At 47.6% G+C, this 71,672-nt stretch overlaps 1 protein-coding gene across 1 annotated transcript; it reads left to right on the top strand.

Moving 5' to 3' along the window:
- Window positions 1-20,378: 20,378 nt before the first annotated feature.
- Window positions 20,379-45,284, top strand: LOC146341735 (vomeronasal type-2 receptor 26-like). The gene is made up of 9 exons (XM_084807637.1): window positions 20,379-20,578; window positions 28,356-28,515; window positions 30,238-30,287; window positions 31,766-32,057; window positions 33,243-34,037; window positions 37,638-37,705; window positions 37,987-38,080; window positions 42,387-42,513; window positions 44,383-45,284. Exons 1-9 carry the CDS (start codon window positions 20,379-20,381, stop codon window positions 45,282-45,284), a joined length of 2,688 nt encoding a protein of 895 aa, XP_084663763.1.
- Window positions 45,285-71,672: the final 26,388 nt, after the last annotated feature.

Genomic DNA, 71,672 nt, shown 5'->3' with positions numbered 1-71,672 from the left:
TTCTCAATCAAGCTGGTTGCCATAATCTTGGTTTTTTTGAGGTTGAACTGCAACCCAGCTTTTGCACTTTCTTCTTTCACCTTCGTCATGAGGTTCCTCAGCTCCTCCTCACTTTCAGCCATCAGAGTGGTATCATCTGCATATCAGAGATTGTTAATGTTTCTTCCAGCAATTTTAACTCCGGCCTTGGCTTCAACAAGCCCAGCACATCGCATGATGTGTTCTGCGTACAGGTTGAATAGGTAGGGTGAGAGTATACAACCCTGCCGTACTCCTTTCCCAATCTTAAACCAGTTTGTTGTTCCATGGTCTGTTCTTACCGTTGCTACTTGGTCGTTATACAGATTCCTCAGGAGGCAGACAAGATGATTTGGTATCCCCATACCACCAAGAACTTGCCACAATTTGTTATGATCCACACAATCCAAGGCTTTAGAATAGTCAATTAAACAGAAATAGATGTTTTTCTGAAACGTCCTGGCTTTCTCCATTATCCAGCGGATATTGGCAGTTTGGTCTCTAGTTCCTCTGCCTTTTCTAAACCCAGCTTGTACATCTGGCAATTCTCGTTTCATGAATAGCTGGAGTCTACCTTGCAAGATCTTGAGCATTACCTTACTGGCATGTGGAATAAGTGCCACTGTTCAATAGTTTGAACATTCTTTGGTGCTTCCCTTTTTTGGTATGGGGATATATGTTGATTTTTTCCAATCTGTTGGCCATTCTTGTGTTTTCCAAATTTGCTGGCATATGGCATGCATCACCTTGACAGCATCATCTTGCAAGATTTTAAACAGTTCAGCTGGGATACCATCGTCTCCTGCCTTGTTATTAGCAACACTTATTAAGGCCCATTCAACCTCACTCTTCAGGATGTCTGGCTCTAGCTCACTGACAACACCATCAAATCTATCCCTGATATTATTATCCTTCCTATACAGATCTTCCGTATATTCTTGCCACCTTTCCTTGATCTCTTCTGCTTTTGTTAGGTCCTTGCCATCTTTGTCTTTGATCATACCCATTTTTGCCTGGAATTTACCTCCCATGTTTCTAATTTTCTGGAAGAGGTCTCTTGTCCTTCCAATTCTATTATCTTCTTCCACTTCAGCGCATTGCTTGTTTAAAAATAATTCCTTATCTCTTCTGGCTAATTTCTAGAATTTTGCATTTAATTGGGCATATCTCCCCCGATCTCTGTTGCCTTTTGCTTTCCTTCTTTCTTGGGCTGCTTCCAGTGTCTCAGCAGACAGCCATCTTGCCTTCTTGGTTTTCTTTTTCTTTGGGACATTTTTTGTTGCCACCTCCTCAACAATGTTGCGAACTTCTGTCCATATGTTGATATATAAGGGCAACTAAAGCTTTCATAGATTTGTCTGCTGCAATGCAGTGATGTTCAAAAATGGTTAAAGGTCACCGTAATTTGTCATGCTTCATTAGTTTGTTTATTAGAGAGTGAATTTAGACTAAATTGAGCCAATGATGCAGGATATTTCCCAGCTTTGTGTGCAAAAATTCCTCTGTTATAGGTAGGGATGTACGAAAGTAACTTACCTTAATGTGGATTATGTTGATGTCGGGGGGGAGGTGTTCCGTCCCTCCCCCCGGAATCCTGGCCAGGTGGGGAGGCACTCCGTACCTCCCCCCCCAGAATCCTGGCCAGCCAGCTGTGCTCCACAGTGATTCTGCAGAGCTGCCGGCCGGCTCTGCCAGCAGCCGGACATCCAACTGCTGGCTAGCAGCCGCCGCCGTTTGCGTCCCTGCAGTCAGCCGTAATAGGCTATGTAAATGTTTACATAGCCTATTACGGCTGACTTAAAAAAAAATGCGCGTACGCAAATGGCGGCACCCATGGGTGCCGCCATTTGTGTTCCTTATTTTTGCACGTCTTAGTCTACGTAAACATTTACGTAGACTAAGACGGCGAAAATAAGGGGAACGCAAATAGCGTATACGCTACGCTATTTGCGTTCCCCTTATTTACGCCGTCTTAGTCTACATAAATGTTTACAAAGACTAAGAAGTGCCAAAATAAGGAACGGAAATGGCGGCGCCCATGGGTGCCGCCATTTGTGTACGCGCATTTTTTTTTTAAGTCAGCCGTCATAGGCTATGTAAACATTTACGTAGACTGTCACAGTGTTTTTTTAAAATCTAGCTGTGACAGTCTACGTAAATCTTTACATAGCCTATCACTTTTTTTGTTTTTGTTCTTTGTTTTTACCTGGAAATGACGGCAGCCGGTTGGAAGACAGGCTGCACCACTGCCGGACCACCGCCGCAGCCTCTGCCGGGGCCGCCGCCACCAGGAAGATCCGCCTAAGGTAAGTCCCGTCCCGGGGGGGGTGGGGGGGACGGGCCAAATGTGCTGGCATTCGGCTTCCCCGAGATCCGTGGCGGAACTTTCATAAATCCCTAGTTATAGGTTGATCTCCAACAAATAGGTCTCTAATTCTATATTTACCCTTCTCCCCCCACTTCCCATATTAGATGTGCCTATCTCTATTCCTAAAACTAAATAGGTCCAAGAAGGGTGTGAGGGGTAAAAGTGGTGGGGCAAGAATTTCTTCCCACCTTTTCCACACCTCCACAGTTGTTTGAAGAAAAGGGTTGTTAATTTGCTTTATCTTGGACCATTAGTAGGGATGGCAGAGAATTCCGCCATGGATTTCAGTGAGGCCGAATGCACTGGCATTCCCCCCCCCCGAAACCCATGGCAGAACGGCCTCCCACCCCCCGCCACCCCACAGAATCCCCCCGAGGACGAAGCTTACCTGGGGCAGATGTTCCGGCAGCAGCAGCTCCGTAGGCGGCTCCAGTGGCGGCTCCAGTGGTGGCGGCGGCAGCTGGTCTCTTGGCCGGCTGCTGCAAACACAAATGGCGGCCGCTGTGGCACCGCCATTTGCAACCTGCCAGGCTGCCATGATAGGCTATGTAAGTATTTACGTAGCCTATCACGGCAAAGAGCAGGGGCACAAACGGTGGCCGCTATGCCATTTGCCCCGCAGCTCTTTCCGTGATAGGCTACGTAAGTATTTACATAGCCTATCACGGTAAAGGCAAACACGCAAATGGCGGCCACTATGCCATTTGCATGGCTGCCTTTACCGTGATAGGCTACGTAAATACTTACGTAGCCTATCACGGAAAGAGCAGCGGTGCAAACGGCATAGCGGCCGCGATTTGCGTCCCTGCTCTTTGCCGTGATAGGCTATGTAAGTATTTACATAGCCTATCACGGCAGCCTGGCAGGATGCAAATGGCAGCTGCTACGGCCAGAACTCCAGCTGCAGACGGCCCTGGCCGGCAGCTCTACGGAGCCACCACAGAGCGGAGCCATCCAGGGAGGATTCCGGGGGGAGGGATGGACCGCCTCCCCACCACCATGAATCACACCAGTGAAAAGATAAGTGACTTTCGTACATCCCTAACCATTAGGGAAAGGGGAACAGCATGGCTCTAAAAGATGGTATTGCCTGTTGTAGTTTCATACCCACCTATGCGATTCCTTTTGAGTTGCAAATGAAATGGATTAGTTGTTTTAACCGGAAGGCATCATAATAATACCTTAAATTCTTAGGTATACTTAGACCCCCTTGATCTCGGGTTCTATCTAATCAATCTGCTAATTCTACTTCATTTATTTTTGTGGATAAAGTGCTCCAAGATATGTTGCCATTTCTAGGGATGTCAGAGAATTTCTCCATGAATCTCGGGGAGGCCGAATGCCAGCACATTCGGCCCCCCGAAATTGGTGGAGAAACAGTCTGCCCCCCCCCAGGACGGGACTTACCTTGTGCGAATGTCCCTGGCAGCGGTGGCTCCAGTGGCGGTTCGGCAGCGGTTCGGCGGCAGTCTTCCGACCGGCTGCCACCGCCACCATTTCCAAGTTAAAAAAAAACAACAACAAACGTGATAGGCTACGTAAAGATTTACGTAGCCTATCACGGATAGATTTTTAAAAAACACCGTGATAGGCTACGTAAATGTTTATGTAGCCTATCACGGCTGATTTAAAAGAAAAGAAAAAAAACCACGCGTACGCAAATGGCGGCGCCCATGGGCGCCGCCATTTGCATTCCTTATTTTGGCACGTGTAGTCTACGTAAACATTTACATAGACTACGGCGAAAATAAGGGGAACGCAAATAGCGTTCCCCTTATTTTCGCCGTAGTCTACATAAATGGTTACGTAGACTACACGTGCCAAAATAAGGAACACAAATGGCGGTGCCCATGGGCACCGTAATTTGCGTACGCGCATTTTTTTTTTCACTCAGCCATGATAGGTTACGTAAACATTTACGTAGCCTATCATGGCTGACTGTAGGGATGCAAATGGCGGTAGCTACGGCCACCGCCATTTGTCTCCTGGCAGGACAGAAGGATTTGCAGCCGGAGGGATGGGGCACCCCCCACCCGGCCAGAATTTTGGCGGGGAGGGATGGGGCGCCTCCCCCCCAGCCAGAATTTTGGCGGGGAAGGATGGGTTTCTCCCCCCCGGCCAGAATTTTGGGGGGAGGGATGGAGCGCCTCCCCCCCACCGCAAATCAAGCTTCGGGATCAGGTAAGGGACTTGCGTACATTCCTAGCCATTTCTCAAACCATTGCTTAGGGAGTATAATAGGTAAAACCTGAAATAAAAAAGAAGTTTGGGGAGGATCACCATCTTAATGGCAGCTATCCTTCCAAGTCATGATAAATTTAATGTTTTATATATTTTAATGTGGTTTTAATGTTCTATATATTTTAAATTGTTTTATTGTGTGTTGTTTGGTTTTAATTTTTGTGAACCGCCCAGAGAGCTTCGGCTATTGGGCAGTATAGAAATGAAATAGATAGATAGATAGATGATAGATAGATAGATAGATAGATAGATAGATAGATAGATAGATAGATTCAGTCATTTCCAGATCTCTAACTTATTAATAATACTCTTTATAACATTATGATAATTACGACGATGGAGCTGGCATAGATCTTTTGAAATTAGCACCCCTAGATATCTGAACCCAGTGTGACAAAATTGAAATCCTGAATGGTTGCTTAAGTTACTCCTCTCTGACGCTGAGATGTTTAAACATAGCAACATAAATTATGAACAGTTAATTTCTAAACCTGCAACTTCTTTAGATTTCTCCAAAGGTGTCTTCAGAGGTAAAATGGTCCTGTCAAGGTTACCTAACATCAAAAGAATAACCTCACATCAGCGAAGGAATTTATAGTATGTTCTATTCTATTGACATGGATGCCCTCTATCTCTGGGTTAGTTCAATTCGCAATTGCTAGGACCTCAAGTATTATGTCAAATAACAACAGGGACTGAGGGTAGTCCTGTTTAGTACCTCTATGCATCTGCAGTCTAGGGGATTCCATTCCATTGGTACAAACCACTTCAGAGGACACAAAGTACATATGATTAATAAGATGCATACAGTTACTTCCAAAGCCTAGTTTATTTAGTATAGCTTTGAGAAACCCCCACTCTCTTCAGTCAAAGGCTTTGAAAGCATCCAATGGCAACAAGGCTGCAGGAATTTTATGGGTATTAATGACATGGCTAACATTTAATGCTCTGTGTATGGCATCAGCTATGTTTCTTGTGGGAATGAAGCCAGTTTGATCCGGAGAAATATATTGTCCTGTAAATAGGTTCAGGCTTTTGGCCATCACTGTTGATAATGATTTCGTGTCTTTGTTTATAAGAGCTATTGGGCAACAAGACCCCTTTAAATAGGTGTCCTTGTCAGGCTTTAGTAACACTGTTATTTTCGATCTACACCATGTATCAGGTAAAACTTCCCCTTCTAAAATGTTATTAAACAACTTGGTGAGCCCCGGTTTTAATTCCTTTTTAAAGACTTTATAAAAAATCACTGGTGAAACCATCGTCACCAGGAGATTTGCCATTTTTTAGATTCTTAATGGCTTCACTAACCTCCATTTCAGATATAGTGTAAGTTGGTTTAAGTGGGATCTGTGTTCAGGAGAAAGAGATTTTTAAGTGCAACTTACTTAGGTAAGCTTCTATATTATTTAAGCTTGGGGAATCAGATGAGTATACCTTTTAATAGAAAACAGCAAATTCCTCATTAATTTGTTTATAATAAAAAAATCATAACACCTTTGCTATTTTTGATCCCTGGAATCAGATTCCTGGATTTTCTCTTTTTATGAGCATTAGCCAGTAATTTTGAACATTTATATTCTGATTCATAATAGTGCCCCTTAAGGTAGGCTAAGGTATCAGTGTATTGATGGCATCTAAACCCACGTCCTTGGATAACCTCCCCCAGCAGTTTCATGTAGATGTCAAATAGCATCCAGGATAAAACCTGAGTGCTGTGGAACTATGTTACATGATTGTCATGGAACATAACAATAATCACCCAGCACCATCTTATGGAAACAACCATCTAAGTAGCAATGGAACCATTGTAAAACAGTGCCTCCATCCCCCAGCCCAGAGATCTGATCCAGAAGGATACCATGGTCAATGGTATCGAAGGCTGCTGAGGGGTCCAATAGAACCAACATGGTCACACTCCCATCTTTCTCTCAGTAAAGGTCATCCCAGAGGGTGACCAGGGAAGTTCCTTCTCTAAACTGGGCCTAAACTGGATTGAAACAGTTCTAGAAAATCAACTTCATCCAACAGTGCCTGGAGTTGATCAGCAACCGTATGCTGAAGCACCTTCCCCAAGAAGTGGATGTTAGCAATTACCCTATAGTTATCCTCCACTTCTGGGTCAAGCTTAGGTTTTTTTCGGGAACAGCCTGATGAGTGCCATTTTTAAGGAGGCTGGTACCACCCCACTCTCTCAAATAGTAATTTACATTCTCCTGGACTAAACGGCCACCCCCTCCTTATTAAGTGTAACAAGCCAAGATGGACAGGGGTTGAGGAAACAATTCATATGCTGAATGCTGTTTAATGCGCAGTGCTTAAATTTAATATGTTATTATTAAATTGTCTTCAAAGTGGCACTCCCACCACTACCCCTTTTCTCAGTCAGACATCAGGGCTGGCCCCAGACAACTTGTTGCCTTGGGAGGATCAACAACTCGCATTCCTCACCCACCCAAGTCAAGCCAGGCTACTCTGGCACACGAGGCAGAAAAAAACATTGGCACCTCTCCCATCCTAGGCAGTAAAAATACAATAACAACAAATTAAACAACTAACATTTTGGTGACCTTCCATGATTCCCAAAATCTGCTGCCTGATGCAGGTGCATGACTGCCTAATGGTAGGGCTGGTCTTGTCTGTCTCTATCTCACTCACACATACACACACACATGCACAAAAGCACTCTCACACTCATTCACATACACACACACACACGCACACTATGTATATTGCTGTATTAAGGTAGAGCATTGATATTTAAATCCTTGGGCTCTTTTAACAGTCTCAGTTTTAATGTCTTTGAACTTATGATTCCAATTCCCCTGGTATTTTTAAATTCACTTCAGTTCTTTATTACACAGGTACCTGCTTTCAAGGACTTTGTCTGTGGTCAGCTAAGTTCCTTAGCTATTAGTATATCAGGTTTTCCTCTGCACTCAGAGTTCCATGTCAAAAGACTCTGCTTCTCTATGTTCAGTTGACATGTATGTAATCTGCATGCATATATCTAAATGGGCACACCTCATAACAGGTTGAACAGAAGGGTGCCAAGCTAAGTTGAGCCTTATATCAGGGGGGTGGGCCTGTGATGGAAGGAGACCCAGTCAATAAAATCTAGGGGAGGTGCAGCACAAATGTCAATTGGTCAGGTTACAGATCAAGCAAGGAGGTCTCAAATCTCCTCCCTGTGAACCTGGTTGGTGCACAAGTGGCAGCGTTCTGGGCTGCTGCTGCCTGGACATCACACTCCCCACATGCATTGGGAGTAGGGATGGCGGAGAATTTCTCCCCGAAACTTCGGGGGGCCGAGCGCCAACGTGTTCGGCCCCCCGAACAAGTTTCAGGGAGAAATCCTCCGCACCCCCCCACCCCCCGCACCCCCCCCCGGGACGGGACTTACCTTCCCTGAATGTCCCTCCCGGCAGCGGGTCCGGCTGGCGGTTCGTCGGGTGTTCGAGCGGGGCGGGAGCGGCAGCCGGTCTTTCGACCGGCTGCCGCCCCCGCCATTGCAATAAAAGAAAAAAAAAGTCCCCTGATAGGCTACGTGACGATTCACGTAGCCTATCACGGCTAGATTTGCAAAGTCAGCCATGATAGGCTACGTCAATCGTCACGTAGCCTATCACGGGTGACTTAAAAAAAAGAAAAAAAAAGTGTGTACGGATAATGGCGGCCCCCATAGGGAGCTGCCATTCCCGTTCATTATTTGGTTGCTGTAGTCTACGTAAATGTTTACGTAGACTACAGCAACTAAATAAGGAACGCGAATGGCGGCTCCCTATGGGGGCCGCCATTCGCGTACGCGCTTTTTTTTTTTTTAAAGTCACCTGTGATAGGCTACGTGACGATTCACGTAGCCTATCACGGCTGACTTTGCAGATCTAGCCATGATAGGCTATGTGAATCGTCACGTAGCCTATCAGGGGGCGTTTTCTTTTCTTTTTTTAACTTTCGCATTCGCGGCCGGGCGAGGCGGCAAGCCTCCTCCCCGGCCTGAATTTTGGCCGGGCGAGGCGGGAAGCCTCCCCCCCGGCCTGAATTTCGGCCGGGCGAGGCGGGAAGCCTCCCCCCCGGCCTGAACTTCGCGGGGGGAGCAGCGAAGCGCTCCCCCCCACCGCGAACAAGCTGCGCGAAAAGGTAAGTGACTTTCGTCCACCCCTAATTGGGAGAGCAGACCTGCCCAGAATACTCAGCTCAGGACTAGGGATGGGGGAGAATTTCTCCCCGAAACTTTGGGGGGCCGAGTGCCAACATATTCGGCCCCCCGAAGTAGTTTTGGGGAGAAATTCTCCGCACCCCCCACCCCCCGCACCCCCCCCGGGATGGGACTTACCTTTCCCGAATGTCCCTCCCGGCGGCGGGTCCCGGCGACGGTTCGGCAGGTCTTCGACAAGGACAGAGGCGGCAGCTGGTCTTTCGACCGGCTGCTGCTGCCACCATTCCAATAAAAGTAAAAAAAAAAAAACGCCCCCGTGATAGGCTACGTGACCATCAACGTAGCCTATCACGGCTAGATTTGCAAAGTCAGCCGTGATAGGCTACGTAAATCGTCACGTAGCCTCTCACGGGTGAGTTAAAAAAAAAAAGCGCGTACGGCTAATGGCGGCCCCCATAGGGAGCCGCCATTCGCGTTCCTTATTTGGTTGCTGTAGTCTACATAAAGATTACGTAGACTACGGCGAAAATAAGGGCAACGCTATTTGCGTTGCCCTTATTTTCGCCGTAGTCTACGTAAAGATTTTTACGTAGACTACGTAAAGATTTTTACGTAGACTACGTAAAACGCCCACGTAGCCTATCACGGGGGCGTTTCTTTCTTTTTTAAAAACTTTTTATTTCGCGGCTGGGCGAGGCGCCTCCTCCCCGGCCTGAATTTTGGGGGGAGCAGCGAAGCGCCTCCCCCCCACCGCGAAGCAAGCTGCGAGACCAGGTAAGTGGCTTTCGTGCACCCCTACTCAGGGAGGATCTGAGAGCCTTGGGGCCATTTTGCAGGGGGAGATGCAGGCTAATCTGCCCAGATAGAGGGAATCCATGATCTGCCTCTCCTCCTCACTGGCCTATAGTTGTTTAAAGAGCTGGGTGGGTGTGTTTAATATAGGTTGAGATTAATAAAGTTATAGACTGTTTCACAGTAGCACACACAGTTCCCCAAGCTGTGAGACAGTGGTCAAATGGGTGGGTATACAAAATGAATTGAGGAATTTTATCTGTGTCTTTCATATCAAAATAGTCTGAGCAGGAAGGCAGCTGATAGTTACCCTTGCTTTGGGCAAAAAGAGGTCGTCACCTTCCACCCGCTGTTGCAGAAGTTGTTTTGCTGTTTTTGGTGCCACAATAATGATAGCAAATGGAAAGCCATTTTTATCCCTTATAATTATCAGTATGTCTTGATTAACCATCCTCCCCACTAAGCCCCAAGGGATATCTAGAGGCCTCAAGAAAAATTAATAATAACGCATGGAAAAAAAAGACACCCATAACACTCAGAAGGGCTGAAGAGCCACAGGATCTATCCCTCAAAGTGCTGATCATTTTAAGGGATGCCTGCACTGCAGGACTGTCCCAGGATCTCTCCCAGAGAAAAACAATTATGAGTCGCTTGAGAAATTGGCAACTAGTAGCGCCATCTCTCTTGCAAATGATCACTCCATTTCTGGATATTGTTTGTTGAGCTAGTATAGGAAAGGGTCTAAATCCCCTTGGGGATATACAGTAGAAGTGCATGAAGCAGTACCTGAACATTTAGAAATAAAAGATGGGGGAATGAGTGAAGTCATATCTGATATAAATTGATCAGTTTTTCAGTAGGGTCAGCTCCCATTCAAAGCAGGTTGTAAACAGGCTGATGCTGAGACATTAACTGCTCTGGATAGGGACATTAGAGAATTTCGCCACGAATCTCAGGGTGGCCGAATGCCAGCGCAGTCAGTTTTTCTGCAAGGTGGTTCTCTCACTGGAATTTTGTTCCAAAGGTGAGAGGGAACCCCAGGCAAAGAAAAGCAAGCAGGAAGTTGCTGGCATTTAGCCGCCGCGAATCCCAAAGTTACACATTGCAAAATAATACTGTACATGTTGCAAAAATTGACTGTGAATATACTTACAATTCTTTAAAAGGCCTTCAAAGCAATGATAAGCACAGATAAAGATCTTGATTTTAGAAAGGAAATGAAGTGGATTTTGACACTTAAAACTTTAGCTCCACAAGGCCTGAATGGGGAGATGGATTTTTTTTTTTTCCTCTCACGTAATCGGGACTTTTGTAGTTTGAGACAGTCCTCCTCTGTGTACCAATACTCTGAGTTTGCCCTGACATTTTATCAAGAGTTATGACCAACACCTATGTAGCAGATTGATAACTTTTTTTGTATATAGTATAAAATGTATCACCTCCCATCATCTTTTCTCCTGCCTCTCTTCAAATGTGTGAGACAGTCCTGACAGCGTTCTCTGAAGGCCTTTAAAAAAAGAATTATAAGTATACATAGACAATTTTTGCAATGTGTATTATTTTATGTTATTAGTTATTGATGATATACTAAAGTAATATTTTGTTCCTTTTTATGACCATCATCAGGGCCCATTACTCATAATTTGGCTGGAAATCATTGGGTTTCTCAACTTTGGCAGCAGTTTGACAGAAGACAAGCTTCATATCTGCTATTCACCACCACTGCCCAACCTCAGATACACAGACGATGCCACCCTAGTGGCAGAAAGTGAAGAGGATCTAAAGCACCTCTTGCTGAGGGTGAAAGTGGAGAGTGCAAAAGCTGGTTTGAAACTCAACGTTAAAAAAACTAAGATCATGGCATCTGGCCCCATCACTTCCTGGCATATAGAAGGGGAAGAAATGGAAGCAGTGACAGATTTTACTTTCTTGGGCTCCAAGATCACTGCAGATGGTGACTGTAGCCATGAAATTAAAAGATGCTTGCTCCTTGGGAGGAAAGCTATGGCACACCTAGACAGCACCACAGTTCGAAAGCATTGATTCTTCGGCGCTCAGCCTTCCTTATAGTTAGGGTTGGCGGAGAATTTCTCCATGAATCTTTGGGAGGCTGAGTGCCGACGCATTCGGCCCCCCGAAAGTGTTGGGGAAATTCTCCGCCGGCCCCCCGCCCCCCCCGGGATGGGACTTTCCTTCGCCGAATGTCCCTCTCGGCGGCGGGTCCCGGTGGCAGTTCGGTAGCGTTTTGTCGGGGGCGGAGGCGGCGGCCTGTCTCCTGACCGGCTGCCGCCACTGCCATTGCAAAAAAAAAAAGTAAAGTAAAAAAAAAAAAACCACCCGTGATAGGCTACGTAACGATTTACGTAGCCTATCACAGCTAGATTTCCAAAGTCAGCCGTGATAGGCTACATAAATCATCACGTAGCCTATAATGGGTGACTTTGAAAAAAAAAAAGCGCATATGCAAATGGCGGCACCCATGGGGCGCCGCCATTTGCGTTCCTTATTTGGACAGGGGTAGTCTACGTAAAGATTTATGTAGACTACAGCGAAAATAAGGGAACACTATTTGCGTTGCCCTTATTTTTGCTGTAGTCTACGTAAATCTTTACGTAGACTAGACGTGCCAAAATAAGGAACGCAAATGGCGGTCCCCATGGGAGCCGCCATTTGCGTATGCGCTTTTTTTTTTTTCAAAGTCACCCGTGATAGGCTACGTGACGATTTACATAGCCTATCATGGCTGACTTTGGAAATCTCGCCGTGATAGGCTACGTAAATTGTTACGTAGCCTATCACGTGTGTGTGTGTGTTGTTGTTTTTTTACTTTTTTTCGCGTCCGGGGAGATGGGGCGCTCCTACCCGGCCTGAATTTCACCGGCGAGGGATGGGGTGCCTCCCCCCTGGCCTGAATTTCAGCCGGGCGAGGCGGGGTGCCTCCCCCCTCACCTGAACTTCGGGGGGAGATCAGAAGCGCCTCCTCCCACTGTGAAGCAAGCTGCGGGACGAGGTAGCTCCCTTTCGTCCATCCCTACTTATAGTCCAGCTCGCACAGCCATATGTTGCTACTGGGAAAACCATAGCTTTGATTATGCGGACCTTTGTCAGCAAGGTGATGTCTCTGCTTCTGTCAAGGGCTCCTTGGAGGGCTCTCTCAGTCTAATCCAGTAGCCAAGTCCAGACACAGACAAAGGGATTCTTTTCAAAGCTTTATTCTTCTTTTACAACTTAATAACTCTATAGGTAGCAACTAGATCTGAGCAGCAGCATCCCTATGCCCTACGTTGGAACAGTTGGTCCCCGTTTGAAAGGCAATTACTGGCAGACCCCTGAATATAAGGACTAGGGAGAATCCCTCCCCTTTTCCCTTGGATCCCCTGGGCGCAACCGTTCTTTGAGCACGAACCATTTGGCGCAGCTCTCTGCATCTGCGCCGCACATCCGTCCCACTCTGCTATCTGTGCTGAGTCACTCCCTGGACTGCTTTCTAAACTAGGAATGTGGGTGGGAGGAATCTCTGCCAGCTGTTGGTCCTGGGAAAAAAGGAGCGCGCTCCTCTCCCGAAGGAGCGACTGCTCTTCCTCAGCATCAGAACTACTCTGGGATTCTATGGGCTCAGTGTCCACCCTGACATCATCCCCGCTCCCATGAGGACCTCCCTCCTGCTCGTCCCCTGGGACCCCAGGTTTGTAGGGGTACAGCTGGTGGAAGCGCCACAGGAGCAACGGAGCATGCACATTTTTCACGGGATCCCAGGATCGCTCATCAGGCCTGTCCCAAGAATGAGGCACTGCAGCTGCCACCAGGCCTTGAGGGGGAAGAATCAGAGGCGGGGGGAAGTCTCCTCACTCCCTGGCTGGAGTTCAGGCTTACGAGAAAGAGCATCCGCTTGTAGGTTGTCTGAGGCCTTCACATGGCAAATCTTAAGGTGGAACCGAGAAAAAAAAAGCGACCACCTAATCTGCCGCTGGTTTAAGGCACGGGCTCTCTGAAGATGTTCGAGGTTGTGATGGTCAGTTCTAACTTCGACTGGGTGTTGTGTCCCCTCCAGGAGATGACGCCAGGTCTTCAAAGCAGACTTGATGGCCAACAGTTCCTTCTCCCAGATGGTATAATTCCTCTCAGACATGGTCAGTTTCCGGGAGTGGTAGGTGCAGGGTTGCAGCCCACCACCCTCCCGATGAGGCTGAAAGAGCACCACCCCCACCGCGAAGTCAGAGGCATCAGTTTGCACTACAAAAGGCTTCCTCGGGTCGGGATGTAACAGAATCGGCTCAGAACTGAAAAGCCTCTTAAGTTCATCGAAAGCCTGTTGGGCTGATGCTGTCCAATGAAAAGGAGATTTCTTGCCCTTAAGGAGGTCTGTGAGAGGAGAAGTGAGCCGAGCAAAACTGGGCAGGAACTTTCTGTAAACATTAGCAAACCCCAGAAAACGTTGCAAGTCCTTCTTGGTGGACAGAGCCTGCCAGGAGAGGACAGCCTGGACCTTTGCAGGATCCATCCTGATACCGTCAGGCGAAATAACGTAGCCAAGAAAGTCCAAAGAGGTTAGGTCAAATGCACATTTCTCCAGCTTGGCATAAAGATGGTTCTCACGGAGGTGCTGGAGTACGGCAGAGACATGGCGTTGATGAGCCTCGGAGTCCTCAGAAAATATAAGTAAATCATCAAGATACACAATGAGGAAAGTGTCCAAATAGTCCCTGAAGATGGCATTCATAAAACACGAAAAAGTGGGAGAGGCGCAGGCTAACCCAAAAGGCATTACTAGGTATTCATACGCTCCGTACCGGGTCCCAAAACAGGTCTTCCACTCATCCCCCTCCCGGATGTGAATGAGATTATATGCATTACGCAGGTCCAACTTTGTGAAAATCATGGCTCGCCCAAGGCGCTCCAGCATCTCTGGTATGAGGGGGAGGGGGTACTTGTCAGGGATGGAAACGGAATTTAGATTTCTGAAATTGTGCACCGGCCTGAGCTCACCAGATCTCTTGGCCACAAAGAAGGTAGGAGCGCAGGCAGGGGAGGAGGAGGGGCAAATGAAACCGCATTTGAGATTTGTGTCCAAAAACTCCCGCAGAGCTCGAAGTTCCGGCTCCGACATCGGATACAGCCAGCCAGCGGGGATGGTCGCCCCCGGAATGAGGTTATTGGCACAGTCAAAAGGGCAGTGGGGGGGAAGCCGGTCAGCCTCTTTCTTGTCAAACACATCCCAAAAAGCTGCATACCTCTCTGGGAGGATGACGGTCGCTGAAGGACTGCCAGAAACAGACGAGGAGGGAGAGGAAAGGGTTAAGGCCTGGGCTGGGACTGGCGCCTCCTCCAGAAGGCAATGCTGCCGGCAGTAGGGAGACGCAAACTCCACTTGCTGAAGTCCCCAAGAAATCTGAGGGTTGTGCTTAGAGAGCCAGGAAATACCCAGCATGATTGGGCATAAGGGAACCTTGGCTAAGTGAAACTGAATCTGCTCAACGTGGGACAGGGTGCGCATAGTGAGCAGAACTGTAATCCAGGTCACCGCGCCCGAAGAGAGTGGATGCCCATCAATGGTCTCCACTGCCAAGGGGGCAGGAAGGGGCAGGGTAGGAATCTTGTGTAAAAGGGCAAAGGACTCATCCATGAAACTGGTCATCGCCCCTGAGTCCACTAAAGCCAGGGCCTCCACCCCCCCCTCTGAGAGGAGCAGAGGTGAACATGCAACAGCAGATGGGAGGGTGGGGGGGGTGGGGGAAAGCACCCATCCGGTGGGGAACTGACCCCCACAACTGAGGCCACCAACAGGCTTGGGGGGCAGCCTAGTCAGGCCTGGGGACGAGGAGGAGGGGGAAGGAGAGGAGGAGGAGGGGGAGGCAGCGGAGCCATGGATGTCACTCGCAGGTCTTGGCGAAATGCCCCAGCTTTCCACATCAAAAACATCAGCGCTCAGCACGGGGGCGTTTAAACTCCTCTGGTGGCAGCGAGGCTTGAGTAGCTCCCAGTTGTATCGGGGTCTCCTCTGCCCCCAGCGTTGGAGCGGGGGGTGGGGGAGGAGGCAGGAAACGTGGGGGAATGGGAGGAGGGAAATACTGGCCCCTGGCTCCCCACCGGGACTGCCGGCGCCCCTCCAGTCGACTATCTATCTGAAGGCAGGTGTGGATGAGCTCCTCCAAAGTAGGCGGGCTGGGCGCGCACCAACTCATCCAAAATCTCATCGTTCAAACCATCCAAAAACTGAGCCAGTAGCGCGGCATCATTCCACTGTAAATCCTGCATCAGCAAGCGAAAGGAAGTTGCGTAGCTGGAAACTGAGTCCTTACCCTGCCGGAGGCAGCAAATCTCCCGAGAAGCCGTCTGCGTGCGCAGGGGGTCACCGAAAAAACGGGCCATGGCTATCATGAAACCTTGATAGTCCCCGAGCAGGGGGTCATTAGCGAGAAGAAGTCCCGAAGCCCATTTAGCTGCCATGCCTGACAGCAGGTTAATGACAAAACCCACACGAACCTGTTCCGTCTGGAAATCCTCAGGTCTAAGATGCATGTACATCTCTGACTGGGCCCTGAAAATCTGAAAAAGTTCTTTCTCACCAGAAAACTTCTCTGGCAATGCCACCGGGCATTTACGGCATGGGGGAAGCGGAGGGGGGGATTTGAAACCTAGCCTGTAGATCTTGCATGGCCACCGACAGTTGAGCCATCTGATCACGGAGCAACTGGTTCTCTTTCAGCAGAGCTTGCAGCGCTGGGTCCCCAGCACCCTCCATAAGGCAATTGGAGAGAGAGAGAGAGAGAGAGGAGAGAAAAAAAAAAAAAGAGGAATGGGGACCAAGCTGTCAAGGGTTCCTTGGAGGGCTCTCTCAGTCTAATCCAGTAGCCAAGTCCAGACACAGACAAAGGGATTCTTTTCAAAGCTTTATTCTTCTTTTACAACTTAATAACTCTATAGGTAGCAACTAGATCTGAGCAGCAGCATCCCTATGCCCTAAGTTGGAACAGTTGGTCTCCGTTTGAAAGGCAATTACTGACAGACCCCTGAATATAAGGACTAGGGAGAATCCCTCCCCTTTTCCCCTGGATCCTCTGGGCTCAACCATTCTTTGAGCGCGAACCATTTGGCGCTGCTCTCTGCGTCTGCGCCGCGCATCCCTCCCAGTCTGCTATCTGTGCTGAGTCACTCCCTGGACTGCTTTCTAAACTAGGAATGTGGGTGGGAGGAATCTCCGTCAGCTGTTGGTCCTGGGAAAAAAGGAGCACGCTCCTCTCCCGAAGGAGCGACTGCTCTTCCTCAGCATCAGAACTACTCTGGGATTCTATGGGCTCAGTGTCCACCCTGACAGCTTCTTACTATGCTGTCTAGCTTGGGCTCTTCACTGTGGTTCTAGAGAACAATGTATTAATGACGTGCACAGCGGCCATGTTGTCGCACCACAAGAGGGTGACGGAATTGGCCATCAGGTCGGCCGAAATGTGCACTGCTACATAAACGGGGAAGAATTCCAGGAAGGTGAGGTCTTGACAAATACCAGCAGCGGCTCAGCTTTCTGGCCATTGGCCAAGGCACCACTGATCCTGCCATATGAGTCTGAAGCCGAAGGCACCGGCAGCATCTGAATGAATCTGCAGGTCAGCTTGAAGGAGCAACTCGTGCCTCCAGAAGGAGACACCATTAAAATCCCTCAGGAATGTAATCCATACCTGCAGGTCCATGCGCATGGCGGAAGTGATTCTGGTGCGATGATGTGGGAGTCGAAGACCCCATATTGCCCAACAGAGGCATCGCAGGAAGGCACAGCCAGGAGCCGCCACCCTACAAGTGAAGTTCAAATGCCCCACTACTTCTTGGAGAACTCTAAGGGAGACTTTGTGAAGCTGCAGGATAGCCTGGAGCTTATCCTTGAGGACCAGCAGTTTGTCCTGAGGGAGGCGAGAACATTGTGTGAGGGTATCCAATTCGATCCTCAAAAATGTTATAGTAGCAGACAGGCCTTCTGTCTTCTCATGGGCCAAAGGTCCAAGGAAAGGGATACAAACACCCTGATTAAATCATAGCATTGACTGCCGCCTCCGGGTCCAGCAAACAGGAAATCATCTAAATAATGAATCACATTTTCGGAGCCCATCCTATCCCTCATGGCCCATTCCAGAAAGGTGCTGAACCTCTCGAACATGGCGCAAGAGATGGAGCATCCCATGGGAAGAGTGCGGTCGATGTAAAATTTGTCCTGAAAACAGAATCCCAGAAAATGAAAGTCCACGGGATTGATAGGCAAAATGCGAAAGGTGGATTTAATATCACACTTGCCCATCAATGCCCCATAGCCGAGATCCCAGATCATGGCCACCGCCTTATCAAAGGAGGTGTACCGCATGGAACACAGATACTCAGGGATCTCACCATTAACAGACCGACCCTCGGGGTAAGAAAGGTCTGTGAATTAACCTGAACTCCCCAGAAGCTTTCTTGGGGATTATTCCCAAAGGGGAAATCCGAAGGTTGGGTATTGGAGGTGTGGAAAAGGGGCCTATGACTTGTCCCGAAGGACTTCCTTGTTGATTTTTTCCTGAAACAAGCTCTTCATGACAAGGACGGACCACTGATTACAAGTGAAACACGGCCTGCGCTGGCCCTTGAAGGGGATCTTAAAACCCAGCGTGAAACCGCGTTCCAAGAAGATCGCGTCCCCCCGGTTAGGGTAACGTCCTAAAAGCTGAAGTAGTGGAAATATCTTAACTGGGCTGGGGCCCTTTGGGAGGGGGATGTTGCCCGCCACCTGGCGGTTTCCTGCCGCCATGGTCGTCTTTCGGGGGACTTCTCCATCCCCTGCCCTTGGGCAGGAGATGTAGGAATGCTGACCGCCGCAAAGGGAGCATTCATGACGGAAGCGGCACGGGTTTGGGGAACAGGAGCCCTTGGAGTTGAATTCCCAGCACAGCCAGTGGTGTTGAACCCCTGGACCCACAATAGGCCTGGAGGCCATTGCAAGAGACAGCTTGGTGAGAATGTGGCCGCTGTCTGATCTGTCCCCAAAGCCCGGCCTGGAAGGGGTCATAAACTGGAGCCAAAGGTCCTGGTCCTTTAGATCCCAGCGCATGGAAGCTGGCGGCCCTCTATCAGAAGGCCTCGTCATAGGCCAGCCAGGCGCTCCCTTCGTACTCAGTGTAGGCCCTGTATATTATATCCAGATATTTGGTAAGGACCTAACCCCTCTCGGGGAATTTCTGTTGAAGGATGCCAAGGTAAATTAAAAAACCTGGTAACCAGTTTGCCCATGTGCGCTGTACTTTACGACCCTTACTCCGATTGGGTTCCTTATCACGGTTCCTATCCTTGTCATTGGCATCGGGCTCCCAAAAGAGCAGGGAAAAGACATCTATAAATTCCCCCCGCAAAAAAATTTTCCAAGTGGCAACAGTCAGGTGGAAGCCAATAGGGGAAGTAGCACCAGTGGGCATGGCTCCCCTTACGAGGTTAGCACAGGGATCAGCCAGAGGCATCTGGGATGCCGGTAGGGGGGCTGATGGGGAGGGCAAGGGGTCCTGAGCCGACCCCACGGGTCCTTGCCAAACACTGGCACAAGCGAAGTTAAGCAGCTGGGACTAGAGTGGCAGTGTGGGTGTAAGGGAGGAGTCTCCCATAGACACCAGTGAGGGGGGTGAGGCGATGAATCCCACAGAAATAGGGAAGTTGGCTAAATGTGCATTTGAACTGTGAAACATGACCTGAGGCGTGGGCTGAGGAGTACTGGTTGTGGGGGCCGCCATGACTGGAGGCAGTGGAAGTGGGGGGAACGGACAGCCCTGAGGGGTAAACCAAGGCATCCAGCCCCAGGGGTTGATATGCCCCATGCCTGGCCAGGCGAATTGAGGTGCAAAGGCAGTCTCACCTGAACCCAATGTGGCCGTGGTCTGATCCCCAACCAGCAAAGCGGATGGCGTTGCTTGGGTCGCAGAAGATGAGGAAGCCACAGGAGAGAGGAGCTCCTCTGGGGGCCGTGTGCTCTCGGGAAGAGCTGGCGCAGAGGAGGTGGAAGCTTCGACGGCGTCCAGACATGCTGAAATAGAAATTAGAAAGTAGTAACATGCGTTGGGTCTGCTGTCACGTTCTTTTGGGTTGGACCACTGTGGATTTCTTAGGCCTGGCCAGGGGAAGGGGAGGGATTCCTGATGAATGCTCAGCTGCTTCCAGGCGAGCAAGGATTGATGCCAGTACTGGGGCCCTACCCTTGCCCTTCTTCCCACCCTGGCCCTTCTTCCCACCCTGGCCCTTCTTGGGGGGCATGATGTATGGTAAGTGGGGCTTAGGAGTCGGTGCTTTGACACAAGGCGAATTGGGGCCTATTAGCAAGAGAACGCGAAGCAAGGACTGGATCCCTGGTCCCAGTGCAACACTCCAACCACTACACAGGCCAGCCCTTGTAAGCACTAAGCGTAGGCCAGAGCCTAAACCTGCTGCAGGAGATCCCTGCGAGGGCGACCCTGATGGACCTCCAGGAATAGAGGCGGCACCTCTAGCCCACTGTTATAGGGTGAAGGCAGGCCGAAGAGGAACTGTGGGCCAGAGGCCTGACAAGAGAGGGCTGCGGCCACTGGCAAGCAGCAAGGCCGGGGGCGCGTGCGCCACTGATGCGACTGCCAGCACCCCCGAGGTGAGTGCCAGCGAGTTCCGGCGACCTCTCCAGCACCGGCTGGAGAGGGCTGAGGCCGCCACCGAACAGTGAGGCAAGGCAAGGGGTGTGTGTGCCGCTGATGCGAGCGCCGGTGCCCCTGGAGAGCCGCAAACGCTGGCCGGAGGGAGCCGCGGTCGCCAGCAAGCAGTGAGGTGATGGGCGCGCACCGCAGAAGCGAGCGCCAGTGCCCCTGGAGTACTGTAAGCGCTGCCCGAAGGGAACCACGGCTGCCGGTGAGCAGCGATGAGAGGGGCACGTGCGTCGCCGAAATGGGCACCGCTGTCTTTGGAGGCACGGGAGTAGCAGCAGGATGGGCGCGCCAGCGGCACGCTGATCAAGATTTGGGAGTGACAAGGCAGGTCTTCCTTGAGGAGGCAGGAGTCAGCTGTCGCTTCCAGGCAGTCTCTCCAGCTGCATTGAGCCAGAGAGCTGAGATTGGGAGAGGGGCTGAGTTTAAGGCACCTTCAGCCTGCCCTTCCTTGCATGGTGGTGCCACTGGGGTGCACCAGTGAGAGGCCCCTACATCCTCTCACCCCACCCACCCGCAATACTCCCCCCCCCCGTTAGCCAGACAAGCTGGCGCTGGGGTTAGGGCGCATCTGTGTTAAATGTTAAGTCTAAATATTATAGTGGTCCTATGTTAAGTCTGAGTTGGGTGAATCTCATTCCTTCAGTATAACAAGAAATCCATGGGGATTATGTTCTATATCTTATACGGAGGAAATGTCTCAATGGACTGATCTGAAAATCTCAAAAGAGGGCCTTCTCAGTAGTGATGCCCACCCTCTGGAACACTCCCCCATGTAGTTCAGGAGGCAGAAAAGTGTTTACTAGCCTCCTAAAAATGTACTTTACCCAAGCTTTCCCTGGCTTGTAATTAATAATCATCATGCTGGTCCATTTTATTCTTTCTTTGTATTTATTATATGTTATTGTATTAGTTGCAATTGTTTAATGACAGTATATAGTTAACAATGATTTTAATCCGTTTGTATGTGAACTGTTAGAGACTTTGTTACAGTAAGTGGCATATACAGTAAAAAGCTAGTCAAAGAGGAATGACTGGGTGGGTCCAAGGAGTGATAAACGCTTCCCTGTGGGAAGGGGTGGTCCCTGCTGTCCTTAAGGAGGAAGTAGTGTAGTATGGCCACTCCTAAAGAAGCCCACTCTGGACCCAACAGTATTAGACAACTACCACCCAGTCACAAATACCCCTTTCCTAGGGAAGGTTCTTGAGAGGATTGTGGCAGAGCAACTGCAGGCACTCTTGGAGGATATTGATTATCTAGACCCATTCCAGTCTGGGTTTCAATCTGGTTACGGGACTGAATCAGCCTTGGTCGCCCTGATGGGTGACCTTTACCGAGAGAGGGATGGGGGAATGCAACTCTGTTACTTCTGCTCAATCTCTCATCAGCTTTTGAGACCATTGACCAGGGTATCCTCCTGGATTGACTCCATGGGATGGGTATTGGAGGCACTGTGTCACAGTGATTCCAGTCCTACCTATGGGGCTGATTTCAGAGAGTAACACTGGGTGGCTATTGCTCAGCCCTTTGGCAATTGAGCTATGGGGGGCCGCAGGGCAACATCTTTTCCCCAATGTTGTTTAACATTGTTTATGAATCTGCTGGGAGTGCTCATTAGGGGATTTGGGGCCAAATGCCATCAGTATGCTGATGACATGCAGCTCTATCTTCCTGTGACTTCTGAATTGGGAGAGGCTGTGCAAGTCCTGGATCAGTGTCTAAACTCAGTAATGGGCTGGTTGAGGGCCAATAAACTGAAGCTGAATCCTGGCAAGATGGATGCCCTGTGGGTGAGTGGTTCCCGAGTCTGGGAGACATTGCCTGTTCTGGATTGGGTTGCAATCCCTCTGAAAGATCAGGTTTGTAGTCTGGGGGTACTCCTAGATCTATCATTGTCACTTGAGGCCCAAGTGGCCACTGTGGTTCGGAGTGCCTTTTACCAGCTTTGGCTGGTTTGCCAGCTATGGCCTCTCCTGGACAGGAATAGCTTGGCCACAGTGGAATAGGCATTTGTAACCTCAAGACCAGATTACTGCAATGCGCTCTATGTGGGGCTGCCCTTGATCCTGGTCCAGGAGCTGGAGCTAGTGCAGAATGCAGCAGCTCAGCTGTTGTCAAGAGCTGCCCTTTTTCAGAATGTAACTCCTTTGCTGAGGGAACTGCACTGGCTGTCTGTTCGCTACCAAGCCTGGCTTAAGGTATTAGTACTAGTGTACAAAGCCCTAAACAACTGGGGACAAGGGTACCTGAGAGAACGCCTTCTTTTTACCAACCTGACCAGTCACTGAGGTCATCAGAGTGGCTTGCTCCTGGTGGTTCCACATGGACCTAGGACCCAGTTGGAGTCTACCAGGAAAAGAGCCTTCAGCATGGTGGCCCCCTTCCTATGGAATTCCCTGCCTTGGGAGGTCAGGCAGGGGCCAACATTGTGTTGCTTTCGGTGCCTCCTGAAGAAAATGTTATTTCGAGAGGTCTTCCCTGAGTGACCAGCCATGGTTTCTTATGGTCATCCATTCTTTTAAAATGTTTTGTTTTAGTTATGGGGTTTTATCCTTCTATCTTGCTGTTCACTGCTCGAAAATCTTTGATGTGGAGCAGTGTATAAATATTGTAAGTAAATACATACATACATACATACATACATACATACATAAAGTATTATTAACAAACACATGGAAAATCCACCCCCTTTAGAATACTATGGGGGTGTTTCCACCAGTGATTTACTCCAAGCTGGCTGTGTATTGAAGTCATTAGGGATACATGACATCCCAGCCACCCAGCAGCCACCATGGAGCTTATCACAGAAAACTAGATTTCCTGAGACTGCTTAAAGTCTGATTCTTTACCTCAAGTTGGGTTCTAAGTGGTGTAGTTGTGTGCCCCAACTCCCACATTTCCCTCGGCTATGCAAGACCTGCCCAGGGGTGTGCCTTTTACCATTACCCCGGTCAAGGGGTGTTTCCTGTGTGTTTCCCATACCTGCACAAACCAATTAGTGTCTACTCAGAAGTAGCTCCCATTGTGCTCAATGAGGCTTGTCCCCTGAATGCCCACATCAGAATTTACAGTGATTCCTCTCAACTGAAATGGCACAGTTTAAAGCACATTCCCTAAATGTTCTGAAGCGCAATCTCAAGGCTCAGGTTCTCCATTGTTTGGTTTATTACCTTAGGAAGTAACTACTTCACAGCTTTGTTATAGAGATCCTGCACAGTATCAGTTTGGTGTGAAAGGGGGCTGGTTTCCCATCCCTGTGTTCTCCCCACACATCTTTCTAAGCACAAGCATATGTGTGTCTACTCAGAAGTAACTCCCACTGTGGTCAATGAGGCTTACTCTTGAAATGCTGGGGCATCTGGACCTTCAGGAGAAAGCAGAAAGGGGGGAGCCTCTCTTATTGGTTGAGCAGCCCCTGCCAGTCAGATGATGTTCAGTCCAACCCCCACCCCCACTGGGAAGTATGTCCTGTGAAGTGATATTTACTGGTTTAGAGCACTCACTCATGGAGCCCTGCATGGGCCAAAGCACAGCAAAGCTGATTCCTTTTTTAAAAAAATCCGGTACTCCTCCATTCTCTTCTCCTTCCGTTGTCATGGAAACACCCACCAGATTTCTTTATACCTGCAAATGAATCCTCAACTATCAAAACGTATCTTTCTCAGTCCTAACCTTTCTCCACTGATGTTTCTGATTAGCTGCTGCCCATTTCTCTGTGTAATGACAACTGCCATCCTGGTTACAGCAGAAAAAAAGAAGGAAGGGGAGCCATTTTGCTGTTATGATTGTGTTCCATGTCCACGAGGAAAGGTTTCTTATCAAAAGGGTAGGAGGCATAGTCTTCACAGCTGTCAAGTCCACTACATATCATACTATATCAAGATACACGAAAGACTAATTTAATTTTTAAAAAAAACAGCATGGCCCCTGGTCTGGACATTGTGGGATCATGTTACTGATCCTTGAATATCAGGCTATAGCCAGAGGCCTTGTTATAGAAGAACGTAAATCTCCTTTTCACATTCAGGTCTAGTGGTGTTTTGTTATGCCTTTCGACACTGAAAACATTGGATTTATGGTTTGATTTAGTTAATACTGTGCTTCTTTCATGTGCAAATGAAAGAAGAAAGATATGTGTCAGCTCGGTAGCTAGCTACCAACAAAGGACACAGTGATATGTCATCTAATGAAAAAGATGCATGATTGGATCATGATAGCTCTATGTCTGACTCTATGTTAGTCATGTAATTAAATATCAGTACAGACCCCAAAAGAAAGAAATTACTCCATATCGAAAGTTAGATGCCACGGAGGATTTTGCACATTTTACTATATTGTTAAGTCCCATGAGTTGTTTTTTTTTAAAAGCACTCCACCATATTCAAGGGTGATCGGGGTTTAAAATTGGAGCAATTTCACCAATCTCTCTGAAACTTTCAGATGCCAGAAAGTAGTGTTCATTTTACATATCCTAAAAATGTCAGGAATATTGGTGAAAGTCTGAGGTAGAAAGAGTAGTTTAAAGACAAAAAAGCCCCTCCATTTGCCAAAAGTGACTTTTAGAAACAGGTTGGTGAACGTTTTTTAGTCCAGATTTCTGAAGAAGTGAAAGCGTTCTCACATAAAAGATATTCCTGTTGTACTGGAGTTGGTGGAAAACACTATTTCAATTACATTTCTATTTTTATTTCTCTTTTTTAAAAAAAGCTTTTTAAAACCTGTAATGAGGGCTTCTCAAAATGATGCATAGTTGGAGACGCTTCTCTTTCTCTCCCTCCTGCCTCACAGCTAATTTGGCATTGGGGGGGGGGGGATAACTGCTGCCTTGATGAAAGCAGAAGCAGTAAGAGCAGGGGCTGAGTCTGTCCCTTGTGGGGAGAAGAAGCATTGATCTGGTGGGGTGTGTTGGGGTGGGTGGCAGGTGACTGGTAGGGGGGGACCACCGAAGCAGTAAGAAACTTGAGTTGGTGGGGTCCCTTGCCATGGCATGCTCTGATGCACTCTGGTCACTGTTTCATTGGTACTCATGGTGGCTCTGAAGTGGCAAATGGCTCCGTGAAAACAGGGAAGACAGAAGGCCTTGTAGCCTCCTTCCTTGTCCCTTCCCTAGCCAGTGCTCCAGCCCTCAAATTTAGTCCAATTATCTCTTCAGTGCAGCTCATGCTGGTGCGGAGTGAGCTGTGGTGAGCTGCTTAGGTGATCAGGAGAGGGAGGAGGCCACAAGCCCTCCTCCATTCTCTGGCCAAGCATTCGTCTGAGGAAGTCTGTTCACCACTTCAGTGCCACTTATGGCAGAAGTGAAGCAGCAATCTGCTTGCGGTGACCAGGGAAGAGAAGAGGCCTTGCACTGTCCTCCCATCCCTGACCACCACCATGCCTGTGAGGAAGCTTACATTGCCACTTCAATGTAGGGATGTACGAAAGTCACTAAGCATTTTGCGGATTCTGTTCATGGGGGGGGAGGCGTTCCGTCCCTCCCCCAGAATCCTCGACGGGGGGGGAGGGATCTGGTCCTTCCCCCCAGAATCCTCGATGGCCAGCTGTGCTCTGCGGTGGCTCTGCGGAACAGCCGGCCAGGCCCAGGCCAGGGTTGTCCGCAGCCAGATTTCTGGCCGCGGAGGGCTCTGGGTAAAAAAAAAAAAATGCATACACAAATGGCGGCGGCTACGGCCGCCACCATTTGTGTTCCTTATTTTTTGCCGTCTTAGTCTATGTCAATATTTATGTAGACTAAGACGAAGAAAAGGGAATGCAAATAGCGTAGTGGATGCTATTTGCGTTCCCCTTTCTTTTCTTCATCTTAGTCTACGTAAATATTAACGTAGACTAAGACGGCGAAAAATAAGGAACGCAAATGGCGGCAGCCATAGCCGCCACCATTTGCATACACTTTTTTTTTTTTAAACCCAGAAGTGATAGGCTACGTAAGTCTTTATGTAGCCTATCATGTCTATGGGGAAAAGAAAAAGAAAAAGACTAGACTGCAAATGGCGGTGGCGGCAGCCAATCGGAAGACCAGCCACCGCCGCCGCCACCGCCAAAGCTGCCGCTGGAGCTGCTGCCGTCCGGAACATCCGGCCCAGGTAAGTCTCATCCCAGGGGGGATCCACGGGGGACGGGGGGGTGGCAGGCCATTCCGTGATGGATTGCAGGGGGCCGAATGCACTGGCATTCGGCCTCACCGAGATCCGTCACTGAATTCTCTGACATCCCTACTTCAGTGGCACTCATTGCCGTGCTGAAGTGGAATTCTGCTCTTGTTGCTCAGGAAGGGAGAAGGCCTAGTTGCCTCGTTGCTTTTTCAGCTGTCCCCCCATGACAACCTGGACTGCTCACCCCTTGCAACAACCTGAATGCCCACCACCCTGGGAAAGCCCTGAATTTCCCCTCCCACCACAGACAACACAGATCACCCCCCCACACAACAACCCAAATTGCCCTCTCCCCACACCCAGACAGCCTGGATAACCGCCTACCATGAGACAGCCTGGTTTGTCTCATCAGTAGGTTTGTGTGTTTGTGTGTTCTGTGTCTCCCCACCTTCCATTATGTGTGTGGATGTGTGTATATCTCCCTCCCCCAGTGTGTGAGTTTGTGGGTCTGTGTCTCTCCCCACCCTTCTGTATATGTTTGGATTTCTCCCCCCAGCCCCCAGTGTGTGTATGTCTCTCCCCCTCCCCCTAGGGTGCATCTGTGTGCCTGCCTTTCTCCTCATTCTCCAGTGTGTGTGCATGTTCCTGTCTGTGTCTGCCTAGTTCACAGTGTGTCTCTCTCTCTGGGCTGATCTACATTGTGCCCTCCATTGCAATGAATTTGGTGTCCTGTCGGGTTAAACGCTCTCACATTAAAATGTGATTATTCACACTCACCCATTTTCCCCGTTGCAGTGCTTCATCGAATGCGCGAGCTCAGTTCACACTTGAGCACTGTGCTGCTTTCCTGCTGTTTTCGTGCACACGCTTGTCTGATCTCGGATGCTAAGCGGGGTTGGCCCCGGTCAGGAGTTGGATGGACGACCGCCTGGGAATCAGGCTTCCTGCATTGACCAGGGGGTTGTTCTATCCCTTCAAATGAGACTAAGTTTTGCCCCCTCCTATCCCCCACTCCAGATTTTTTTTAAAAAATTAAGTCGTTATCCTTGCAGAATCGGGGCTTCTCCGCGATGTTCCCCCCCCCCAATTCAGGCATGATCTTCGAAGATTCAAAGCTTCACAACTTTGAAGATTCAAAGATCATGCCTGAATTGGGGGGGGGACATCATGGAGAAACCCTGGTTCTGCGAGGATAACGCCTTAATTAAAAAAAAAACATCCAGAGCGTGAGATAGGAGGGAGTAAAACTTAATCTCATTTTAACAGATAGAATAACCCCCTGCTCAGTGCAGGAAGCCTGATTCCCAGGCAGTCGCCCAACCAACTACTGACCAGGGCCGACCCCACGTAGCTTCCAAGATCAGACAAGGGTGCGCACATCCAACCCTTTGGTTGTTGCTGAGGAAATGGGGGCTGCTGAGGAAGGTATGTGATCAGTACCTAGAAGAAGACATGGGGCCATCGAGAGCTGTGATTGGACAGGAGGGAAATACAAACACCGCCATATATGGACAGGTGAGGGAGGGGACTATGACTGGATATGGTAGCGGAGGCGGAAAATCAGAGCACATTAAGGGGAAATACCAGGATATTAGGGTATTGAAAGCGGGAGCATGGAAGTGGGAAATTCCGGTTCCAATTCGAAGTGGCTACTGTGTAGTGTGAAATGCGGGTGGTGAAACCTCATTGGAAGCAAAAAAAAGGTGGTAAGTGTAGATTCAGGCTCTTTCTCCAGGCGTTCTGCTGTCCTTGCAGCTTCAGTGCATAGGGGGCTATTTTCCTCCCCTGTAATTATCAGCATTTCCTTGAATAATTTTTTTCTGCCAGCAAAGTCCCAAAGGAATATCTGGAGGCCATGAGAAAAATAAGAAACGAGGACTAAAAGTGGTCATAAGAGCCCTCTCTAGTACTAGAAAGGTTTGCACAAGGGCAGGAGCATACAGGGTTCTGTCACTCTGATGGAGTGCATGTTTGCTCCAGCTGATTTATTGTCTTGTGATTTGTATGAAAGGGAACAAATTGTGATGAGTAACTTAAGCAATCTGCACCTCAAGCCCACCGATTTCTCCGAAGAGCGCTCCACTTCTGGATCTTCCATGAAAAGTAACCTCAGTGTGCAGGTTCAGCAAAGTCGCAAACAGCCACAAAGGAATCTTGAGGTGCAAGAAGGAGTAAGTGTAAAGAACTGAAAAGGGAAAAGACAGACTCTGTTGCAGACATCGGCTGACGAGACAAGCTAGAAACAATATATCAACAGCATGAGCTGACATTCAACAGAATTAAATGCTGTTGAAGGAAACAGAAGAATGTGTGCATGGAAAAGAAGCTTCATCCTCCAATGGATAGTGCCATTGATGTTGCTCCATTATATTGCTTGCAAGACACATTCTATCTGCAACAACATTAAGACCTGTTCCATGATCTGCAGCATAAGTGATCCTGTCCTGATTTCCCATGAATTCTATCAGCTGGGAAACGTTGCCATTGGAGTGATTGCTTCTCAAGTCTTTTTCCTTCACCTCTCTACTAGTTTCAGAGAACAACCCTCTCAGATTAGCCTCAAAGAAGCCATGTAAGGTTTTCTCTCCCTCCTCCCTTTATTACATCGGTATGCTTAGGCCAAAATAACCAGGCATAAGCAATGAAGCAACAGAAAACTGGAAAAATTGTGTGCAGGATGCATTTAGGCTTTTCAGTTATTTTCTGTGCTCTGCTTCCTGAATGAGATCTTTATTTATTACAGAGGAATCACTCCAGGTTTATTTTCAATATTCCAGTCAACTGTCTTGCTTAGGACAGTGCAAGGATACCTGTCCCAGGAATTAGTCACAGTCAATACCAAAGACCAGATCAGCAGGCTGTACCAAGTTCAAACATATGCTGTGCTGAATCCTGCCCCTACTTTCAGGACTTTTTTCTCTCCCTGTAAAAGAGGCATCATTTTGTCCATCTTTTTCATGGGGAGAGGGAGACTTTCTCCTTTTCTCCAGACTTTTAAGTTTGGGAAGGAGCTGAAGGATCTTTCTTTCTTTCCTTGAAAAATGCCTCTGGCACATAGGGATGGACAGAACACTTACCTTCCGTTCCGTTCTGTTTCTGCTGGGGGGAGGCGCTCCGTCCCTCCCCCTGGAATCCTCGATGGGGGGGGAGGCGATCCGGTCCTCCCCCCCAGAATCCTGCCTGGCTGGCTTCGCTCCGCGGCCAAGCCGTGGAACCACCAGATGGCTCCAGCCGCCCGCAGCTGGACATCCAGCCGCTGGGCAGCCCGGCAGGGACGCAAAGGGCGGCTGTCATAGCCGCCGCCATTTGCGTCCCTGTATTTAGCCATGATAGGCTATGTAAATATTTACGTAGCCTATCACAGCAGCGGGGGGGGAAACCCAGCGTACGCAAATGGCGGCAGCTATCACAGCCATTTGCGTCCCTGCAGAGGCCGTGATAGGCTACATAAGTATTTACGTAGCCTATCACGGCGGGGGGGGGGGAAACCCAGTGTACACAAATGGTGGCAGCTACCGCCATTTGCTTACACTGGGTTTTTTTCCCCCTGCCTTGATAGGCTACGTAAATATTTACGTAGCCTATCATGGCGAAATACAATCCTACAGAGGAGGCATGACACTGACATTACTTAGTGGGGACACTAACCCTGTTTTCTGTAACCAGTATTCTACATGGCAATATTGCTAAGTTCCTTAACATGTGCCAGTAAGGACAGCTTTTTCATTCCTTGATTGTCAATTTGCCTGTCAACATTTTCATCCATTTCTCTCCCCCTCATCTGCTCCCTCCCACTCTTTCATGAACCTTGACTCTTCAGTTTCACATAACCAGTTTATTTACACATTCATATCTTAAATGTCATACTGTGTTCTTCTGTCTGTGTTTTTCAGCCACTGAAGCTCACGTCGTCCTATTCCTCCTTCCTTTCCCTGATACTTCTGTGCGTTGGCATCTAATGTGGGTGTGCTTGCATCTTAACTGCTTCTCAGCAGTTCTGATCATTTCTCTCAATCCAGCTCCGTACGGCAGCTTTGCTTCCATCTTTATGCATTCCTGATTTTAAGACCTGGATATGAACAGTTTACATTTGCTTGATTTGATTCCACACAATCCTACTCAGAAAGGAAGTGTGCCTAGGACCGCAGCCCATACAACTCACCTGAGTATGAGTGGCTGAGTGCCTTGTTGAAGTGGTAGAATTAATGCTAGGCATCCAGGAGGTTCCAGGTTCAATCCCTTCCTTTTCCAGCTAAAGATGAGAAAGTCTCCTGTCTGAAGCCCAAGAGAGCTACTGCCAGTCAGTGATATAGACAATAGTGAGCTAGAGCGGCTAATGGTCTGTCTTGGTATGAGGCAGATTCCTAATTCTCGTCTCAGCAGTTGCTAGCTTTGGGTCAGCCCCTGTTCTCCCATCCTCAGCCCCTCTATGCCCTATGGGGATGAGAACACTGACCTACCTGATACGCTTGTTGCAATGTATACTGTGATAATACTGTGTGTGAAGCACTTTGAAATATATGCATGCTAGGTATTATGTATATAGCACTTCCCCAGTCTTCAAGGTATTGCAGTGTCTTCTTCCCCTTCCCCTTATGGTTTGGAAGCTGTGTACTCTGTGACCTTAATGGCATGCAAAGCTGTGGCCCTGTAATTTGCAGGCACCATTGCCAGGCAAGCAGAAAGCTGTGATGTTTTTGTAAGCCTGTGGGATGTTGCTGTCACACATCTTTCAGAAGCACATCCAATGTCAGGTCAGGGAGAAATCAATTGCCATCCAAATCAACCAAAACAGCCGAGCCCTCCCCACAAGAAACCTGAAGCTCTTCTGCATCAGATGGCTCACGTTTCTTAAGCCCTGTCCAGATATCCCCCCTCACATGTCTCCCAGGGCACGAAGGGAAAGGGTGGGAACACACTGGCTGGCCATGCTGCTTCCACTGAGTCCCACAGCCCAGTCACACCATCTCCCATGCACTGTGGTCAGGACTTCTGAAGGAGAGTGATGGCTCCACAGGTGTTCCCACCCAGCGTGATTGAGAAGCTTGAGTGATGATAGTCCTGAGGTGTGTGGGAGCCTACGAAGGTAGACCAGGCTCCCTGCTTCAGAGGTTCAGCCCCAGAGTGTGGAGGGTAGTGAAGAATAGGACAGATGGGTTAGGGCTGGCGAGCATGAATGGGGAATATAGGAGAAGAGACTTGTGGTGAACCCTCACACTGTGGCGAACGGATTGAGGGGGAACACCCAAAGAGGGCTCTCCTTTCTGCATCTGATGAAGCGGAGCTCAAATCCACAAAGCTCATGCCACTATAAATTTGTTAATCTTTAAGATGTTACAGGATTCATGGCTTTTGGGTCTGGAAAGCACTACACTATATTGTTTTTTAAATCATTTTTCTCCACTCTGTGTAACTTTGCAGTGTGATGCCAAAGAACTACCAGCACGTCCTGGCTCTTGTATTTGCTGTAAAGGAGATCAATGAAAATCCTGCAATCTTACCTAACGTCACTTTGGGTTTGCACATCTTTGACAACTACTACAATACACAGATGACATATGGGGCCACGCTGCGCCTGCTTTCTACCCAGAACAGATTTGTGCCCAACTACAAGTGTGACATCCAGGATCATTTGATGGCTGTCATTGGGGGACTTGATTCCGTGACCTCCTGCTACATGGCCACAGTGTTAAACACGTACAAGATTCCACAGGTAGATTTTGTGCAGGGGCAGCATACGCAGCCATCAGAACTAACGCACAGAATTTAACATCCCATCACTATCTATTCTATGGCATGGTTTTATACTACAGAAAAAAACATGCTGAAAGAAACGAAGGTGGAAAGCAAAATAGCAGTCCATAATTCATAACAAGGAAGTACAGCATAGGCATATCTCAAGCCTTGTTCTCAGAAACAGCAGATGAGATGATAAACCTGTGTTTGAACTGTACCATCTGAGTGTGTGCGGGGACAGGGGGTGGGAGGGGTGTTCCATGATGAAAGGCTCCGCTATACAAAAATGTCCCTGCACATAGAAATACTGATGTCAGGGGAAAGGGCTCTGGGTTACCTTTCTTCCTCACACAATAGCTTTCTATGTGCAGGAATTTTGTATTATTATTGTGAGTGGGGGAGAATGTGACCCATGTGTACCTTCAAATAGCTGAAGGGCTCTGAAGGGAGAAGATAGAGAAGACTTGTTCTCTCTTGCTACAGAGGGAAGGACTAGAACTAAAGGGTGGAAATTATAAGGAAGCAGATTGGGGCTAAACAGTATGAGAAGCTTCCTAAGAGTGCGTAGGGTCCAGTTTCAGTCATTCTTAGAGAAGACCCATTGAAATCTATGGGATATGTAAGCCATGACTAACTTACATCCCATAGATTTCAATGGGTCTACTCTAAGGATGACTAAAACTGGATCCAAGCCAATAAATGCTTTCAATAGTGGAACAGACTACCTCAGGAGATGGTGAACTCTCCTTCACTGGTGGTATTCAAGGACTCTGGACAGCCAAATGTCAGGGATGTTGCAGTTGCATCCTTTGTTGAGGATCTTGCATTGAGCAGGGCGATAGACTCAATGACCTTCATGGTCCCTCCCATCCAAAGTCTTATGCTTCTATGATCCCAATACCTGAAGTCTGATGGGAAACTTCCTACTCGACATGCCTTACATGTTTTATCCAAAGATATATGATGAAAATATCACTTCCCTCTAAGAGGTGTCTGGGCAAAAGCAATGGCTGTTAGCAAGTGATTTTACTCATAAACACTACTCCATTTTTTTTAAAAAAAAAAAAACAAAATGCTTCAGTTTTTATTTTTATTTTAGATCACGTATGGATCCCTTGTCTCAGGGCTGAGTGAAAAAACACTGCTGCCTTCCTTGTACCAGATGGTTCCAAATGAAGTTCACCAGTACATTGGGATTGTCCAGTTACTTCTGCATTTCAGATGGACATGGGTCGGCCTCTTTGCTGTGGATGATGACAATGGAGAAAGGTTTTTCCAGGCTTTGTTGCCAATGCTTTCTGCAAATCACATATGTTCCGCCTTTGTGGAAAGAACACCCAAATGGACTGACGTTGCTGGAATGTTAGACATGTTTTTAAGTAATTTGGACAAATTTCCTGCTCTCATGGAAAACCAAGCCAATGTGTTTATTGTCCACGGTGCACCACCGTCCATGTTAAATTTGAGCTGGTATCTTCATATGGCAGTCCTGGATTCACACCTAGGCAAGGTGTGGATTGTGACAGAACAGTGGGATTTCAAATTAAGTGCCTATCAAAAGGACTGGGATATACAATCCTTCCAGGGTGCAATCTCTTTCACAGTTCATTCAAATGAGCCACCTGGATTTAGGACATTTCTCCAGAGTGTAAATCCTTCTTGGGAAAGAGAAGATGGTTTTATCCAGGACTTCTGGGAGAAAGCCTTTAGTTGTTCATTGAAGAATTCCAGTATGGCTGAAGGTGAGGAGCCTGAAGAAGGCTGCACTGGGGAGGAGAAACTGGAGAGCCTTCCAGGGACTTTCTTTGAAATGAGCATGACTGGCCACAGCTACAATGTCTATAATGCTGCCCACGCCATTGCCCATGCTCTATATATGATGTCTGAATCCAGATCCAAACACAGAACCAGGGTGGATGGTAGAATGCTGGGGCTTTGGAGCCTGCAGCCATGGCAGGTAATGTCACCCCAAAGGCAGGCTCAGCTCTGTTTTCATGAGCTGGTGAGAAAAACAGAGCTTTCCAACCAGAAGAGGGTAATTGAGAGAGGGTGATCCAGTTGGCATTGCAAACTGTGAAGTTCCAAAAGGTTTCTAACAAAAAATCCACTGTAGAAGACTCCTAGGTTACCATAGCAAACATGGTAAAAAAAAAAAAAATGAAAAAAGGTTGGACTCCTGTATGGAATAAAAGATGGTTAAAAAAATCAGAAGCACAGTGTAGTGATAAAGGGACGATACTCGCAGGGGAAAGAAGTACATAGCCAGTCCCAGGAGACTCTATCCTGTGTCAGTGATATTCCAGTTATTCAGAAATATTACAGAGCCAGGGTGGTCGAGTGACATCAAGTTATTCAGGATCGTAAGTAATAATAATACCAAATATCAAATCTGTGAAAACTTCATAAGGAGCTCTCCAGACTGGGTGAATTGGAAAAAAGATGGCAAATGAGATTCAGTAGTAAATGTGAAATGCTGATCACAGGCAAAAGTGGAAAACTTGACATTCACTGATGGGGACTGAACTTGCTGTAATTAAAGAGGAAAGGGATTTTGGTGGTGGAAAGGTCGGTAAAAATATCTACTCAGGACTTATTTATTTATTTATTTATTTATTTATTTATTTATTTCTATACCACCCAATCGTGGAAACTCTCTGGGCGGTTCACAAAAATTACATTTGCCTTAACTGCGTAGTTCTGCACTTGAGTGCAGGGTGTCCCCCCTTCAGATACACACAAATTGCCCAAGTGGGGGGCTCCAATCCAGTTTGTGATCCTAGCCTGGTTGGCACAGGGGCTTTTGGCCTTTGCTCCCTGCTGTGGTTCCAGTTCAGACCTGGATCCCACTCCTCCCATTTCCAGTGTAAGGAGATAAATACATTGAAACAAGCCCTTTCTCCCCATACTAAGGTTCTGATCTGAATTGGCGGGGGGGGGGGTACATTGGGAATTTGTTGATGGGGGGAGCTGTACTCAGGAGCAGGGCTTCAGAGTTAACATCACATGTATGTAGTTTGGTCCTTACAGGGCAGCAGCAGTGGAAAAAATGCAAATTCTATGTTAGCCGTTATTAGACAAGGCATGATGCATTTATACAAACGTCTGGTGTGGCTGCATTGGAAAAACTGTGTAGAGTTTTGGTCATTCCCAGCACAAAACATTTATAGAAGAGTTGGAAAAGGAGGCAGAACAGGGGACAGAAATGGATGAAGAGTACCTTCCCCCAAAGAGGCTAAAACTTTGAGGGATCGTTTAGTTTAAGAAAAGGATGATTAAAGGGGGACCTGATACAAGTGTATAAAATGATGCATGACATAACATGAGAGATGATTTTCGTTCTCTCCCTCATAACACTAGATCTTTTGACTGCCCACGAAAATCATAGCAGTAGATTCAGGACAGATATAAGGATGGAGTTCTTCACACAAGGCATAATTAGAATATGGAACTTACTTCCATAAGATCTGATGACGACTATCGACTTAGGTGGCTTTTAAAAGGGAGTTAAACATACGAATGAAGGACTGCTCTATGAGCAACTATTAGCTAGAAGAGGCCTCCATGTTGACAGGCAGTATAGCTCTGAGTGCCGATTACAGCATGGAGGGCAGTAACAGGGAAGCATTGAGCTGATTGCTTTTGGAAACAGGATGCTGGGACTGATGGAACCTCAGTCTGATCCCCCAGGTCTATCCTCATATTATCGTTACATTTGTAACACTTTCCAAATGGTTAGTCTGTTGCAGCAAAAACAACTGGAGGCTAGGGGTGGACGAAAGTCACTTACCTGTCGTCGAAGCTTGTTCGCTGTGGGGGGGAGGCGCTTCGCTGCTCCCCCCATGAAGTTCAGGCCGGGGGGGGGGAGGCTTCCCGCCTCGCCCCGGCCGAAATTCAGGCCAGGGAGGAGGCTTCCCACCTCGCCCGGCCGCGAACTCGAAAGTTTTTTTTTTTTAAATGCCCCCGTGATAGGCTACGTGACGATTAACGTAGCCTATCACAGCTAGATCTGCAAAGTCAGCCGTGATAGGCTACGTTAATCGTCATGTAGCCTATCACGGGTGACTTAAAAAAAAATAAAAAAGCGCGTACGCTAATGGCGGCCCCCATAGGGAGCCGCCATTTGCGTTCCTTATTTGGTCGCTGTAGTCTATGTAAATCTTTACGTAGACTACGGTGAAAATAAGGGCAACGCAAATCAATTTGCCCTTATTTTCGCCGTAGTCTACGTAAATCTTTACGTAGACTACAGCGACCAAATAAGGAACGGGAATGGCGGCTCCCTATGGGGGCCGCAATTATCCGTACGCACTTTTTTTTTTTTTTAAAGTCACCCGTGATAGGCTACGTGACGATTTACGTAGCCTATCACGGCTGACTTTGCAAATCTAGCCGTGATAGGCTACGTTAATCGTCACGTAGCCTATCACGGGGGCGTTTTTTTTTTCTTTTATTGGAATGGCGGCGGTGGCAGCCAGTCGAAAGACCAGCTGCCGCTCCCGCCCCACACGAACACCCGCCGAACCGCCAGCCGGACCCGCCGCCGGGAGGGACATTCGGCAAAGGTAAGTCCCGTCCCGGGGGGGGGGTGCGGGGGGTGGGGGGGTGCAGAGGATTTCTCCCCGAAACTTGTTCGGGGGGCCGAACACGTTGGCGCTCGGCCCCCCGAAGTTTCGGGGAGAAATTCTCCACCATCCCTACCAGAGGCTCTGTTTGTCTTTGTTAGACTTTGTTAGTTATGTGGCACATGAAAGACTAAAACAATTGTTACGGCATAATCTTTTGTTGGCCTTTAAAGGTGTCCCAAGACTCTTCGGTTTTGGATTTGTGTAGAGTTTTTTGAAGATAATACGTTTTAATAGCAGCCTTCCCCCCACCTTGCGTGATGGACTACAACTCCCATCACCCCAGCCAGTGCTATGCCTGGTCATGCTGGCTGGAGATGATGGGAATTGTAGTCCACCACAACTGGAGGACACCAGGTTGGGGAAGGCTGTTCTATAAGCTTTTATTACCACAATTATTACATGCGGGCCTTTTCCTGGCTTCTCCCAGTGGAACTTGTGCTACATTTATCATTAACTGATGTTGCTCTGCTGGTTCAACATTCCATCTTTTTGATGAGGCCGTTTCTGGAACTTACCCCTGGGGGAGGCCACCATTGGAAGGGAGTGTGATTGACCAGCACCTCTATATTCACTCTACAATGGCTTATGGCATATGAACATAAGAAGAGCCGTGCTGGATCAGACCAAGGGACTATCTAGTCCAGCATTCTGTTCACACAGGAGCCAACCAGCTGTCCACAGGAAACGCACAAGCAGGGCATGAGTGCAACAGCACCCTCCCACCCATGTTCCCCAGCAACTGGTGTACATAGGCCTACCGCCTCTGATACTGAGGTAGCACATAGCCATCAGGACTAGGAGCCAATGATAGCCTTCTCCTTCATGAATGTGTCCCTTTAAGCGATCCAAATTGGTGGCCATCACTACATCTTGTGGCCCAATTCTGCTGTCCCAAATATCTTTTAGTTTACACTACTTTCACCTGTTCTTAGTCGTTGGAGGTGCATGTGCCACAAAGGGACAAATTTGGCCCTGGGAGCCTCCAGTTGCCGACACCCAGGTAGAGCCTAAAAGCAGGTGCTTCAAGTCAGAACAAAGAAATATACATTCTTCTGGGAAAGATGCTTGTCAGACTCATTGTGAGGATCCTAATTCCTTCTTGCTATCCCTTTTTTGTCTTTTTTTTAATTTTCTGCTTTGAACATAGCTCCACCCCTTTCTAAAGAGTATCTCCTTCAACAACAGTGCTGGTGAAACAGTGCATTTTGATGAAAATGGAGAATTAGTAACAGAATTTGATGTTACAAACTGGGTAACTTTCCAAAATCAATCTTTTGTTAGAGTCAGAGTTGGAAGCCTGGGTCCTCAGGCTCCTCCAGGCAAAGAGTTGAGCATTCAAGAGGGAAAGATTGTGTGGCATAGGAGATTTAAAGAGGTAAGAAAGAACCCAAACTCTTAGTTCCTGGAGATAATTGGATTTGAGAGGCACATGGGGGCCTCTCAAATCCAGCTATTTTAGAGAAGAATAATTATTTGGATCTATTACAGTGCAGTTTCAGGCCTGGGGCTGAAACAGCCTTGGTCACCTGTGGATGCTTTACGCTGCACAAGGGATGGGAGGGGTAGGTGCAGCTCTGTTGGTTCTCCTCAACCTTTCAGTAGTTTTTGATAGGGCTGTGCACCACTTCAGTCTGAATCTTGACTTCTGAAGTGGATCGGGGTGATTCAAACCACTTTGGTCCAAATCTGAAGCCAGTCCAGAGCAGTCCAAAGCAGTCCGAAGTGGGTCGGAGCGATCCAAAGTGATTCAGATTGCTTTGGATTATTCTGAACCCCAGACAGCCTGTACAAACAAATGGAAGAACATGCTAGAAAAGAGAGAGGGAGAGGAGGATTTGGGAGGGGGAAGTGAGCCTTGGAAAGTGACATCTCTATGTGCCAATAAGACTGAACTTTTAACCTAGCACTTTGTTTCCTCACATTGTACTTCGTATTCTTCGGTCCCCCTGCCTCTTCTCAATTATTCTTCCTTCCCTTCCCATTTTTCAACTCTTTATATTCTTATAAAAAACCAAAGATGCGCGCGCGCACACACACACACACACACAATTTCTTTTCTGTTAGGCTTTAGTGTTATTTCCCTTCCCCTTCACCCCATAGCTTCTAGGTAGTTTTTGTTGCTGTATCTGCTTTGCTTTTGGTCGTGAGTGTGTGTGTGTTTGTGCACATGTGCTGTCTGAGTGCACCACACTGTATTGTGCACGAGCAAACAGTGTGTAGCCAAAGCAGTACACTAATACACAGTCCAATATATATTATGGGGCAAAGCCCTACATAATACACATAATATAAAGCATCATCACTTTTGCTGATTATCCAAGACACTTCGCCTGTCACTTGTTTTCCCTTGGGTACATCAAATGACCATAAGCAGAATATGATCAGGCAAGGCTAATTGCATTTTTTAAAAAAGTTTGCTTCATCTTATCCTCCTGGGGAAAAGGGCTGCCAAAATTATCAGGGGGCTAGAAAAAATCCCCATAGAAGGCTTCAATGTTTGGGCTATTTAATTTAGAAGAAAGGCAAATAATGGGGGAGGTGTATAAAATTATAAGGAGTAGAGAAAGTGCAGAAGTGCAATTAATAAAGAAGCCCCACTGAGTTCAGTCAGTGTAACTTTTCCAGGTAATGTGTATTGCAATGTGCAGCCAAAGAGATGTTTAACTTTTTTTCCTTGCTTTAATGAGAGCCTATGAGATGGCTAGATAGCATCACCGATGCAATGAATATGAACTTGAGCATGCTCCGGGAGAGAGCGGAGGACAGGCAGGCCTGGCATGCTATGGTCCATGAGGTAGGAATGGCAGAGAATTCTGCCACGGATCTCAGTGAGGCTGAATGCCAGTGCATTCGGCCCTGCGAAATCTGTGTCGGAACGGCCTGCCCCCCCCTGCCCCCCCGCAGATCCCCCCCCGGGACGAGACTTACTTGGGGCAGATCTTCTGGGCGGCGGTGGCTCCAGCGACGGCTTTGGCGGCAGTGGTGGCTGGTCTTCCGACCGGCTGCCGCCGCCGCCATTTCCAGTCTTGGTTAAAAAAAAAGACGTGATAGGCTACGTAAAGATTTACATAGCATATCATGGCTGGGTGGGTTTAAAAAAAAACACAAACCCGTGTACGCAAATGGCGGCAGCTATGGCCGCCACCATTTGCATTCCTTCATTTTGGCCATCTTTGTCTATGTAAATATTTATGTAGACTATGACGGCAAAAATAAAGGGGAACACAAATAGCGTAGCGGGCGCTTTTTGCATTCCCCTTTATTTTCGCTATCATAGTCTACGTAAATATTTACGTAGATTAAGACGGCCAGAAAGAAGGAATGCAAATGGCAGCAGCTGTAGCCGCTGCCATTTGCGTACGTGGGTTTTGTTCTTTACCCAGAGCCCTCCGCGGCCAGAAATCCAGCTGCGGACGGCTCTGGCCTGGCTGGGCCTGGCCGGCTGCTCCGCAGAGCTGCTGCAGAGCACAGCCGACCATTCGAAGATTCTGGGGGGGAAGAATGGAGCGCCTCCCCCCATCAAGGATTCCAGGGGAAGGGACGGAACGCCTCCCCCCCCCCATAAACATAATCCGCAAACAGGTAAGTCACTTTTGTACATCCCTACCATGGGGTCATGAAGAGTTGGATGCAACTTAACGACTGAACAACAAAAATGAGAGCCTCAGATCAGGGGCAGATTCAGGGCAGACAAAAGGAAGGTACTTTTGCACTTCAAAAAAACCTACACCTGAGATTAGGGACAGTGACCTCCTAATTGTCACCATCAACACCTCTTGATTAGGATCTCTAATCCCTTGTGAAATTTACAATTTTTACCTTTTAGCTTTTGAGAAAAGGAAACTTTATGCATGGCTAGCACAGAAACTACTGGACCAAACTGTATGAAATTTGGCAGGTTCAGTCACCTCCATACAGGCTGCCAGTTCTCCAAGTCTCATATACTCACGTTGAAGCACTGAAAAATTACAGCTCTTTGGTTTGACACATTTTCTTGAAAAAAGCAGATTTTACCTGTGGCTAGCACAAAAACTACTGGACCATGGTCAAAAACTACAGGAACATAGTTTGGATCAGGATGATGGCAATCCAGAAGGGGGGGTCAACATTTCCTACACCTTTTTTTCCACAAGGGTGGGGTTAAAAAGCACCCATTGGAATCAATGGAGGCTTTTCTTTTCTTTTTAACCTTCCCCCCCCCCGTGGTGTGTGCAATTTTATTGTGGGGGGAGGGCTGCAACACTTACAAAAGAGTAAGCAAAATACATAACTACACTATATGTAATTATTAGAATGTTTAGTCTGGCCCAGGGGCGGGGTGGTGGTGGCAGAAAGAGAGGCAGAAAGACCTTACTTCTGGCTCAGCCCCGCTCACTCTTGAGTTCAGTCCTGCTCATTATCATCATGTTGCCCCCCACAGACTCCCCGCAAGGGAATGTGGTCGTCTACAGAACAAAGCTTGCCCACCCCTGGTGTTCAAGTATCTCTGTCTAGGCTGGTGATTCCAGGACGTCTTTCTGCTCAGGGAATCCTGGAGCTTCAGCTGACTTTGAGAGTTCCCATTAGGCTGTAGGAGAAAAAGGTGGAAGGGTTGGTCTGTCCAAGATGCTCCTTTCTAGTCCACATATTCCAGTGTAGGGATGGACGAAAGTCCCTTACCTGATCCCGACGCTTGCTTCGCGGTGGGGGGGAGGCGCCCCGTCCCTCCCCGCTGAAATTCTGCCCGGGGGGGAGGTGCCCCGTCCCTCTCTGCCGAAATTCTGGCCGGGGGGGAGGCGCCCCGTCCCTCTGGCCACGAAACCTCATCGTCTGCTGGGACGCAAATGGCGGTGGCCATAGCCGCCACCGTTTGCATCCCTGCAGTCAGCTGTGATAGGCTACGTAAATGTTTACGTAGCCTATCACAGCTGACTTTGAAAAAAAAAAAAAAGCGTGTATGCAAATGGCAGCGCCCATGGGCGCCGCCATTTGCGTTCCTTATTTTGGCATGTGTAGTCTACGTAAACATTTATGTAGACTACAGCAAAAATAAGGGCAACGCTATTTGTGTTCCCCTTATTTTCGCCGTAGTCTACGTAAATGTTATGTAAACATTTACGTAGCCTATCATGGTGTTTTTTTTTAAATCTAGCCATGATAGGCTATGTAAATCTTTATGTAGCCTATCACATTTGTTTGTTTTGGGGGGGGTTACTTGGAAATGGCGGTGGCGGCGGCCGGTCAGAAGACCAGCCTCCGCCACTGCCGCACCGCCACCGCCGCACCGCCGCCACCAGGGACATTCGAGCAAGATAAGTCCCATCCTGGGGGGGCAGGGGGGGCAGACAGTTTCTCCACCAATTTGGGGGGGCCGAATGCGCTGGCATTCGGCCTCCCCAAGATTCCTGGAGAAATTCTCTGACATCCCTATAGTAGCTAGAGAGCTGACAAACAACAAAACCTAAAGGGACAATCACCTGCTCTCATACTTGTCAATACTGGACATTGTCCCCAAATCCTCATGATAAGAGAAGAGCTAAAAGACATGTCCCAAAGAAGAAATTAAATTTGATGACATTTTAGAATTTGAAATCTCACCACAAAACATGCTCCTCTTTAATTATATATGAGCACATCAAACCACAACTATGAAAACATATATTCTAAATCCTAAGCAGTCTCTGCTGGTGTTTTTAGAATAGGTGCTAGCCATCTCTGTGTGTAACGACCACTGCTACCCTGGTCACAACAAGAAAAAGCAGGAAGGGAAGCCATTTTGCTGCTATGTCTGTATCCCATGTCCAGAAGGAAAGATTTCAGCCCAGAAAGGTAGGAGATATGATTAGCTCCCTTTCAGAGGTACGCTTCCATATGTAAGCACAATGCACATGAAGGCAGAGTGGGGCTATGCTGCTTTCTTCACTCATGACATAATGTGCTTCCCCAGCCCTGTCCGCTGCACTGGTGTTCACATGTTGACCATGGATGCCTGAAAAGAGGATTTTGTCTATGCCTGCATGCTTAGGCTACCATGCAGTCAGGATCTCTGTGCATTCAGGACTCCCAAACACGTGGAAGCCTACACAAGTGCAGATGCTGTGCTCCCAGACAGACAGCGTGGTGTAGTGCTTAAAGCAGCAGTGGGCAACACGCAGCCCTAGGGCTGCACTCAGCCCCTCAATGCCTCAAGCGTGGTGCCTGCTGCCACATGGCAGCAGCAGAATAAACAGGCAGTTTGCCACTGGAATTCAGCTGCAAAGACTCAAAGGTGCCCAGGTTACCTTGTTTTCAAGCGAAATATGGCCCCTTGGAGTTTCTGTGGTGGTTTGCTGCCAAATTTCAGCAGCATGCTACTGACCTTTTTATCATGGGCATGCTGCCAAATTTTGGCAGCCTGGCAGTGGTGGCAGGACTGTGCCCTGGTGGGGGCATTGCCCAAGGGCTGGAAATTGGCCCCAGACTTCCCAAAATTACCCACTCCTGGATTGGAGTGTCAGACTAGGTCTGGGGAGTCCCCCCTCAGCAATTTTGCTTACTGGATGACCTTGTGCTGGTCAAGGGATAGCTGACAAATTTGTTCGGTTTGCATTTTAATGAGAATCTACCAAATTTGCACTTCCCAAACCTATGCAGGAACCAGAACACATCAATACAGTGATATTCACACTTTTCCAAATTCTGTGGCACGATCGCCAAAGGAAAGATGCATACAGGAATGTGTATAATGCAGGGAAAGAGAGCAAAATGAGTACAGAGGGGAAAGTGTGCCCAAATATACATTATATTAGGGGAAATCACTTTGTAAAAAACTAAGAATAGTGTATACAAACTTGCATATATTTGGAAAATATATAAAGATGAATACATTGAGATAAATGTGCATGGAAGTACATATGATGTTTTTTGTGGAAATGTGATGAAACAGGCTTAATGTAGAAAATTTTTTAAAAAACCCCAAGCAGTATCAAATTTGACTGATTTGTCCATGCCTAGGTTGGTCAGCTTTCTTGGTCTAACCTACCTCACAAGGCCATTGTGAAGGTAAGATGGAGAAGGGAGAACCATGTAGGCCACCTTGAGCTCCACAGAAGAAAATCAGGACATGAATATAATAAATATAAAAGATGTATGTGGGCAGAGCTGTCTAATAAGAGTTAGATCTTTGAACCATATTATTGTGATGTTTCAACTCAAGGCCTTTACTGTCTCCCTAGAATACATCTGTTTCTCGTGTAAAAGCTAGGGATGTGTGGATTTTGTAAAATCAATTCTGTCTGTGCTGACAGGCACCTTTTGCAAGTTGTCAGGTGCCTTTTGTTCCATTGTCTGCCCATCGAGGGATTCAGGGTTTTTTTTTTAATTTTCTGAATTTGCACAAATTCGCACGTGAAAAAATGTGCAAATTCCCACAATATGCACAAATGTCCCCAACTGTGCATTTTCACGCTTTAGCCTATGGGGGAAATGCACATTTTCAGCCTTTTTTAGATGTTTGCACATCTCTCTACTACAAAATTCTCAAAAAATTCTCAAAGGCTAGAAAAACAGTCCACAAGTCCACAGAATCCACCCCACAGGGGAAAAGACAGTTCGCTGCAGACTCTGCAGGTTGGATTCATGAAAATCTGAACTTATTTGGTTCTGTGGCGGATTTCCCTGACATGCCTAGTAAAAGCCATCTCTTATTTTTTTTCCCAGATATGGATTACTGCACGGAATGTTCAGAAGATCGCTATTCAAGTTTAGAGCAAAATCAGTGCATTCCCAAGGTTATCAGCTATCTCTCCTATGAAGAACCTTTGGGGATCATTTTGGCTTTCTCTGCTGTGGCTTTTGCTTTGATCACAGCTTTGGTACTTGGAACCTTTGTGAAGCACGAGGACACGCCCATAGTCAAGGCAAACCACCAGCGCCTCACTTACACTCTCCTCATCTCCCTCTTCCTTTGCTTCCTTTGCCCCTTGCTGTTCATTGGACAACCAAAGACATTGACCTGCCTTCTGCGGCAAACGGCTTTTGGCACTGTCTTCTCTCTGGCCCTTTCCAGTGTTTTGGCAAAAACCATCACTGTAGTTCTGGCATTTATGGCTACCAAACCAGGATCCAGGATGCAGAAATGGGTAGGAAAACGACTGGCAAATGCCATTGTCCTTTCTGGCTTTCTTATTCAAGCCAGCATTTGCTCCTTTTGGCTATTTACTTTCCCCCCATTCCCAGATAAGGACATGGACTCTTTGAATGGGGAAATCATAATAGAATGTAATGAGGGCTCAGCTACAATGTTTTACTGTAACTTGGGCTACTTGGGCTTCCTGGCCATTGTCAGCTTCACTGTGGCTTTCCTTGCCAGGAAACTTCCGGCTAGTTTCAATGAAGCCAAGTTCATCACTTTCAGCATGTTGGTGTTTTGTAGTGTTTGGCTGTTATTTATTCCAACCTACCTGAGCACCAAGGGAAAATACATGGCGGCAGTGGAGAGCTTCTCCATATTAACTTCTGGTGCTGGGCTGCTAGGTTGCATCTTTTTCCCCAAATGCTACATCATTGTATTCAAGCCCAACCTGAACAAGAGGGAGCAGCTAATGAGGAGAGAAATATAAAGAATCTAAGAATTAAAGAATCTAAGAAAGAGTCCATCTGTGTTCTCTTCATTTTTAAAAAGTAATTAGCCTGTGTGGTCTATGACGGGGATATGTTGGTCCTACCTTACAACTGGCGGTAGCCTATTGACAGATATCATTATTAGCTATTTGGAAGTAAGCCCTACTGAGTTCAATGAGCCTTTCATCCAGGGATGCACATTTAGCTGGAAGTACCATTAGTTCTGTAGGCCTTACTTCTGTGTAGCCTTCATTGGCATATTTATTCTCTTCAGAGCTGTGAACAAAACACAGCTGAAATGTCTGAAATTCCTAGGAACGAGGACCATGTATTGATGATTGACTTAATACTGAATGACTTTTTTCCTTGAAATGATCTCAGTCAATGAAAAAATCAGACATCAAATCAGTCTGTAGATATCAATCAGGAAATGAGATATCAAATGAGTCAGCTGAATGTGCCCACTGGTTGAGAAACCAATGTAAAGTAACAAGACACACCACCATCAAGAGATTGAGATAGACCGGCTGCCTATTGTGTGTGTAACGCAATCTCAAGATATATTCCCTTAATTAGGGGTGGACGAAAGTCCCTTACCTGTCGTCGAAGGATGTTCGCGGTGGGGGGGAGGCGCTTCGCTGCTCCCCCCGTGAAGTTCAGGCCAGGGGGGAGGCTTCCCGCCTCGCCCCGGCCAAAATTCAGGCCGGGGGGGAGGCTTCCTGCCTCGCCCCGGCCAAAATTCAGGCCGGGGAGGAGGCTTCCCGCCTCGCCCGGCTGCGAATGCGAAAGTTAAAAAAAAAAAGCCCCCTGATAGGCTACGTGGCGATTAACGTAGCCTATCACAGCTAGATCTGCAAAGTCAGCCGTGATAGGCTACGTCAATCGTCACGTAGCCTATCACAGGTGAGTTTAAAAAAAAAAAAGCGCGTACGGATAATGGCGGCCCCCATAGGGAGCCGCCATTCACGTTCCTTATTTAGTCGCTGTAGTCTACGTAAATGTTTACGCAGACTACGGCGAAAATACGGGCAATGCAAATAGCGTTGCCCTTATTTTCGCCGTAGTCTACATAAATCTTTACGTAGACTACAGCGACCAAATAAGGAACGCGAATGGCGGCTCCCTATGGGGGCTGCCATTATCCATACGTGCTTTTCTTTTCTTTTTTTAAGTCACCCGTGATAGGCTACGTGACAATTGACGTAGCCTATCACGGCTGACTTTGCAAATCTAGCCGTGATAGGCTACATTAATCGTCACGTAGCCTATCAGGGGGCGTTTTTTTTTTTCTTTTATTGCAATGGTGGCGGCGGCAGCCGGTCGAAAGAAGGGGGTGCAGGGGGCGGGGGGGTTCGGAGGATTTCTCCCCGAAACTTGTTCGGGGGGCCGAACACGTTGGCGCTCGGCCCTCCCAAGTTTCGGGGAGAAATTCTCCGCCATCCCTACCCTTAATGCATTCAAATGACAACCAGATGGGAAGGCTTGCCTTTTTCTATACCTAAGGGAGAATGCTGTGTTTGAAATAGGGATGTGTAAATCGGAAAAAAACCTGAGCTTGCTGAGGTTCTCTGAATTCCACCTCAAAGCTTATACTGACTCGAGTCCATATCAGATAGTGACCTTTGTGTGTGGGGGGGTTCTTTTTACATGAAAATCCATGTGTATTTCTGTGCATGTTTTTCCATATATGTGCATCAATTGTGTGTGTCTTTGAAATGTATGTCTTCTCCCATTGATTAAAGTGTATATGTGTGCATTTTTCAAAAGTGTACATTTTCCATGTGGATTTTTCGAATGTATGCATGCTGTCAAACACTTCTTTCTTCTTCTGTGAATCACTTTGTAAGCTCATAAGTGTGTGGACTTTGACCACAGATTGCATCTCAGTCCATGTTCAATCCCAAAGTAGCAAACTGGGTAAATCCTGATCAAAAACGAGCTGAAACCAATTTCTCATACTTCCCAAATTTGAAGTTCCAGCCTTGCAAGTGCATACTTCAGAATATCATAGAATTAAAGTTTTGGAAAGGACCTTAGAAGATACCAAGTCCAACCATGTTCGGTGTAGGATGCAACTACAACATCTCTAACTCAAGTAAGCAAGCCAGTCATAGCTTTACTATGCAAGATTAGCAGAATGTTTAGTTGGGCCCTACAGCATCTCTAACAAAAGGCCATCCAGCATCTGCTTAAAATCCTCTAGTGCAGGAGAGCCCACCACCTATTAAGGCAGTCTGTGCCAATGTCAAATATTTCTGACTGTTAAGAAGTTCTCCCAAAGTTCAACTGAAATCTACTCCCCTACTCCACCCACTGGCTCTAATCTGGAGCAACAGGGACTAAGTTGTCTTAATTTTCAGCATGGTAACCCTTCCAGGATTTGAAGACAGTTGTCATGCAATCCTGGGAGAGAAAGGGTATACAGATGTATTTATTTGGGTGCTGATCATGAAAGAAAGAGACAACGAGATGGGGGGTTGAGCTCTCTGGCAGAGGAGAAAAGAGTGAATTCTGTGTTTATGTATTTGTGGGAAATTGATTTGAGGGTGATCCTCCTATTAATTTTGGGGAATTAATTAATTTCCCCAAATTAAGTAAATTAATCAAGGCTTGCCTTGTGTGAAATAGGTATACCATTGGAACAGAAGCCTGTGGGTTCAAAGGAGTCATTCTGGGTTTGGAGGCTCAGTTTGCACAAATTTGCCCCATAAATGGAATCAGCTATAGATAGGGGTGTCAGAGAATTTCTCGCCGAAACTTCGGGGGGCCGAGTGCCAATCTATTCGGACCCCCGAAGTAGTTTCGGGGAGAAATTCTCCGCCCCCCTGCCCCCCGCACCCCCCCCGGGATGGGACTTACCTTTCCCGAATGTCGCTCCCGGTGGCGCGTCGCAGTGGCAGTTCGGCAGGGCTTCGACATGGGCGGGGACGGCAGCCGGTCTTTCGACCGGCTGCCGCCGCTGCCATTACAAGAAAAGTAAAAAAAAAAAAACGCCCCCGTGATAGGCTACGTGACGATTAACGTAGCCTATCACGGCTAGATTTGCAAAGTCAGCCATGATAGGCTACGTAAATCGTCACTTAGCCTATCACGGGTGACTTAAAAAAAAAAAAAAAAAGCGCGTACAGCTAATGGCGGCCCCCATAGGGAGCCGCCATTCGCGTTCCTTATTTGGTCGCTGTAGTCTACGTAAAGATTACGTAGACTACGGCGAAAATAAGGGCAACGCTATTTGTGTTGCCCTTATTTTCGCCGTAGTCTATGTAAAGATTTACGTAGACTACAGCGACCAAATAAGGAACGCGAATGGCGGCTCCCTATGGGGGCCGCCATTTGCGTACGTGCTTTTTTTTTTTAAGTCACCCGTGATAGGCTACGTGACGATTAACGTAGCCTATCACGGCTGACTTTGCAGATCTAGCGGTGATAGGCTACGTTAATCGTTACATAGCCTATCACAGGGCTTTTTTTTTTTTACTTTTCTTTTGAAGTTCGTGGCCGGGGAGAAGGGGCACTTCTCTCTGGCCTGAATTTCGGCCGGGCGAGGTGGGAAGCCTCCCCCCGTGGCCTGAACTTCGGGGGGAGAAGCGAAGCGCCTCCCCCCCACCACGAAGCAAGCTGCGAGACTAGGTAAGTGACTTTCGTACATCCCTAGCTATAGAGGCAATCTAGCCTATAGAGGAAATTTGCAGAAATTTATGAAATCTGTACAAATGGAATGGGGTTTGTAGTTGTTGTTCAGTCATTCAGTCGTGTCCGACTCCTCATGACCCCATGGATCATAGCACGCCAGGCCTTCTTGTCCTGCGCTATTTCCCAGAGTGTGCTCAAGTTCATATTCATTGCATCAGTGATGCTATCTAGCCATCTTATCCTCTGTCGTCCCCTTCACCTTTTGCTTTCAATCTTTCCCAGCATCAGGGTCTTTTCCAGGGAGTTTTCTCTTCGCATTAGGTGGCCAAAATAGTTGAGCTTCAGCTTCAGTATCTGTCCTTCCAATGAGAACTCAGGGTTGATTTCCTTTAGGATGGACTGATTTGATCTCTTTGCAATCCAGGGGACTCGTAAGAGACTTCTCCAGCACCACAGTTCGAAAGCATCGATTCTTCGGCGGTCAGCCTTCCTTAGAGTCCAGCTCTCAAAGCCATAAGTTGCTACTGGGAAAAACATAGCTTTGATTAGACGGACCTTTGTCGGCAAGGTGATGTCTCTGCTTCTTACTATGCTGTCTAGGTTTGCCATAGCTTTCCTCCCAAGGAGCAAGCGTCTTTTAATTTCATGGCTACAGTCACTGTCTGCAGTGATCTTGGAGCCCAAGAAAATAAAATCTGTCACTGCTTCCATTTCTTCCCGTTCCATATGCCAGGAAGTGATGGGGCCAGATGCCATGATCTTCGTTTTTTTAATGTGGAGTTTCAAACCAGCTTTTGCACTCTCCACTTTCACCCTCAACACAATGCTCTTTAGATCCTCTTCACTTTCTGCCATTAGGGTGGGATCGTCTGCGTATCTGAGGTTGTTGATAATTCTCCCGGCAATCTTAAATCCGACCTATGATTCATCCAACCCGGCGTTTCTCATGATGTACTCTGCATATAAGTTAAATAAGCAGGGCGACAATATACAGCCTTGTCGTACTCCTTTCCCAATTTTGAACCAATCCGTTGTTCCATGTCCGGTTCTTACTGTTGCTTCTTGACCCTCGTACAGGTTTCTCAGGAGACAGGTAAGGTGGTCTGGTACTCCCATCTAGGGGTGAACGAAAGTCACTTACCTTATCTCGCAGCTTTTTCGCGGTGGGGGGGAGCGCTTCGCTGCTCCCCCCGCGAAGTTCAGGCCGGGGGGGGAGGCTTCCCGCCTCGCCCGGCCGTAATTCAGGCTGGGGGGGGAGGCTTCCCGCCTCGCCCGGCCGAAATTCAGGCCGGGGAGGAGGCTTCCCGCCTCGCCCGGCCGCGAACACGAAAGTAAAAAAAAAAAAAAAAAAAGTCCCCTGATAGGCTACGTGACGATTCACGTAGCCTATCACTGCTAGATCTGGAAAGTCAGCTGTGATAGGCTACGTGAATCGTCACGTAGCCTATCATGGGTGACGTTAAAAAAAAAAAAAAAGCGCGTACGCGAATGGCGGCCCCCATAGGGAGCCGCCATTCGCGTTCCTTATTTAGTTGCTGTAGTCTACATCAATGTTTACGTAGACTACGGCGAAAATAAGGGCAACGCAAATAGCGTTGCCCTTATTTTCGCCGTAGTCTACGTAAACATTGACGTAGACTACAGCCACCAAATAAGGAACGGGAATGGCGGCTCCCTATGGGGGCCGCCATTATCCGTACACTCTTTTTTTTTTAAAGTCACCCGTGATAGGCTACGTGATGATTCACGTAGCCTATCACGGCTGACTTTGCAAATCTAGCCGTGATAGGCTACGTGAATCGTCACGTAGCCTATCAGGGGCGTTGTTGTTTTTTTTCTTTCCCCGGTCGAAAGCCCGGCTGCCGCTCCCGCCTCGCTCGAACACCCGCCGAACCGCCGGCCGGACCAGCCACCGGGAGGGACATTCGGTGAAGGTAAGTCCCGTCCTGGGGGGGTGCGGGGGACGGGGGGGGTGGAGGATTTCTCCCCGAAACTTGTTCGGGGGGCCGAACACGTTGGCGCTCGGCCCCCCGAAGTTTCGGGGAGAAATTCTCCGCCATCCCTAGTGCAATTTGGTCCATCCTGCCCCAGCTGTGTACCTACCCTCCTGAACCATGCACTGGGATGGATGCTCCATTTTCTGATCTTTGGGACTGCCTCATGACCCTGCCTCTGGAGCACGTCACGTACCTGACTGATTTACTGTGTCTGACCTCCTAATTGCATCGTGACTGCTCCTGCTGTTGCGTGTTGCCTCATCCTCTGTGTCTGACTGGCTGCCTGTTTTCTGATTTCTGCCTGGCCTTAGACCACCTCTGTTGTAGCCTGAGCTCCACTGGATCCCCAGCTGTAGGCTTGGAGGCTTCTCGACTTCACTGCAGTTAGCGTTTGCTACAGTCAAAGCAGGACAGCAGATCTGAACAGAAATCGGGCCCGGGGTGAGAGGCAAGCCAATGTTCATGGACCCCCGAGATCTTGAATTAGGGATGTTGCAAGTGCCCACCCAGTCTGGGAGTCTAGCAGATGCCCCCATGCCTGCTCCTCCACACCCCATTCACTGAACCGTAGGGTGCTCGCGGGCCCAGTCACCAAGCTCCCTGGGGCTCGGCGAGTGGCCAGGAGCAGTCCGCCCCCCGTCGCAAGCCATGGTGGCCACTGGAGTCCCCATCGCTGCATGCCGGCTGCTCTCTCCTCTCCCCTTTGCAAGCCCTCTGGGTGTCCTTCCTTGCAAGGAGTCTGGCATTGCTGAACTCCAACGACTTGTTGCCCTCTCCTCCTTGTATGGAGGAAAGGGGCAAGTGGTTGCTATGTGGTGACAGGGACTCTGGCGGCCAGCAGCTCTGACGCCCTTCTGGTCTCATTCCTTGCAAGGAAGGAAGTGTGTCTCCTTCCCAGTGCCACAGCAGCATCTGCCAGGTGCTGCGCTGCTGAGAAGCTCACACGGTGCACAAGGAAAGGTGAGCGGTTGCAGCGGCTCAACCAGTGGTGGTCAAAGCCAGGCGCAGGCCAGTCCATCCACCCCATCTCAAACATCGCTTGTTCACCCATCCCTATTCCAGCTGCACCTCCTCACAACTCTGCGTATGTAGAAGAAGTACTGCAAAGGTCCCCCCAGAGGAGGCATGGACAGGTCCTCCCAGGCTGCTTGTGGATCCGTGTGGATGTCCCTCCCTGGGAACTGGCCAGCCACATAGAAATTCTAGGGCCCTCAGATCTTCCTTCATCTTCACATGAGAAGCAAGGAGGCAGCATCATCCTAGCTATGCCAGGAGGTCCCAGGAGGTCCCAGGTGTGGGTTTCACCCCCCCCACACACACACACCTGTAAACTGCTTTGCCAAGTTACTCTGATGAGACGAATAAGTACGTTTTATTGAGGCGAGTCTGACATTTCTTTTTTGCTTTTAAAAGCAACTGACTATTTCTCAGCTTCTCTCTGCCTGCTTCTTCAAGGAATACATTGGACTGGAAACTGGAGTTGATTTGATTGTCTTGTAGTGCCTAGCTTTGAGTTGGCCTTACTTATGCTCTGGATCCCTAGGCAAACATGCTAACCTAGTTGTTAAGAAGTTTAAAGGATGTTCTGAACAAGGGGCCTGTTGTTCTCTGTGTATGTAGAAGTCTGTCCTCTCCCATGGTCAGAATAAGAGATATTAAAAAGATATGGGAGTGGTGGGTGGTGCTACCTCTGAGGAATAGAGAAAAAGTGTGTCTCCCAGCCTGTCCTACCTCGTAGGGTGGAGGTACAGACATACCGGTTTGTTGCACTCCTGAGTTATCTTCCTTCTCCCTGCAAGCCTCTGTCCCCATCATTTCTCCCAAAAGCTGAATTAATCCTTGCCTTTGGAATTTCCTGTTGCTCTTTTATACCTCCCTGCCTGCTTTCATCCAAAACTCCTTCATTTGCTTTATTTACGCTGTCTCTCAAATTATGTATGTATGTATGTATGTATGTATGTATGCATTTACTTAGCTATTTATTTATTATATTTTAAATCCACCCAATGACAATTGTTCTCTGGGTGGATTACAAACAGACTAAAATGCAATACAAGCAGTTAACATTATAAAATATAAAACAGAAGAACAAACTGACCCACAATAGATAAAAATATACAAGAACAGCCATAAAAATCTAGAACTAGGTCTCTAAAATGTCTGGGAGAAAAGAAAGAACTTTGCCTGGTGCCAGAATTTAACCATCTAGCCACCATGTGAACCTCTTGGGAAGGGCAGTCTATAAGTGGGGTACCACAACTGTGGAAGTCCCTCTTCTCTACCCACCCTACTAGCTTCCTTTGGTGGAGACTCCCAGAGGAAGACCCCTGAAGATGATCTAAAGGTCTAAGCAGGTACATACAAGATGAGATGTTCCCTTAGGGCATTTCCACACGAAGCTTTCACCACACACCTTTACCGGGGCTTCTGCTTCTGGATTCTTTGAGGACTTAAGATCAGCTGCTTTACACATGCTTTTCTCTAGGGGGTTTCTTTCTCTGCCTTTCTCTGCCTTTCTTATACAGCTACTAGGTGGCTTTGTGCAATAGCACAATTGTGCAATTACAGACTGTAAATATACACCATTCAGAAAAACACTGCAATTTCTTTGATCCACCCCCCCCCCCACAAAAATGGTTGCAAAGCATGGGAGAGGCCCTGGAGGATGACGGCTTTGTGTAAAAGACCCGCAAACTATTGTGAGTGAGTGATCATAAGCACACAATAAAAGCCTCATGTAGAAAGGCTCTGAGATACAGTGGCTTCAGTCCATTTAGGCTTTTACAGATCAATACAAATTCTTTAAAATGGGCTTGGAAATAGATTGGAAGTCAGTGCAGCTGATGAATCACTGCTGTCACATGATCATATCAGTCACTCCCAGTTAGCAACCTGACACATGTGTTTTGAACTAAATGATGTTTCTCCCCATCTTCAAATGTGACCTCACATACAATGCATTGCAGTAATCCAACTGGATGTTACCAGAGTATGGGTAATTGTTGCCAGGGTATCTCTGTCCAAACAGGTGGATATACCAGCTGTGTCCCTAAGCTGATGAAAGGTGCTCTTAGCTGCCAAGGCCACCTAGGCCTCAAGTGATGACACCACAACTAGGGATGCACAGGCACCTTCCTGTTGGGGTTCTCCAGGTGCCCACTCAGCTGCTGCCCCCACTTGAATGCACCCAGATGCACATTTCAGCTCCCCACTGCTTGCCAAGCCACCCGCTCTGACCTGGGCAGCCTCATTCAGCACTGCGCTCACCATTTAAAAAAAATCTAATGACAACTGCAAAAACGTGCACAAGTACATATGTACAATTCTGCACATTTTCCCAAATGTGTGCATTTGCATTTTTGTGAATTCGTGAACATGCACATATTTACACATGTAAAAAGTGCACATTTTCATGATCGCCATTTCATTTTTCAAAAAGTGGTGACTGCAGAGCTTGATGAGACTGCCTGGGTCCATGAGGGCAGCCTGGCCAGCATGGGTGGGAGTGAGTGGTGACAGGGGCTTGGTGAGTGTGGCTCAGGGGTGCAGGTGGGTGGGTGGGGGTTCTGCTGGATTCTCAGACGGAATCGGGTGCCTGCACCATCCCTAACCTCATGTCTCTGGATCACCTCCCCCAGCACTTTCATGTAGATATGAAATAGCATGGGGGATAAAATTGAGCCCCATAGAAATCTGTTACGTAATTACCATGGAACCGAACAATCAAGTTCCAGCTCCACCTTCTGGAAACAACCATCCAAGTAGGAATAGAACCATTGTAAAATAGTGTCCCAACTCCCAACCCAGACAGCCAATCAAGAAAGATACCATGGTTGATGGTATTAAAAGCCACTGAGGGGTCCAAGGGAACGATGAGGGCCACATTTCTCTCTCTCTCTCTCTCTCTCTCTCTCTGTGTGTCTCTCTCTCTCTCTCTCTCAGCAAAGTCATCCCACAGGTGCCCAAGGCATTTTCTGTTCCAACAGCAGGCCTAAAGCTGGATTGAAATGGATCTAGAAATTCGGCTTCATCTAAGATTGCCTGGAGTTGATCAGCAACCTTGCCCAACAAGGGGATGTTTGCAGCCCACCTATAGTTGTCCTCCTGTTTGGGGTCCAGCTTAGGGTTTTTCTCAGGAACAGCCAGATTACTGCCTCTTTTAAGGAGTCTGGTACCTCCACCACCCTCAAAGAGTAATTAGCAACCTCCTGTGGCTTAGTGGTTAAGACGCTGAAGTGCAGACTGGAAGGTCGGCAGGTCAGCAGTTCGAGACCCGAGTGCTGCATGACGGAGTGGGCTCCCGTCTTCAGTCCCAGCTTCTGCCAACCTAGCAGTTCGAAAGCAAGAAATTGCAAGTAGATAAATAGGTACCGCCTCGGTGGGACAGGTAACAGCGTTCCGTGCACCTCGGTGTTCAGTCATGCCGGCCACATGACCACGGAAGTGTCTTCGGACAGCGCTGGCTCTTCGGCTTAGAAACGGGGATGAGCACCGCACCCTAGAGTCGGACACAACTGGTTGGGGACACCTTTACCTTTACCTTTTTACACCCATCCAGCCACCCCCTCCTTATTAGATGTTAGGCAAGATGGGCAGGGGTTGAGCATACAAGTGGTCAATCAAACTCATCCAGGCACCTTGTCTGCATCCTACTGCCTCAGCAACTGAAATGTATCACACAAGCCAAAAAACCTGCTTATTTCAACCATTTCAAAATCAAAATCATGATTTTGAAGTGGAAGTCCTCCTGCTTTTATTACTAGTTTCCATTTAAATGCTACATGCTGTTTAATGCTCAGTGCTTACATTTTAACTGTTAACATTCAATTCTCTTCAAAGTGCCACTCCCACCACCACCCCTCTGCTAAGTCAGACACTGGGGCTAGCCCCAGACCTTTTGCTGCCTTAGGTGGAGCAACAAATGGTGCCCCACACCCACCCCAGTCAAACCAGGCAAGAATATTCCACAATCACCCTGACTTATCCTGAGTAGTAAAAATATCAATAATAACAAATTAAACCAGAAACACTTTGCTGCCCTTTCATGACACCCAACATCTGCTATCTCAGGCAGTTGCCAGCATTGTCACACACACACACATACGGACACACACGCAAATTGTCTATGTACCTTGCTGTATCTAGCTATATCACTGATGATTAAATGCTTGTCCCCTTCTAACTATCAGAATTTTAATGTCTTTGGAATGTTTGATTCCAGTTCCCCTGGTGTATGATTCAAATTCACTTTAGTTCTTTTATATTATTTTATTACAGGGAATTGCTTCCAAGGACCTTGTCTGTTGGTCTCTCACTCTCTAAGTTTTTGGTTTTCCTCCACAACCAAAGTACCATGTCAAAAGATTCTGCATATGCATGTTCAGTTGGCATGTATACAGTGTACATGCTTATATGTCACTAGACACACATCATAACAGGTTGGACAGACAGGTGGCAAGCTAAGCTGGTCTTGCCTTAGGGCGGGTGGGTGAGCGATGGAAGGGGAGCCAGTCAGGAATCACACCTGGGGGAGGTGCAGCCCAAGTGTCAACAGGTCAGGTTATAGATCAAGCAAGGAGGTCTCTGATCTCCTCCAGGTGAAACTGGGTGCTGCACAAGTGGCAGCATTCTGGGCTGCCATTGCCTGGACATCACACTCCCCGCATGCCTTGAGGGGGCAGACCTGCCCAGGATACTCAGCTCAGTCAGGACTAAGCTGAGAGCCTTGGGACCATTTTTGCAGGGGGACATCCAGGCTAATCTGCCCAGGCAGAGGGAATCCATGATCTGCCTCTCCTCCTCACTGGCTAGAATGGTTTAAAGAGTTGTTTAAGATGGGCTGAGGTTAACAAAACTGTGGACTTCTTCACAGTAGCATACACAATTCACCAAGATGTGAGCCTGCAGTCAAACAAGTGGTTATACAAAATGATACGCAGAATTTTATCTGTGTCTGTAACACCAAACTAAGCTGAGGAGGAAGCCGGCGCCTATCGCTCTGAGCACAGAGAGGCTGGACGCACCTGGTCACCTGCCACCTGCTACTGCTTCCATGTTTTGATTTCTTTGGTGCTGCAACGATGGTGGCACATGGGAAGCGAATTTCCTCCTCCGTAATTAGCAGCATGTCTCCAGCTGTCCTCCTCACTAATCCCCGCAGGTTATCTAGATGCCTCAAGAAGAAGAATGACACTGGAAAACCTTGCATATGACATGTGCTGATAATTGCAAGTGCTGATAATTTTGAGGAGTGTCTACACCGCAGGGATGTCTTGGGATTTCTACAAGAGACAAACCATTATGAGCAACCTGAGAAATCAGCAACCAGCACTGCCACTGCTTTTCCAAAGGATTGCTCCGCTTCTGGTTATTGTTTGGTGCATTAGTAGAGGAAAAGGCCTAAATCCCCAAGGGGATAGAGACATGCATGGAACAGTAGCAAAAAAGAATGGGATCTTTAAAATTCAGGGACTATTGCAGATGTCATCTTAGATCGATTGATCAGTTGCTCAGTAGGGTCAGCTCCCATTCAAAATAGGGGATTAATAGACCGATGCTGAGATTAAATGCTCTTGAGGAAATCAGGGAAATGTATGTCTAGGTGGGAACATTTGTCCTAAAAATGATGCTGTTCTTCATATTGTTGCTTTGGCCACTGCTTCATTCTGCGTGCTGATTCTGTTCATTCCAGCATCAAGATTCATTCCAATAAATACAGAGTATATGGCCACATCACTAATTGGCATAAGGTTTATCAATGAAGAGACATTATCATCGGAGAGATTGCTTCTGTATTCTCGTTCCTGTACACCTCTATGACTTTCAGTGAAAAGCTACCTCCAATGTTCATGAAGGAACACACACCCCTAGCATCCTTTTGCTTAAAATTTAATGACTGAGAAGAGTTAATTAACCAACAGAAAGGTTTTTCAAAGTGTTCATTCTATAAGAAAAAAATGGAATGCTGTGTACTGTTCTGGTCACCAAACCTAAAAAGGACAATGTGGAGTTGAAAAAGTGCCGAGCAGAGCAACTAAGGGTGCAACCTATGCATGTTTAGACCAAAAGCTCCCACAATTCCCATCCGTGTTGCTGAGGAATGCTGGGATTTGTTGGGCTTTTCCTGTCTACATATGCATAGGATTGCACCTTAAAATGATTAAGAGGCAGGAGCAACTCCCCTATAAGGAAAGGTTACAACATCTGAGACCGTTTAGCTTAAAGAAAGGCAACTGAGAGGAGACATGATAGAGGTGTACAGAATTATGCATGATGTCAAGAAAATGGATGGGGAGATATTTTTCAGGACAGCACATAGTTAAACGATGGAATTTGGTACCACTAAATATAGTGATGGCCACCAATTGGGACCGCTTTAAAATGGGATTGGAAAAATCCATGGAGGATAAGGCTATCAATGGCTACTAATCAACTGACAAAGTGCCCCATGATCTCCTGATGAGCAAACTAGCTCAAAGTGGGCTAGATGAAACAACGATCAGGTGGATCCATAGCTGGCTACAGAACTGGACTCAAAGAGTGCTTCTCAATGGGATCTTCTTAAACTAGGGAGAGGTATTGAGCGGGGTACCACAGGGCTCAGTCCTGAGCCCAGTGCTCTTCAACATTTTTATTAATGACTTTGATGAGGAGGTGCAGAGAATGCTGATCAAATTTGCAGATGACACAAAATTGGGTGGGATAGCTAATACCCTGGAAGACAGAAACAATATTCAAAGTGATCCTGATAGGCAGGAGCACTGGGTAGAAAACAACAGAATGAAATTTAGTATAGGGATAACTGTCAAGTTCTGCACCTAGGAAAAAGAAACCAAATGCACAGTTAAACGATGGGGGATACTTGGCTCAACAATACTACAAGTGAGAAGGATCTTGGAATTGTTGCAGATCACAAGGTGAATATGAGCCAACAATGTGATGTGGCTGCAAAAAAGGCAAATCCTACTTTGGGCCGCATTAATAGAACTTTAGCCTCCAAATCCCATGAAGTACTAGTTCCCCTCTCCTCAGCACTGGTTAGGTCTCATCTGGAGTACTGTGTCCAGTTCTGGGCACCACACTTTAAGAGGGATGCAGACAAACTGGAGAGAGTTCAGTGGAGGGCAACGAAGATGATTGGGGGACTGGAAACAAAGCCCTATGAGGAGAGACTGAAAGAAGTGGGCATGTTTAGCCTTGAGAAGAGAAGACTGAGGGGAGATATGATAGCGCTGTTCAAGAACTTGAAAGGTTGTCACAGACGGGAAGGCCAGGATCTCTTCCTGATCATCCCAGAATGCAGGACACGGAATAATGGGCTCAAGTGACAGGAAGCCAGATTCTGGCTGAACGTCAGGAAAAACTTCCTGACTGTGTTAGAGCAATATGATAATGGAACCAATTACCTAGGGAGGTAGTGGGCTCTCTCCCACACTGGAGGCATTGAAGATGAAGCTGGACAGCCACTTGTCAGGGATGCTTTGACCTGGGTTCCTGCATTGAGCAGGCTCCATGGTCTTATAGGCCCCTTCAACCCTACTATTCTATGATTTTATGAATCCAATATGCTACCTCCACTTTCAGAGGCAGTATGCCTATGTACACCAGTTGCTGGGGAGCATGGTGGGAAAGTGCTGCTGCACTCATGTCCTACTTGTGGGTTTCCCATTGGCAGCTGATTGGTCACTGTGAACAGAAAGCTGGATTAGATGGACCTGTGGTCTGATCCAGCATGGCTTTTCTTATGTCCTTCACTCAAGAGTGGGCTTTCTTAATAGTGGTGCACACCCTCTGAGTCTCCTAAAAATGTTTACCCATTCCTTCCTTGTCTTGCAATAGTCTTTGACATTGACAATGCTCCATTTTATTGTTTGTTTTTATTTGCTTGTTTTTGTGTTTGTCTCATAATTGTTTATTAATTCTGTATTTTGCAGTGATTTTAATACTCCGTTATATCTTCTGCTTAGAGATTATATAATTTCTAGCAGTATAAAAGCATTACCAATCAATCAAATCTACCCCATTTAGAACAGCATGTTTCTTTACACGTGCAGCTGAAACCACCACTATCAAAACACCTTTTTCTCAATCCTAACTATTCTCCACTCATATTTCTGACAAGGTGTTGCCCACTTCTGTGTGTAAGGACAATTGCAATCCTGGTTACATCAGGAAAAAGAAGGAAGGGGAGCCATTTTGCTGTTATGATTGTGCCCCGTGTCCAGAAGGGAAGATTTCAAATCAGAAGGGTAGGAGTCATAGTTCTTCACAGATGTCAAGCATGCTATGTACCATACCATATCCAGCAAAACCCATGTTATGAAAATTGGCATGGCCTTTGGTCTGGAAGGAGGAGGAAGATGTCACCCACCCTTGAATATCAGGCTATAGCTAGAGCTCTTCTTATACAAGAATATAAACCTCTCTTTTACATTCAGGCCTAGTTATTTATTTATTTATTTATTTATTACATTTATATCCCACCCTTTTTCTTCTTTGAGGAACCCAAGGTGGCGTACATAATCCTCCTCTCCATTTTAGCCTCACAACAACCACCCTGTGAGGTAGGTTGGGCTGAGAGTCTGTGACTGGCCCAAAGTCACCCAGTGAGCGTCCATGGCTGAGTGGGGACTAGAACCCAGATCTCCTGGCTCCCAGTCCAACACTCTAGCTGCTACACCACACTGGCCTTTTTGACACAAAACATGTTGGATTTATGGTTTGTTTTAGTTGGAAATGTGGTTCATAGGTAAAGGGAAGAACAGTGACATATAAGTAGCTACTGATAAAGAACCTGGTGATCAAATACAGATGCATACCTTGGATCAGGATAGCTTGGTGTCTGCCTCCATATCAGTCACGTAATTCAATATTCTCTATATCAAAAAAGAAAGAAATTACTGCATATAGAAAGCTAGATGCCAGGGAGAAGAGCTGGAAGGACTACCAATATTCCTTAATAGTCAGTGCAAAGTTTCAAGACACATCTTCTGTTGTAGAATTTAAGGAAAAATGCCCTGGAAGGGCTTGGAAATAGGGATGTACGAAAGTCACTTAACTTTTTGAAGGGTGACATTCGCGGTAGGGGGGAGGCGCTCCGTCCCTCCACCCGAAACTCTCTCCGGCCAGCTCTGCTCCGTGGAAACTCCGCAGAGCCACTGGCGGGGCTGCCCACCGCCCGCTGCCATTAGTGTCCCTGTATTTTGCCGTGATAGGCTATGTAAATATTTACGTAGCCTATCACGGCCAAAAAAACCCAAAACACAGCAAACACAAATGGCGGCGGCTACAGTGGCTGCCATTTGCATTCCTTTCTTTTTTTTGCCGTCATAGACTATGTAAAGATTTACGTAGCCTATTACGGAAAAAAAAGGGAACGCAAATGGCGACCACTGCGCCATTTGCGTCCCTCTCTTTTGTTGTAATAGACTACATAAATATTTACGTAGCCTATCACACTGCAAAAAAAAGGGAACGCAAATGGCGGCCGCCGTAGCCGCCGCCATTTGCATTCCCTTAGTTTTGCCGTGATAGGCTACGTAAGTGCTTACGTAGCCTATCATGGCTTCCGCAGGGACGCAAATCCGGTAAATACTTACATAGCCTATCACGGCTATATGGAAAAAGTGAATGCATTCGCAATGCAGTGCAGACGGCAGCAGGTAGATGCTCTGTTCTGGGCCCATTTCGCGCGGGGGGGCAAGGGGCTTCGTTCCGCCACAGATTTCAGGGGGCCGAATGCACTGGCATTCGGCCTCACCAAGATCCATGGCGGAATTCTCTGACATCCCTACTTGGAGATGGGTAGAGAAGGTGAGTCATCCTTATTCACTCCCTCCAGCAAGAGGGAGGAGACTAAATAGGTGTGACTAAGGGATGTTGGAGAATTCCGCCACGGACTCCAGTGAGGCTGGATTTTTTATTATCCGGCCCCCCAGAAACTGTGGCAGAACAGCCTCCTCCCATCGCCACCCCCCACAATCCCGAGGAATGTCAGAGAATTCTGCCACGGACTCCAGTGAGGCTGGATTCTTTAGAATCAGGCCCCCCGGAGTCCATGGCAGAATGGCCTCCCCCCCACCCCGCAGAATCCCCCCCGCGGACCTACCTGGTGGCAGACGCGGCAGCGGCTCCGGCAGCAGCAGATGAAGCGGTGGTGGCTCTGGCCATTGCCAGGCTGCTGCAGGTGGAAATGGTGGCCGTCGTAGCGACAGGTGAGTCGTTTCATACATCCCTAATTCCAGGGGGGAGTAACGGATCACCTCCCCCACCGGAGACAGGTAAGTGGGGTTTTGTACACCCCTAGCAATCCCCCCCGGAATGGACCTACCTGGCGGCGGATGCAGCGGCGGTGGATGCGGCAGCGGATGCAGCGGTGGCAGCTCCGGGTCGTCTTCCAGCTGCTGCTGGGCTGCTGCGGCCACAAATGGCGGCCGTCTTAGCGGCCGCCATTTGGGTGCCTGCATTTGGGTGCAGCTGCTATGCCATTTGTGCCCCTGCTCTTTGCCGTAATAGGCTACGTAAGTATTTACGTAGCCTATCATGGCAAAAGGCAGGGATGCAAATGGCGTAGTGGCTGCCATTTGCATCCCTGCCTTTTGCCATGATAAGCTATGTAAATACTTACATAGCCTATCACGGCTTAATGCAAGGACGCAAATGGCGGCCGCTACAATGGCCGCCATTTGCAGCCACAGCAGCCCTGCAGCGTCTGGAAGTCCGGCTGTGGCCAGCCCCGGCCGGCTGTTCCACGGCCTTGCTGTGGTCCTGTGGAGTGGAGCCAGCTGGGGAGGATTCCAGAGGGAGGGACAGATCACCTCTCCCGCCACTGCCAAATCCTCGGACTGGAACCAGGTAAGGGATTCGTACATCCCTTGGTGTGACTGAGAAACACTACTAGAACTCTTGGGAGACAAAAGAGGGAGAATGAGAATGAGAGAGTGAATTGAGGTGTAACCTCTGAAAACATTTCAGGATTACATCTCGCTCTCTGGAGATCTGATGTGGGACAGGCACAGTTGATATTGGAGTGTTTTCTTCTACCCATGTCCAACCTGCCTATTTGTAAATAAACTCAAATAAACTCAAATACTGAAAAATGCCATAAGCCTCCAGTGACTACTATCCCAAAGAAATCAAAACCAGGTAGACACAGCACCCAACACCAGCCCTACCATTAGGCTCAGCAACAAGCCTCTTGCCTCAGCTGGCAGATTGGGATGGGTGGTAGAAATGAGAATCCCCATCCCCAGCTCTGCTTCTTGCCCAGCTCAGCTTCCAGACACCACTGCCATCCTTGCTGAGAGTTGAGTTCCTGCTTGGGACATGTTGGGTATTGCATTCCAGATGATTTTAAAGCGTGGTTGCCTTCTGCTGTGTCCAACACTCTGGAGTGAAGTGGGAGCTAGGTTTTTACAATAGAATGCTGCTGCTATGATCGCCAGAACCAAGTAAGCTGTTAGGGCAGAAGGATTTCATGAGTAGAGTTCCCAAGTCTGGAACATCCCAGGCCCTGAGATTTCAGGATCCAAACCTGAGACCTAGAGATGGCTCATGGTGATGTCAAGGTGGTGGGCCCTGGTGATATCATGAAGCATGATACATGAAGCATCTACCATTGTTGCTCAGAGCATGTAATTCAAATAAAAAACACAAAGTCCAAAACATGAGAAAATATTTATCTGGTGGGAAATTATGATAGAAATCTTAGCTAAAAGTGGGTGTTCCAAGGTCCAGCTGAAGTGTGGGGATCATTCCTTCTCACCTGTTTACAAAGCCTGGATAGGGCACATTTAATCTAGCCTATTCGCTTCTGGGAAGAAGGTTTAGGTGCTCTCAGGCCAGTCTCCAGAGGCCACTGTAGGAAGAAGGGAGCCTAGTGTTGTGCAGTTTTGAGATGGGAACACTCAAGAGCAAAAATTGATAGCCCTGAAGGATGCAGTTCTAAACACTCATACTTAGTGAGGACTAAACCCCATAGAACTTCATGGGATTTACTTCTGAGTAGATATGGCTAGGATTCTGCTGTTGCTGGTAAGCCTTGACTAGTGGGGGTCCCTCTCAACATTATCCATAGCCCATTGAAGTTTCTTGTGTTGATCATTCTCTGTTCAAAGAAATCTGACTCTTCTGTTTGCAAGTTACCTCAGTTCAGACTGTAATCTAGCTAGTGTAGTAAAAATGTAACCTAAAAGCCATTGTATGTGTCTTAAGCAGCACGTAGTACTGTAAGAGCTGCGCATGCCTGGAATGAGCAGACAGTAACCCTAAGATAAGGTTGCCAAGCAAACTGCTAGCAACCAATCAAAGTGACACGCTGGCTAAGGAATGCCAGCTGAGGTGATAAAACTGTAGCGCGGGGGTCGCCCAGGGTCGACTCTGCTTTTGAGCGTGAGCTCCTTTGTCGAACTGTTTGCAAACAATAAAATCGAGTTGGACCCAGCCTGAAGTTGACTCTCCTCTTTGGGGCAAATTGGACTAGCCTCCAGGGGGCGAAACTAGCATTTTGTGCAACAAACTGGCGAGCAGTCAGGAGTCCCTTGGACCACCCTGGGGTCAAACGACAGAACCGGCAAAGGTGCCTGTGGGGCGCGCCGGACCGCCTTTGAGGTCTGCCACGGCACCAGAGAACGGGGGTCGGGACACCCAGGAGGTTAAAGGCGTGGACTCCATTGATTGAGTCAACCAGGCTGAATGGGTCTGAAGAGACGGCACTAGGGTGTTGGGCAGAGTAAGTACTTGATTTCCCTTCTGTCTTTCTGTTTGAGTTGCCTTCGGAGCGTCTGAGGTTTGTCAGACTCTGTGTAAACGTCTGAGGTTTGTCAGACTCCGTGTCAGTGTCGGAGGTTTGTCAGGCTCCGTGTATGGTTTCAAACAGAGGTAGGCACAATGGGGGTGGGTAGCTCCCGTTTAGAAAGCTCTGCCACTCCCTTGGGATGCATGCTAAAGAACTTCAGCAAAGTCAAGCGTCTGAGGTTTGTCAGACTCCGTGTACTAAGATGTCGAAAGGCAAGCTGGTTACACTGTCAATTGGACTGGCCAGCATTTGGAATTAGTTGGCCAGACATAGGATCCTTTGGTGTAAATCTTGTAAATGCTGTATATAAAAATGTGGTGAATAATGGGCAATGGGATCAATTCGCCTATATTGATGGTTGGTTGAATTGGTGCGGAAAGAATCCCCCTTAGTTACAGAAGTGTAAATGTGTAAATGTGTTACTGGCAAAGGACCCCGGGTGGTGTCTGAATCAAGTAGTAAGAGATAAATTTGCCTCAGGGAAGGTGAGGTTATCAGCATTTGGATGAGTGCCAACCAAAATCCACTGAAGGTGAGAAAAGGTTGAATATAAAGTTCAATATTGTAAAGTCATGATGGTATGCTCCGAGGTGAAGCCCAAAGCCCCTGTTCCCCCCGATTCAAGCCCCACGGAAGGAGCTTGAAGACTGGGAGACCCTGCCCAAGGTGCCCTGAGCTCCCCCCGGTCTGATTCGGCCTGTTAGGTTGGGAGGAGAGGTTGTTGGGGGAGGGAGGGGGCCCTCCAGAGACAGTTTGTCTGCCACCGTATCCACGTTTGTTAGAAGAAGCAAAAGCAGTTGAAAAACGTTGCAACTTCTGAAGAAAGAGATTTGTTTGACGTCTTAAAGACTGTGGCAAAATCAAGAAACAAAGACAGAGCAAGTTCTTAAAATATCAGGGTCTGTGTAAGCTTATCTCTGTCAGCCTGCTCAGAGCAGAGCCAAGGGGGACTTGCCTAACCCCCCTTCGCCGTGGCTGGTTTAGCCTTAGCAAGCAGAGAAGCTGGAAGGTGTCTGTGAGGACCTGACAAAAGAGTGAGATTTGTAAAAAAAAAACAAGAAAAGCATCACAGCTGAAAAGCTGAGCAGCACTGCTCTGTTCTTATCTGTGGAGGAATCTAGAAGAGGTGTAAGGTTACACCTTCCCCATTCGAACTGATGAAGAGACACAGAGCTTTTGTTAAAAGCATCCCTTCTTTATGGCCCAAAGCCTTCTTTGTTAGAGGCACTCTGCACATGGACTGGAACTTTAGACAGTTAAAGACTTGCCATAAAAAGTACTGTGAGGCTTGTCATAGCCTTAAACTCCCGTTGTTGTAGATTGTGTGTTTGTTTGTGATCAGCTCAGTGTACAGTTTGATTTGTGATTTCAACACTCAGATAAAAAGCTGCATTTGACTGAAAGAACTGGGTATATTTAGCCTTGAGAAGAGAAGACTGAGAGGAGATCTGATAGCACTCTTCAAGTACTTAAAAGGTTGTCCCAGAGAGGAAGGCCAGGATCTCTTCTCAATCATCCCAGAGTGCAGGACACGGAATAATAGGCTCAAGTGACAGGAAGCTGGATTCCAGCTGAACATCAAGAGAAACGTCCTAACTGTTAGAGCAATATGAGAATGGAACCCATTACCTAGAGAGGTGGTGGGCTCTCCCACACTGGAGACGAGGCTAGACAGCCATCTGTCAGGGATGCTCTGATTTGGATTCCTGCACTGGGCAAGGGGTTGGACTCGATGGCCTTGTAAGCCCCTTCCAACCCTACTATTCTATGATTCTATGATTTCCAAGGCTTTGATTTCATTTACCCTAATGAAGCATACAGTTACAAATTTCTAGAGATTCACAGACTACAAAAGAAACAGCCTTCAAAAAGTTTAAAGAGAAACTACGAAAGTTAGTTTCCCTTTAAAAAGGGGGCAGCAAATTCTCTTAACTTAAGAGGTGAGAGGGAAAGAGTCCCCCACTCTCCTGTGATACTTCTAAGCCCAGCTGTGTTTCTGAAGCCTAAGAAAGTTCCTGCCCCATGTGTTCCAGCTCTTTCTCAAAATCTGAACTGTTCTGATGTTCCATTTGCTCAGAGGCAAACCTGACACTGCCAAAACTCATGCAGTGTGGAGTTGCTGATGCAAAAATGGTGGCTTGGAACTCTTTGCATGTATAAGAACGCCCTTCCCTTAATTTTGATGGGCCCTGACCATGCAGTCAGAGGAGCAGTATAACGGTTAGATCTGCTCTACCATGCCCTACTATACAAAACAAATGTTTTCCAGTCATGGTGTTAGATTTTAATGATATGAAAAAGGTATAAAAGAAAGCAGAAGAAAGTAGCAGACAAAAAGGCTTAAAAAAGAAAGAAAGCTTATCCCAAATGTGTGTCGTTGAGATTAGTAAGAAGATCTAAGCAAGTGATTCTCTATCGAAGCAATGGCAAACAGCCTAACTTGCAGAGAAAACAAAGAGTTAAAACTGGTGCATGGCATAGAGAATTTGAAACATGATTTGCAGAACAGGCAAGCCAAAAGATAAGTGTGCCTGTTACAAGAGGGAGGCTATAGTAGCCATAAAAAGGGGTGAAGCCCCCGTATGAAGCTCTAACAAAAATATTACCCACTAGAAGTGGACAATTAAAATAAAAAAGGCTTTTCTTAAATTGAAGCAAGCCTTAATATCACCGCCTGCTTTAGCCTTATCAGACCCCAGATCATGAAGTTTTGAGAGCTATGGTGCACATGAGAGTACATGAAAAGAGTGCCATTCCTGGAAAAAGGAAAAGGCAATGCTGGCAGCCACCATGGGCGGAGATATAAACCGCGGCTTAAGAGCACAGAAGCGACCGGGGGGGGGGGGGGGGGGCAGAAAAGGAAAGGGCCGACCGGAGCTCAATAAATGTGCGTATTGCCAAGAGAAAAGACATTGGAAGAAAGGTTGTCCAGAGCTGAAAGAAAAAGGAGACTTGCCCTGAAGGCTGCCAAATGCTGGCAGAGTCCTCCAGTGGCGGGGAGTCTAGCTGAAGGGCCACCACCCTACGAACAAACGCTCGGGAGAATCCCAAGGTAAAAGTAAGGGTTGGTGGCAAGGACTGTAAAGCCCTAGTAAGATACTGGAGCCACATTTTCTATGATCCCTGTGAAGCCTCCCGGCGAGAGAAAGTGGAAAGCATGTAACTATAAAAGGAATTAAAGGAAAAACAAACAAACTAAATTGCCCATGTGTAAGCCCCTCCTCACGAAGACTGGAAATAACATACTGGAACATGCCTTTGTAGTTTCATCTGCATACCTGGTTGCCCTCATGGAGCGGGACTTGTTAACAAAACTGCAAGCTAAAATCTTCTTCAGTGATAATCAGATTGTAGTACAGCTGCCAGCAATGCAGGGCTCAAATTATCAAATGGCCTTTCAAGCAATCAAGATTGTGTCAGAGGCCAAAAAGACTGAGATTTTAGAGAATGTTGATCCATGTGTGTGGGCAGACAGAACCCCTGCCCGAGCAAATGCATGACACCAGTTAAAATCTTCTTTAAAAAGGGAGAGCCCTGTGTGCATGAGGCAGTATCCTCTGAAGAAAGCCACCTGTGCAGGCTTGAAGCCGCTCATTGAGAAGTTCAAAAATTATGGTTAGCTAATAAAGGGATCATCCCCCTTTAACACCCTGATTTTGGGTGCGCCCGAGGCAGATAGCACCTCCTTCAGGTTAGACCAAGACCTGAGAACAGTGGCTGACTGCCCTTTGTGCCTCAAAAATGATTCAAAAATGTTTGAGCTCCCAGCTCAAATGAGAAGTCGCCCATGCGCTTACTATCCTTTTCAGATTTCAAATTGACTTTTCAGAGTTGCCCCAGACTCATAGCTATCGGTACCTGCTAGTAATGATAAAAGCAATTGACTGCACCTCTCAGACAGTAGCCAAGATCCTGTTAAAAAGTAATCCCTAAGCTCTTGTTACCTAAAGAGAGTGAATCAAATCAGGGGCCCCATTTTGTTGGACAAGTGACGCAAGTAGTGGCCCAGGCATAACAAACTAACTAGAAGCTACACCCCCCTTGGAAACCTCAATCTATAAGTCAAGTTGAGAAGATGAACCGCACCTTAAAGACAATGCTCATTAAAATTTGTTTAAAGATTAAGTTGAAAGGCCACAGGCCTTGCCAATCACCTTGACTCGAGTACGGTGCACCCCCAAGGGAAATATTAAATTGACACCCTTTAAACCTTCTATAAGCGCCCACCTCGGATATTACCTATGGCTGACAGCTTAAATGTAAATTTAGAAGTAAGAGTTTTAAGATTCAAGATTGTGTTACTGCCTTGCAGTCTGTTTTGTTTTCACAGGTTTGCGACACCGCACCAATCCTGGCCTTTAGATGCTCCAGTGCATAATCTCAGTCCCAGTGATTGGGTGCTAATACAGTCCTAGAAAGATGAACCACCTACCAAGAAGCAGAAGGGTCTGTTTCAGATCCTACTTACCACTCCCATTGCTATGAAAGTGGCCAAAAAGAAGAAGTGGATTCATCACACTGAATAAAGGCATCACCTGCACCAGAGAGGGTCACACCGGAAGCTGACCCACCTGAAGGTCACCGTTGGAATAATGAACCCCTGAAAGGACTCAAGTAGCTCTGCAGAAAGAAGGCACTCTCGTTTCAAGGGTTCCTGATGAACGGAACAAAACTGAGTTCCAAAAGTTCAAAAAAAAAGTGTTTTTGTTGTCAACATTCTAGTAGCTAGAACAAAGGCATCCTAGGACTCACTTGCTGTTTAGAGAAAACCGTCAATGCAACAGCGATAATAGTTTGCGCCTTTAAGTGCGTAGTCCACCGCTGGACCAAAGAGAGTATAAATTTGAGAAAAGCCTTTTGAGGGGGGAATTGTAGTAAAAATGTAACCTAAAAGCCATTGTATGTGTCTTAAGCAGCACGTAGTACTGTAAGAGCTGCGCATGCCTGGAATGAGCAGACAGTAACCCTAAGATAAGGTTGCCAAGCAAACTGCTAGCAACCAATCAAAGTGACACGCTGGCTAAGGAATGCAAGCTGAGGTGATAAAACTGTAGCGCGGGGGTCGTCCAGGGTCGACTCTGCTTTTGAGCGTGAGCTCCTTTGTCGAACTGTTTGCAAACAATAAAATCGAGTTGGACCCAGCCTGAAGTTGACTCTCCTCTTTGGGGCAAATTGGACTAGCCTCCAGGGGGCGAAACTAGCATTTTGTGCAACACTAGCTACTCTCCAACATTGCATTCAACTGTAACAGTATGGAAACCCAGCAGGACTGCATTTCTTACGCATATGTAGCAATCACAACAGAAATTGTTGGATATTTTCCCACACACTACATCCTAGAGTAGTGGGAGTTTTACACTGTTCCCACCATTGTCAAAACACACCTGGTCATATGAATTGCTACTCTTCTGCTGACATCTACACAGTGGTACCAGCATGATGCTGAGATGAGTCCATACCAAGCAGGTCAGATCACCTATCCAATTCCAAGTCCCCACCAGAGGAGACCCATTGAAGCAATGGAATTTAGAGAAGTGTAGACTTACCAAGTTCCCATTGATTCAGTGTGTCGAGTAGCAATTGGATTTAGGCCACTATCTCCCTTTCAAAACAGAAGCTCTGCATATTTGTGTGAAAAGGGGACTGTGTGCTATGAAAGATCAAATCTCATAAGCATGTGACAGACTGTTAGAGCTGGATTGAAATCCTAAGCATACTTACTAGGAAATCCCCTCAGACTTTGTGGGACCTATGTAAACATGTGTAGTGTGTTTTCTTTGGGGGGCAGACTAAGCAGCTTTACGTCTAGGAACATCTCCTAATTTCATATGCTGTAAAACATGTTTAAGATCCTTTCTTTGAGGAACAGGCTGAGAAAACTGCCCAGTAATAATTTTCAAAGGGTTAGAGATGTGGAATTAGGAATGAAGTTTGAAGTGCATCTTCAGACTCTTACCTTTCGCCCAAGCCGCTAACTTTTGAATAATGCGAGGCGGTGGTTTTCTCCGTCTGTTCCTCAAAGAAAGGATCTTATACCTGTTTTGCAGCATGTGGGATTAGGAGACTTCCCCAGAAGTAAAGCTTCAGCAGTTCTCTGGATCTGAATGTCCACCTCTTGCCTGCTGTTGTGTCTTTTAAGTCCTAAGGATGCATTCCCATGTGCTCTTACCTGGAAGTAAGTGCCATTGAACTCAGTGGGGCTCACTGCAGAAGAGACAGGCATAGGGTTGTGCTGTTACTCTCCCCCTTGGCTTCCCCTGCCTCAGAGGGTTGGCGCTGCCTGGGCCACTGCTGCTCTGGCCCTAGTACTCTTCCCTTCCAGCCTCACACTGTATAAGCAGTTGGTCTAGCCACTGCCATCTCTGTGGCCCCCAGCGAGCTCCAGTCCCAGGTGAGAGAGAGAAAGAGCATCGCAGCATTGCAGCCACAGCCAGCAGAAGCAGGGGAGGGATTCCGACCCCAGACATCAGCCAGTCTCATTTAGCCTTGTAGGGTGGGTGCAGCAGCCACTTCTCTAGTCCTGGGAACTAGGGCTGTGCATCGCTTCATTCTGAAGCCTGAATAATGAGGCAAAGTGGGCTAATTCAGAGGTGCCTCAGCGTGATACGAGGTGGATCAGAAGAATAGCCCCAAAGCAAAGCCACTCGTATACAAGGCACCTCATCCGCCTTGGCACTTCGTAGCTCTTTTGATGCCGTCTGAGCAGCCCAGACAGGCTGGCACCAAGTGTATCAACTTCAGAGAGGGGAGAGGGGAGGCAGGGGAGAGGAGGCAGAGGCACCAACTATATCAATTTGAGAGAGATCTGGAGCGGGGGGGATAAGCTTTGGCGAATAGCAGCTCTAGTTGCCAAATTAGGGCTGAATGTAATCCAGCAGTCTCCAACCAGTGACAGTGGTGGAGGAGCGGAGGAAATGCTGGAGTGGAGAGATCAGCCTGCTTGCTTGCTTCTGTTACATTGT

Source organism: Heloderma suspectum, chromosome 6, assembly GCF_057233095.1.
Source record: "Heloderma suspectum isolate Gila_16-S chromosome 6, 16-S_ref, whole genome shotgun sequence".
NCBI classification, from domain to species: domain Eukaryota; kingdom Metazoa; phylum Chordata; class Lepidosauria; order Squamata; family Helodermatidae; genus Heloderma; species Heloderma suspectum.
Note: the sequence above shows the minus strand (reverse complement) of the source record. Positions and strands in the feature narration are given on the sequence as shown.

Excerpts from the sequence above, each read along its gene's own strand:
- LOC146341735 (XM_084807637.1), top strand. The coding sequence starts at position 20,379 with ATGGGCGCGCACCGCAGAAGCGAGCGCCAGTGCCCCTGGAGTACTGTA. Across the intron at positions 20,579-28,355 it reads CAAGATTTGGGAGTGACAAG|GGAACAAATTGTGATGAGTA; the intron begins GCAGGTCTTCCT and ends TTTGTATGAAAG. Across the intron at positions 34,038-37,637 it reads GGAGCCTGCAGCCATGGCAG|TCGTTGGAGGTGCATGTGCC; the intron begins GTAATGTCACCC and ends ACCTGTTCTTAG.